This window comes from Helianthus annuus, chromosome 11 (assembly GCF_002127325.2).
Source record: "Helianthus annuus cultivar XRQ/B chromosome 11, HanXRQr2.0-SUNRISE, whole genome shotgun sequence".
In the NCBI taxonomy this organism is placed as follows: domain Eukaryota; kingdom Viridiplantae; phylum Streptophyta; class Magnoliopsida; order Asterales; family Asteraceae; genus Helianthus; species Helianthus annuus.
Genome location: NC_035443.2, coordinates 104,990,957 through 105,063,045, shown reverse-complemented (window position 1 = coordinate 105,063,045; position 72,089 = coordinate 104,990,957). Strand labels below are relative to the sequence as shown.

The window sequence follows — 72,089 nt, the reverse complement described above, 5'->3', positions numbered from 1 at the left end:
AGAAATAAGCTTTGAGTGGTTCGGTGTGCGAAAATATGCTTATTTGATCTTACAGGGACTAAAAGTGTCAAAAACGGCGTAAGTTTGCATTTACGCACATATCTTATGTTCTGACCACATCTGGACATCCAAAATTTTTGTACACACTAAAATATTTTTATTTTAGTGATCGGCATGCAAAAATACCATTCGTCACTTAATTTGGTTCGTTTTCGCGTCCGTTCGAATTTCGTCATAATTAGTCGAATAACGCGACCGTACGACCAAACGAACCGACATCCGGGACTTTTCCGAGCATATTTTGAGTCCTCTATACTTTGACCACCTTGTAGAGCCTTGAAAGTGGCTTAAAGGGGGTTAAAAGTGCCAAAAATGGGCTTAAACAAGTGCAGGGACCTATGCTGTCAAAGTTGAAACATTTGATGAATGGCAGGGACTACGCGGGCCGCATAGGCCTGTCCCTCATCTTACGCTGGGCGCGTAAGAATGCCCAGCGATAGGAAATGATTTTTAGCAAACTGTTGATACTTCGGGACTGTTTATGCCATTTTTATTGTGTGTTAACCAAGTTAACACCTCTCCAAGGCATTTAATCTGCTCTAAATACATAGATGGTTAAGATCTTTTGCTTGGAAGTTACACAAAAACATGGCATGATCTTGTGAACTTGCAACAACTATAAATAGCCAAGCATTTCATTTGTTTCAAGCACCCTTGATCTGATTTCTCTAAGTTGAAGTTGTTAAACTTCATACCTGAGATTTTAAGATCAAGTTCTCCCTAGCAAGGACCCTTTGTAAGCTTCCTTCGTTCTTTTATCGCTTTCCTAGCGTAAAAGACAAACAGTGTTTGACTTTCAGCTTTGACCAGTCAATGGTCAATGCAAAGTTCGTTTGAACTTTGCAACGTGATTGTAATCATGACGGTTATAATCCTTAGCGATTATACCTACTGATTACCACATTAACTAGGTGTAGTGACGAGTCAAAGTTTCGGTCAAAATGCGTTTTAGAACGCATTTTGCAACGGAACTACTTTTAGGTATCAAAACACTTTGTTTTGATACCAAATCAGTTTTCTAAGTTAGTTAAACATGTTTTGACATGTTTAACTCGTCACTAGTAGTTTAGTGCTTGTTTAGGGTCGTAAGTTAAGCGGTCTAAACAACTTCTTAGACTTTCGAACCCGACCCGTTTGGTCGATCTTTAGGATCCGACCAAGCATGCTTAGTGATCATAGTTGCATATGTAATAACCTCTGAGGTTATACCTTATGATCACATAGGATTGTTTAGTCATTTGTTAGTTAGCTTATATGCCCATAGGAAATGACCAAAATGCCCTTTTGAAGAATAAATCCGTATTTTGCCTATGTGAACATATTTTTGACGTATAATCTGATTTAGTAACATGTTTAGGCATATTTGGGCATGTAAGACTTGACATAGCACATAGATAACCATCCGACCTTAGTTTTACGCAAACGACGCATTATAGTGGCTTATACTACCATAATGGGTCGAAACGGGTCAAAAGCACTTAGGTAGACTTTCAAATCAGAATGTTAGCTCTATTAAATCATGCCATATGAGTTCAAATACTCATTTCATTTATAGAACATCATTCTATCCTATCTCCTGATTTAGGATCCGATTATTAACATAGTTACCCATATTTGGTGCCTTGTTGATTCCGTGATCCTTGGAGCTTAAATTGGTCTTATTCTCAAGACTAATAAGCAATCCCAAGTGAGTACATAGTTCCCCTCTTTTACCGCTTTCAAATACTTTGGGGTGATACACATGTACATACTTGTTACTTATGTGTTTTCATGCTTTTATGACATAAACATGCTAGTTTCACCTAGTACATATCTAGTACATGCTTTCAATTATGTTTTGCTATGTATGTTAAGCATGCTAGCACATTGATTTATTACACATTTGTTGCATATGTTTACTTAGCATATGAACACATTGTTTTACATGACATTTCTGCTATGTATGTTTACTGAGCATGCTAGCACATTGTTTTACATGAACATTTCTACTAGGCATGTTTACTTAGCATACCTAGTACATGGTTTTCACATGCTACATTGGTTATGACATTTGGTATGTTTAATCGGGACAATAATACATTCATTAACATTGATCACGCCGCTCGGTAGTATGTAATGGTACCATAGGACTTGACAAATCCCGTTTCCGACTTCCTAGGTTTGTTTGGAAGTTGGGAATGACAGAATCCGATATACATAATTTAGATAAACCTTTAATTTGTTTAAGGGTTTGTCGCCACATTCGCAAGGCTTGAATGTATGCGATTAACATTACTGCATAAATTGTTGGTGCAGTTGTCTGTCGACTACATCTTCGTTCGAGTCTTAGGACAGGGTTGTTCGTATTGTATATGTGTTAGGACCGCTTATAGGGTAAATGAGTCGGACCGCTTTTGTGACATTTAAGTGGACCGCCCATATGTCAACTGGTAGGTTCGCTCATATGGACATGTCCATATGAGTGGTTCCTGACTCCTATATATAGGTGTCATATGGGTGGTTCCAGGAGATAGTGAAGTTAAGTGTGTGTTTTCTAAGGTGTAAAGACGAAGTCCTGTCCAATTGTCTCCATGTGCTTGTAAACTGTTATAGAATCAATAAAGGAGACGTTAAAGTGTGAAATCAAGCTTTACGAAGACTAATTCAATGAATTCCGCCTCTGGATTAGTCTAAGATCTCTTCTAAACGACTCATCGGGTCAGCTAACGATCCTACATGTGGTATCAGAGCTCAGGAGGAAGAGTTCTTGCTGTTTAGCTCGATTTTCGCTCGAAATTCTCACTTCTACACCTTCTTTTTTCTGATTCGGAAAGATTTCACGGTCGGAATTTGATCAAAATCTCAGGGATTGTGAGAAATAGTACCGTGACAAACCCTGGAAAGTTTCAGATCAAAATTCAAAGTTTTTAGGGGTCAAAATGATGTTTGAAAGTGGACCGCGTTTCTGAACATTGTTGGAACCGCTCGAAAATTTGGTCTGGAACCGCTCGAAATTTTGGTCTGGAACCGCTCGAACGGACATTGCTTGAACCGCTTTTTCGATCAATTGACTTGAACCGCTCATCCGGACGAATTGAGAACCGCTCATTCGGTCGGATTACTCTTGAACCGCTCATTCGGACGAATTGAGAACCGCTCATTCGGTCGGATTACTCTTGGATCGCTCCAAAATCAACTGTTGGAACCGCTCGTTTGAACAGGAGTTGAACCGCTCTTTCGGACACTGCTGGACCGCTTATTCGTACAAATCAGGAACAAGGTCTTGGATCGTTAATCCGAACGGATAATCTTTGACTCGCTCGAACGAATAGTAGCTGGACCGCTGATTTGGTTTAGTGATTTGAACCGCTTATCTGATCAACAGTTGTTTCGCTTATTAGTCAACTAATACGTGTTGGATATTTTGAAAAATGACGATGATATTTGACGAAAAGGAGAATGAGTTTGTTGGAAAGATAAATGATTTTGGGAGATATCGTACGAGGATTTTCAATCAAGATGATAAACATGTTTGGACTCTTCGACTTGAAAATTTTTCTTGTCAACAGAATGAGAGTTTGAAAGAGATGGAAAAAAGATTCGATTACATGATAGAGAAGTTAAAATCATTTGATATAAATTTGACAGATACTGAGCAGATATTGAAGTTGGAGGCTGCTTTACCTGCTGAATGGGATGATGTTTTAAAGGAGTTAAAACAAAAACCTAAATTCTCGAAATTGCATCCATCTGATTTCATCAATAAACTTCAAAAACGTTATTATAAAAATCTCGATGAAAAGAAGATATTGATGAATAGAATAAAAGAGAATCTAGAAAAACTGAATCTGGGAAATTTAGATAAAATCAATTTGGATGTGATTACTGAGATTGATAAGAGAATCTGTATATGTTATGGTGCAAAACATAACATGAGATATGATTATAAAAGAGGATGTTATATTGATGAAAATTTAAAACCTCTTGATTTTGTAAAAATTGTTTGTGCAGGTACATACAAGAAGGAAACAAAGGATACTCCAAAGAATGAAGAATTTGTAAAGTCTGAGTATTCAAGTTCTGCATCAGCATGCTCAAAATGCGACAACTTCAAGACGGATAATGACAAACTTGTCAAAGACGCGGAAAGTTTGGCATTAGAAATCAAGAAGTTGAGAGAAGAGAAGCAGGCTGATGAAAAACAGATTCTTTTGATTCAAGAAAGTTGTGAGAAGTTGAAGGCAGAAAATGACAAACTGTTGGGTGGTTTGGACAGTTTGACATTTGAAAACAGGAAGTTGAAAGAAAATATAAAGGTTTTTGAAAACAAACAGAAATCGTCAGAAGATGAGGATTTCTGGATCAAGCTTGAAAACAAAAACCTGAAAGCCAGTGAATCAAAATTTCAAGAACAGATAAAAATTTTGGAGAATGAAAAATCTGTTCTTGAAAATTTGAAAAATGAAAATGAAAATTCAATCAAGTCTCATCTTGAAAGAATATCTAAGCTTGAAGACGAAGCTAAGAGTTCAAGAATCAAGATTGATGAACTTGAAAAGAAATTGATCAGTTTTGCGACTAAATCTGACAAGTTGAATATTTCTTGTCCAAAACCGATCAATTCAGTTCCAATAAGTGACGATGTCACAAACTTTGACTCTGTCAAAGTTAAAGATTGTGATGAGACACCTGATGATGAAAATATTAAAAAAGAAAAACAAAAATTGTTTTTAAATTTGAAAGAAAAATTTCAGAAAACTGTTCTACAATCAACTGAAAAAGGTGAATGTTCTAAACAAAAGCCTTTAAAGAAGAAAGTGGAACAGAAACAAAAAGAGAATAAAAGTTCATCGGGTCGATCATCAAATCAAAAACAAAAATTTAAAAAAATAAAAAATGAAAATTCTAAAATTGTTGGTAATAAGTGGTGCAGGTCGGACCACAGTGCTCAAAAGCCAAATCCAGCAAACTTGAGGAAGGAATATCACCAAGCCAGACAATGCTATGATCTGAGCGTTTGGTGTGAAGGTGGTATACGGTACGATAACAGAGTGTGTTACAGCTGCGGATATCATGGACACATTGCTGTTAACTGCCAGTATTGGAGTTATGAGACCAGGAGGTGCTTTAACTGCAACATCAAAGGTCACATTGCCAGAGATTGCCCAAGGAAATCGAATGACAGATTGAGGGTTAATTCTCAGAAATTGGCAAAGATTCCAGTCAAAGTCAAGCCCCAGGAACAGAAGGTTCTAAAACCTAAAGTTCAAGAACAGAAAATTCAAGAAAAGAAAGTCAAGCTTTCACAGGGGCAGAAAGACAGACTGAGGAAGAAAAGAAAGAAAGCGAGAGAATATCTCGAGAAGATTTTGTCCTCAGGTTCACAGGATAAACAGAATAAAAGTTCTGATGAATCGACTCCTTCAGTTGCAAAAACAAGCAAGACGAATTCATCAGATACAAATCTGAGGACAGAACAGGAAGAGAAAAAGAAGAAAAAGGTCGGCGATGAATCTGACAGGTCAAAGTCAGACAAGCCACCTTCAGGCAATGATTCTGGTATGGTAAAACCAGAGGAGCCTTTGGTTGAGGTAAAAAAGGAGAATTCAGGTTTAGCAATGGATGATGCAAATTTTCCACCATTGTTGAACAAGAATTCGAAATCACCCAAGGACCGTCAGGCTTGGGTGAATCTGTTTAAATGAAAAACCTGACTTGCCGGAGATCCCAAGATGGTATCGTGGATCATGAATCGGCACATTTCTTGAGAAAATTCACTTTGGTGATTTTTCGATTTACATGTGGTAAATCAGGGACATTAATTTGTACTTGATTTTCTACTGATGGTTTATGGTAAACTGGAAATGATAAATCTTTAAAATGTTTGAAGAAAACAAGATGATGAGATAACCCCAAATCTACAAATGGTTGGAACACAAACTAATTTTTCCGGAAAAACCATTTTGATTGAAACAAACTTAAGTGTTTTGAAATCATTATGGGAAAATAGTTTGTTGTGAGGGGGAGTTCTGATTGTTTTTGCACGAGAATGGTGAATTGAGGTAATTCACATAATGTTGTCAAGTTTCTTGTATAGTTTGTTTTCAATTTTTTTTTTCTCAGAAAATCAAAATTGAAATATATTTTGATTTTAGGGGGAGTAATAAAATTTTGAAAAATTTAAAAAAATTGAAAAATGAAAATGAGTTTTGCTGCAAAAAGAGGAGATGATAGTACATCGGTGGACTATCACAGCATGCTAGAGATTTGTAAAGACAAAATTGTTTTTAAACAAGTCTTACTAATGATGTGTCAGTAGGCTTCACACAGTTAGTAAATTGTATTCGAGATATAAACATAAAATCAAAACTTACTTATTTTGTGGGGAACACTACTTGGATATATAGGTAACCCCTGAAATCTCGTTTGAAAGGTTTCTTATTCTGGAATACTAGGTTCTTGTACTCAATTGATGTCTGGGGTATTATTCCGGGACTTCTGCTGAACGGTGGTTCTGACCTAGTCCCTGGCTAATACTTTCTTCATATGCTTGAAACATAGCATAAAGCCCTCAGCTGATTAGACAATAAAATTGATGATCAGTTGTTGTAGCTGAAAAGATCCTCTAAAGGGGACCCACTGTTAAGTCGAAGCTGATATCTCTCTGCTGAACGGAAGTTTTGACCTGAGATCCCTCAGTTCTCGCATTTTTCCCCTAATTTATATACAGATATCATTTGTAGTTATACTTACCTGTAGATCAGAATATTGGGATCTGGATACGGGAGTATATTCAAGAGGTGGGACACTCAAATAAGTCTAAGTTCTAAAACATTAAATACGTATCTTGAATCAATTGAAAATTTGTGTAGAGGTTTAAGTGGACAACAATACTGACAATCAGAAGTAAATTTGTTTTTAACATGTGCTGATTAATCAAGATCAACGGTGTTGGTGATATGTCTAAAAAACCGATATGATCCTCTTGCACAATCTCTCAAAAATAGTGTTCATTTCTGTATTGTTCAAAAATTCAAAAATCCAAAAATATTGTATTTTTGTTTGATATTTGAAAACTACAAAAAGATTTTCGACAACAGAGTGTGAAGAACTGATATTTGACATTTCAAGTGCTAAACATGTTGAACTTGTGGTTTGAGAGAGAGTGTTAAATTGTGAAGATTTGAAATGCAAATTTGGTTCATTAACTTGATGAATAAGTTGAATGGTAACCTACAGTTTGATCTTCATAATTTTTCTTATATGATTTGCTGATTCATTAAGTTGAATTGCAAATTGTATTAGTTTGTAATAGTATGGTTGAGTTTTTGCAGGTTTCTGATCCTGTTGCTACGAATAGCCAGGAGATACATCAGAACCAGAGGAGAGCTTAAACAGAGAAAGCCAGGAGTTGATTTCAATGGTGATAACGATTTCCAGACAGAGATCTCAGCATTATGTTAGGGGGAGTCTGATGAAAGTTAGAGCCAGAGAATGATCCAGGCATATGATTCCAAGAAGAAATTCTTGAAGAAGATTTAATTCCAGGCTGAGTTCCTGAAGAAGACCGAACAAGAGTGAAGAGCTGGAAATGATTGAAGACTCTCACTGAAGATTCCGTCAACATTCAAGGGGGAGTCTGTTGGTGCAGTTGTCTGTCGACTACATCTTCGTTCGAGTCTTAGGACAGGGTTGTTCGTATTGTATATGTGTTAGGACCGCTTATAGGGTAAATGAGTCGGACCGCTTTTGTGACATTTAAGTGGACCGCCCATATGTCAACTGGTAGGTTCGCTCATATGGACATGTCCATATGAGTGGTTCCTGACTCCTATATATAGGTGTCATATGGGTGGTTCCAGGAGATAGTGAAGTTAAGTGTGTGTTTTCTAAGGTGTAAAGACGAAGTCCTGTCCAATTGTCTCCATGTGCTTGTAAACTGTTATAGAATCAATAAAGGAGACGTTAAAGTGTGAAATCAAGCTTTACGAAGACTAATTCAATGAATTCCGCCTCTGGATTAGTCTAAGATCTCTTCTAAACGACTCATCGGGTCAGCTAACGATCCTACATAAATGTTTGTAATCATAAAGCATTGTTTTCTTCAAAACATAACATTTGATTTAAACTTAGGTTTATTCAAAAACTTTGTTTTGTATATTTTCCTATGGGGTTGAGTAATTACTAGTTATTCACCATACATGACATTTGTTATCAAATTGACATTATCACATAGTTTGAGTAGATACTTTCTACTTGCTATGCATTTCATTTGGTTATACATGATACATATCACACATGACATTGAACATGGTTTACACATAAACATTTTGACATTGAACAAGACATTTTGGTTGGTTATTGATAAGTGACTTATGTAACGGGGCTATGTGTTATATGATAAAAGCATGGTGGATACGCCGCTGGTACTTCCTATATATAAGTGTTTTTATTATATTATACATTGTTGCATTATCTAAACCTCTTTGACAAGACATGAAACATTTTATACAAGAACATGACATTGTTTTACAAATTACATATTTTATACAAATTTACTTTTACTTGGTTATTCATTTAACCATGCATTATCCTTTTACCATCATTTGATTTTCACATTCGATTTTCATATGATTTATAAAGGGAAAACATTTTACAAGGTTCATGACTACATTTTTGTAAACACTTCTTTTAATTACAAGTCATGAATCCAGCATAAACAAAACCTATGTATCTCACAAGCATTTTTATGCTGACGTACCTATTTTTACATGTGTTTCAGGTGCTAATGCATGATGATGTTTGTGCTTCACTTAGGCGGACTTGGGCCTTAGTGACTTAAAAGACAGTTATTTATGTTATTTTAGTTTGAACTCAAAGACAATGTAAACTCTTTATTCAATAATACATAACTTTAATTACCATGGTTGTTGAAACAATAATTCCGTCACTCCACTCCCCGACGTTTCCGCCGTGGTTTGTTGTTTTACACGGTCGGGGTGTGACAGCCTGTACCAAAGAAACCAAATTCGCAACAATGAGTCTGAGTCCATTGTTATTCGTGAATGTTTCGAATCATCATAGAAGACGTGTCGGGTTCTTCTGCTAGTGGTCGGGCTTCCAATGCTGACACAATGGTTCTTCTGCTTTGTCTTGAGTCGTCGAACTTTTCCTCAAGGGAGGGTGAGTAGTATGAGTCTGAGTCCATTGTGGTTCGTGAATGATTCGAATCATCATAGATGACGTGTCGGGTTCTTTTGCTAGTTATTCGGAATGTTTCGAATCATCATTAAAATTAACAATGCGGTCTTGATTGAAAAGACGTAATTGCAAGACTGTTTGTCGGGCTTCCAATGCTCACACAGGGTGAAAAACAACCCTTGTTTTGTCACGTACATGCATTTAATTCCCAACATCCTTGTTTTGTCATGTACATTTCGTAAGAAACTTTTCGTGCACTGAACCTTCAGTTGTGTACGCAAATTCACCACCGGTTTCTACAGCACAACCACATACACCGGTTTCCAGGTAGGGTTTAGAATGTTTGAAGGAAATGTTGGTTCAATACCAACTCATCTTTAGTAGTGTTTGTTTGAGAACCTGATTCAGATAAACAACGGTTCTCCAATTCCAGAGTAAGCAAATACACAACGGTTCTCCAATTCCAAATCAGTAATGAACGTTTAGTTGTGTACACAAATTCATCACCGGAATCCAAACCACCGCAATCCACCACGATTATGTCTATCCAAGCATCTCTTATTTCTACTCTTTCACTCACCACCTCCCTTTTGTAAGTTGTGGTTGTAACACGAGGGTTGTTGCATCGGGAACGAAGGAGGAGACTCAACTGTCGCTGCATTGTTCTTGTTGTGGTCGACGTATACCAACGGTTCTGCGAAAAAAAACATCATCTGTTTATCATTGTTCTTGAAATAGGCTTTGTTCTTCGTTATTTGGATCGTTCTAATAGATTAAAGAGAATAAACCAGATTTTACCCTAAGAATCCGGGCCGTATACTATTATACGGCTCGTATACACCATGTGAAAAAAATTACTAGATTATGTTTTACCCTTCTAATACGGGCCGTATACTATTATACGGCCGTATACAGCATGTGAAAAAAATTTACCAGATCGTATACAATGTATACGATGATTGTATACGGGCCGTATAATATTATACGGCCCGTATACTATGGGTAAAAAATGGTTTATTCTCTTTAATCTATTAGAATGATCCTTGTTTTGAGAACCCTGATTCTGATGTAAACAATGCAATTATTCCTCTCAATTGAATAGACGGACACTTGCTTCATAGGACTCACTTGAATCGTCTCGGAAGTACTGAACAACAGAAATAACAGCTTCGGTTTCATCAACCGGCTTTGAACGAGTCTAGAACACTCGTAATCCTCAACCGGCTTTGAAACCGGATGGAATCTACGAATAAATAATATCTGATTGAGAAGCACTAAAACGGTTGCGGTTGTCCAATTCCAGATCAGTAATGTAAGGAGAAGCGTTGAGATAACGGACATCCATCGAATACATCTTTCAAACTTTCAAAATTCAAATCAAACTAACACAAAGTATCCCGATATGGTTGGTGTAAAAGCTCACATTTTACTACATTGACCATGTCTTTTGACAAATCATCTGCTTCCTGAATTTGAAAGTTAACTAGACCCCTCAAGTTGTGAATCATAACAACTAAGCGTCTGGAGAAGAGTATGTTGATATAGGAGAGTTGATGCGATTTTCCAAGCATTTTAATGAAGCAATGAAGATTGAATATGCAAACCGCATCCGTTTTGTATACGGAAACAGTTGCTATGGGAAATACAAACCCGACATGTCTTCTGTGATGATTCGAAACATTCCGAATAACTAGCAGAAGAACCCGACACGTCTTCTGCTAGTTACTCTTTTCTTCGATTTAAACAAAACTTTCAAGACCATTCACCTCTTTCAACCTACCAAAACACCGTAAACCCCTTCTTTTAATCTATTAGAATGATCCTTGTTTTGTCACGTACATGCGTTTAATTCTCAAACATCAGCAACCATTTTTTCCTTTTCCTTCAATTTCGAGAACATTCTCCCTAACATAAGAAACGAAAGAGATTTCGAGCAGTTGGTTGATGACATGATAAACAAAGATCTTGACACGATCATATCCATTTTCAAGTTTTAGACTAGATAGAAGACGTGTCGAGTTCTTCTGCTAGCGGTTTCTGTAACCAATTGAGAACCACATATTTGCTTCAAGATTTACGTCTGATGTCCAAGTTTGATCACATTTGACTTCATCTACATGTGTTTTGAAATAGGCTTTGTTCTTGGTTTAATGAAGTTACACGTAACATCTAGTTATATTCAGATTTAAACAATGCACGCCTCAACTGAGATAATGGACATCCATCATGTGACAACTCGAGTTTCTGAGATTCCACTTTCGCATTTATTGCACGTTCACTGCTTGTTTAGTGTTTACTTGCACAATTGGTTTGCTTTGTAACTGTATACGTTTTGGATTTGATAAGGTTTATGATTGATTTGTCAAATACTTGAATGTGGTGATGAAACTGTAAATTGCATATCTTGTGCATGTAATATGTGATAAATAATTCTTAAGGATGCTTAGTGCTAATAGTGAAATTCTAATCATTCTTAACCCTAATCCCTTTCACTAATCATCACCCAAGAATCAAAACACGTACTTTCACATTCTCTAATCCTCTCTACAATCATCTTCATCATTGGCACAAGCTCTTCATCACTCTTTCCTCTCTTTGTCTAGAATCAATCCAAGGTAATTGTTTAATCATTGTTTGTTGTTATTAATTCTTGATTATGTGATTCATGTAAACCCTAGTTCTTCACATGCTAGTTTTGTATTTACTGATTGAATCCTGATTAGTGTGATATGATGTTGATTAGTTGTGTAATCGTTTGCTTGATGTCAAGATATGTCTGATATGATGAAGGTGTTCATTGTTGATTTGATGTCTGCTATGCAAATGTATGAATTAGGGTTTTCTTGATCGTAGAAAACGTAACTGTTCTATTGATTCTGTGACATGATCTTTGGAATTCACGCATGATTTAAAACTCTGAGTTTTAAATGATAAATGGTCCGAACTCTTGTAAAGTTATAAACGTCCGAACTTTGGTGATATCAAGTAATGTCCGAACTTTATTAAGGAAGTAAGAAGTCCGACTTTTGTTTGTAATATATCTAGTCCGACTTTTGTTTGAAGTTCATGTGATCCGACTTTCATGTAGTCCGACTTTTAAAAGTCTTGTCCGAATTTTGTAAGGATTTTTAAATGTCCGACTTTTATTTCATAAGGACCTTAGGTCCGAACTTTTAATGGTGGGGAACCAGGGGTCCGAATTTGTATATATACATTAAGGGGTTCGAGTTTTAAAGCGGGGAACCCCTTGGTCCGAATTTTGATATCACAGAAAAAGATCCGACCTTTTGTGTATGGGCTTGGTCCCAGTTTTTGGGCCTTGGAGCCCTTGTCCGAGTTTTGTAGGGGAAACCCTAAGGTCCGAATTTTTAAGGGAGGGAAAGATATGTCAGAGTTTTGTAGAGGCCCCTAGGTCCGAGTTTCTTGTATTAGGGATGTTTGTCCGATCTTTATGATGCTAAACAAGGGTCCGACCTTTTTACTTGTGATATAGTGTCCGAACTTTCCTGCTTTGATGCCTTGTCTGTGTGTTATGCTTTGGTGGTGGTCAGAATTACATATGTTATGTATAATCAAAACCCTACAAAGTAATGTATGAAACGAGTTACTTGTAAACATCAGTGCATAGAGCCTACTGTATGTTCTGTAGATTACAACATGCTATTGTATGCTACTGTATATGACTGTGTAATACTGTAGATATGAACAATCTGTGTCACATTATTCTGTACACGAATATCACACAAATCACAAGAGACATCAAGGACTTGTAAACCCTAATTGAATGTAAACACTTATATTAAGTTTATGTGCAATGTACCTTAGGTCGTGTTTAAAGGACCTAACTATTAATTAACACTAGAAGCAATAACATACCGAGCAAACCAAGGTGAGTTCACACTTTTACTAAGGCATGGGATTCCCAGGGCTTGGGAATGGGATTGAAGGAATGAGATTGAATAGATTTGTAATTACACTGTTACTAGACTACCTACCATCGTCCTTGGTTGTGCAGGACACATACGTAAAACCTACGTATACTTGTACTACTCACTGTCCTCAGGTTGCGAAGGACACTCGCGTAAAACCTACGTGAACTTATACTCACTGCTGCCTCGGTTGTGTCAGGCACTTACGTAAAACCTACGTAAACCCCCGCGTACCCTGTCCTCGGTTGTGAAGGACACTTACGTAAAACCTACGTAAACTTTGTACGTATTACTGTTCTCAGGTTAAGAAGAACACTTATGGTCACAAATAGTCTAGTGGATATACAACATGGGAAGCCCCCACCAATAGAACATACTATCGGCCCAGTAGAGCCACATGTTACAAACGAACTTACTATTACGCAATTACTTTCTGTGAACTCGCTCAACTAGTTGTTGATCCTCTGTTACATGCCTTGCAGGTCGTTAGGTACTTGGAGCTTGCACAGGGAGGCACGGTCGTTGTGGACAAGGATCGTGATTACTTTAATTTAAACATTATGACATTGCACGCTTTACTTATGATTGGGCTTTTATACATTTGCTTCCGCTAAACTTTGTTATGATACTTATGTTTTGGAACACCTTTCATATGGATTGGTTTGGTTTAATTACTATTACTTTTACTATATACATTGTTCTATATGATTGGTGGCTTGATCCTGGTCAGTCACGCTCCCAAGCGGTGATACTCTGCAGGTGGATTTTGGGGGTGTGACAGATTGGTATCAGAGCCTTTGGTTATAGAGAACTTGGTTTTAATATGGGAAAAACGTTTTTATTAAAACCAGACTATAACCAGTACAGTGCTCAACGATCCACAACGACGCCTCGCTCCACGTGCAAGACTCAACATCCTAGGTAATAAGGTTTATGTTTATTGCCTACTTGCTAGAATTACATAGAACTTTGCTCGTGGTATGCTTAGATTACATTGCTCACTATTTGTTATTGCTTGAGAACACTTGTGTGCTTACACTCTTCTGTCATCGCACTACTCGCGAACCATTCTCACTTATTCTACTTTTACTATGAAGATCATGTCTGGACGTGTGAACATGACTCAAGCCCAGTTGACGGCTCTTATCAATGAACAAGTAGCTGCGACACTTGCAGCTGCACATGCAGGTAGTATGTCACACCCCCCAAAATCCACCTGCGGAGTATCACCGCTTGGGAGCGTGACTGACCAGGATCAAGCCACCAATCATATAGAACATTATATATAATAAAAGTAATTGCCATTAAACCAAACCAAATCCATATGAAAGGTGTTCCAAAACATAAGTAAGTTATCATTGTTTAGCGGAAGCGTATAAATTAAACCCATCATAATAAAGTATCAAATGTCATAAAGTGTTTAACAAACGTTCATGATCCAAGCCCACAACGACCAGCTCCTCCCTGTGCAAGCTCCATGTATCTAACGACCTGCAAGGCATGTAACAGAGGATCAACAACTAGTTGAGCGAGTTCACAGAAAGTAAATGCGTATGGTAGTTTCGTTTGTAACATGTGGCTCTACTGGGCCGTTAGTACGTTCTATTGGTGGGGGCTTCCCATGTTGTATATCCACTAGACTATTCGTAACCATATGTGTTCTTCACAATCCGAGAACAGTAGTAAGTATAAGTTCACGTAGGTCTTACGTGAGTATCCTTCACATCCGAGGATAGTAATTTAGTATAAGTATCCTTCACAACCGAGGATAGTAATATGTATAAGTATCCTTCACAACCGAGGATAGTAATATGTATAAGTATCCTTCACGACCGAGGATAGTAATATGTATAAGTATCCTTCACAACCGAGGATAGTAATAGGTATATGTGTACGTAGATTGCACGTATGTGTCCTGCACAACCGAGGACGATGGTATGGTAGTCTAGTAATAGTGTAAGTACAGTTCTATTCAATCACAATCCTTCAATCCCAATTCCCGTGCCCTGGGAATCCCATGCCTTAGTAAGAGTGTGAACTCACCTTGGTTTGCTCGGTATGTTATTGCTTCTAGGGTTTATTAATCGTCTAAGTCCGTTACACACGACCTTGAATAATTTTAGAGGAAGAGAGGAATCAAACTCGTGATGTCTTGCCAATGATTTGGTGATGATTGCCAGAGAATTGTGAACTACGTGCTTGGATTTTTGTGTGTGTGATTTAGTGAAGGATTAGGGTTAAGTATAATTAACTTTTCACTAATTGCTCAATACACCCTGAATTACTTTATTTTACATAATTACACCATCTCATAACAATTCCACAATTTCGCCACCAAGTTCACATATTTGACAAGTCTTTCACAATTAACACATAACCATGCATAATCACACAATACACTTCATTGTGTCAAAACGTTATATTGAATCAAACAACTAAACAACACATAAACGTGCAATAAATGCGAAATAAGAATCTTGGGAATTCAAGTTGTCACATTATCCCCAACTTAAAAGAAATTTCGTCCCGAAATTTGGTACGCACTCACTGAGGAAGCTAGGTAAGTTATATCGTTCACTGGTTTTCCTGGGGTGTCACATCATCCCCCCGTTGATTTGGAATTTCGTCCCGAAATTCTGTAGTAGTAGCTTCAGTCTCGGTAGTGGTTGCACGGTTTTTGAATAATTGGGGGTACTTTTCTGTAATCTGGTCTTCGCGTTCCCAGGTGTACTCTGGGCCACGTCGGGGGTTCCAACGAACTCAAACAAGAGGGATTCTCTTGTGTTTGAGGACCTTAACATCCCGGTCCGTGATTTCAACTGGTTCCTCGACGAACTGCAACCGCTCGTCGATAGTGAGTTCCTTAAAAGGAATTATGAGGGTCTCATCTGACAGGCACTTCTTCAGATTCGACACGTGAAATACATTGTGAACTGCACCGAGTTCAGCTGGTAGGTTTAGTCTGTAGGCTACTTGGCCTATTCTTTCAGTGATTTCGAACGGTCCAACATACCGTGTATTGAGTTTGCCTCGTTTACCGAATCGAACCACACCCTTCCAGGGTGAGACTTTAAGTAAAAACCCGATCCCCGACCTGAAATTCCAATGGCTTCCTACGCTTAACTGTGTAGCTTTTCTGGCGATCGCGAGCTGCCGCCATGCGTTGTCGTATCTGTGCAATTCGTTCAGTAGCGTCAACTACCATTTCTGGGCCTGTAATCTAACTATCCCCCACCTCTGCCCAACCGAGAGGTGACCGGCATTTACGTCTGTACAATGCCTCGAATGGAGCGGCTTGAATGCTGGTGTGGTAACTGTTATTGTATGAAAACCCCACTAAAGGGAGGTGCTTTTCCCAACCGTTGCCGAAATCGATAACACACGCTCGAAGCATGTCTTCTAGAGTTTGAATCGTGCGCTCAGACTGCCCATCCGTCTGAGGGTGATATGCTGTGCTCATGTCTAAACGAGAGCCAAACGCTTTGTGCATCGCTTGCCATAGCTCTGACGTGAATCGTGCATCCCGATCCGAGATGATGGAGGTGGGCACCCCGTGCCTTGAAACAACTTCTTTAAGATAGATGTCTGCGAGGGTGGAGAACTTATCCGTTTCCTTAATAGCCAGGAAGTGTGCAGACTTGGTGAGTCGATCCACGATCACCCATATGGTATCATTCCCACGCTGGGATCTAGGTAAGCCCGTAACGAAATCCATGGAAATTTCTTCCCATTTCCACTGTGGTATCCTGGGTTGTTGCAGTACACCTGCGGGTTTCTGATATTCAACCTTGACTCTCGCACAGGTCAAGCACTTGCCAACATAGGTGGCGATGTGGGCTTTCATACTTGGCCACCAGTATGTTGTTTTGATATCGTGGTACATTTTATCCGTGCCTGGATGTACCGAGTAGCGAGACTTATGAGCTTCATCCATCACAAGTTCTCGTAAACCGCCATACAGTGGGACCCATATACGTCCTGTTACATAGTAGGCGCCGTCTTCCTTCTGTTCTAATCGTTGCCTTGAGCCGCGTAAGGCTTCAGCCATGACATTCTCGGGTTTTAAAGCTTCTATCTGAGCAGCTCGTATCTGTGCAGGAAGACTGGACTGAATCGTAAGCTGTAGCGCTCGCACGCGCTTAGGTAAGGTGTCTTTCCGACTAAGGGCGTCGGCCACAACGTTGGCCTTGCCTGGATGATACTTGATAGCGCATTCGTAATCATTAAGCAGTTCGACCCATCGTCGTTGACGCATATTCAATTCCTTCTGCTTGAAGATATGCTCGAGACTCCTGTGATCGGTGTAAATTGTGCACTTGGTACCGTACAGGTAGTGTCGCCATATCTTAAGCGCAAAAACAACAGCTCCCAGCTCTAAATCGTGCGTCGTGTAGTTCCGTTCATGAATCTTGAGTTGCCGCGAAGCGTAAGCAATAACTTTGTCTCGTTGCATCAATACGCAACCAAGCCCCTGTATCGATGCGTCACAATAAACCACGAAGTCATCGGTGCCCTCCGGCAGTGAGAGAATAGGTGCACTGCAAAGCCTATCCTTTAGGTACTGAAAAGCAGTTTCCTGCGTATTACCCCATCTGTAAACGACACCTTTCTGTGTCAGCATAGTAAGCGGTTGCGTGATCTTGGAGAAGTCTTTGATAAACCGCCTGTAGTATCCCACCAAACCCAAGAATTGGCGTATTTCTGTTGGTGTACGCGGTGCTGGCCAATTCCTGATCGAATCTACCTTGGATGGATCGACATGAATTCCATCCCTGTTCACCACATGGCCTAAGAAGTGGACTTCACGAAGCCAGAAGTCGCATTTTGAGAACTTTGCGTACAGTTGCTCCTTTCGAAGAAGTTCCAAGATAAGTCGTAAGTGCTGCTCGTGTTCCTCCTGACTCTTGGAGTAGATCAGAATGTCGTCGATGAAGACAATGACGAACTTGTCAAGATAAGGTTTGCACACCCTGTTCATAAGATCCATGAAGACTGCAGGCGCGTTCGTAAGCCCGAATGGCATGACCAGAAACTCGTAATAGCCGTAGCGAGTTCTGAATGCTGTCTTGGAGACGTCCTCATCCCGGACTCTCAGCTGATGGTAACCTGACCTTAGATCAATCTTGGAGTAGTAACTCGACCCTTGCACTGGTCGAATAAGTCGTCAATGCATGGAAGAGGATAACGGTTCTTCACTGTGACCTTGTTCAGTTCGCGGTAATCGATGCACATCCTGAAAGTGCCATCCTTCCTTTTCACAAATAATACTGGAGCTCCCCAAGGTGAAGAGCTTGACCGAATGAAGCCTTTATCCAAGAGCTCTTGTAGTTGCTTTGAAAGTTCTTCTAGTTCAGTTGGAGCTAAACGATACGGTGTGCGAGCTATAGGTGCTGCTCCTGGAGCGAGCTCGATCCGAAATTCGACTTAACGATGAGGCGGTAAACCAGGTAACTCTTCAGGAAACACCTGAGGAAAGTCGCGTACAACTGGATGGTCTTCCAACTTCTTTTCTTTCGTTGATACGTCAGTAACGAGAGCCAAAATTGCGGTGTGATCCTTCCGCAAACATTTCTGAGTCTTCAAGAAAGAGATGATGCCAACCACAGCACCACTTTTGTCGCTTTGAACTTCGAGAGGTTCTTGACCAGAACGAGGAATGCGAACAATCTTTTCCTTGCATAGGATTTCTGCTTGCTGATGCTGCTGGCGATTCCGATTTGCAGGCCGTGGACTCCGGAATCCTTAGCTTCATGGCCCATCTTGAGACACCCCTGGCAACGTCCCTCGTTGCACTAACCACCGTGGTGTCTGTTGCATTAGTTACACATTGGGTGAGTTCCCCGATATCCACCCTGCCCCTGACCACCAGAAGTTGGCTGACTCGGCTCTGGTGATCACTATTCTTGCGCTGCTGCTGTGTTTGAGACCGAACAGTAGCTGAACCCTTGCTGGAATACCCATCCCATTTCCGCTTGTTGTCCCTAGGAGTAGCGGGAGTAGCAGAAGTGGTAGCGGTAGTAATAGCGCTGATACAACTAGGCAGCCTGTTCTGTTCCACTGCCTGATCCGTGAGGCGATGAGCAAGACACTGAATGTCTTGGGTATTGTCGAGGTTAGCCGATGTAGCATGGCTCTGAATTTCTGAGGCTAGACCCTTAAGGTACAATTCGATACGCTTGCTTGGAGGGTCCACCATGGTTGGACACATAATGGCCAGTTCGTTCGACCGTTTCGTATAAGCATCAATTCCTGACCCCGTCATTTTCAAAGGGTAAAGCTCCACTTCCAACTTGTGGATGTCGTCACGCATGCAGTATTCCTTTGTAATGCGTTCTTTAAATTCATTCCAGGGATGGCGTTAGCAACTGCCAACCCTAGTATTTGTACATGCGCGTTCCATCAGGTTAGCGCGAGTCCTTCCAACGTGCCAGTGGCGTACTTGACCCTGCGTGCCTCAGGGCATTCACACATCTCGAACACAGACTCGAGCTTTTCAAACCAGTGGAGTAGTCCCACTTCCCCTTCTGTGCCACTGAATGTGCTTGGACGATGGTCCATGAAGTTCTTGAATGTGCAGACAGGTTGCTGTGCGCTCTGACCCGTCGCGCGAGAAAGATAGGTCAAGGTTAAGCGCGAGAGTTGGGTCACGAGGGTAGGATCTAACATCCTAGAATAGGTTTGGAATAGCAGGTTATACCTCCTGCTTGTGCGGCTGCAAGCGCCGCAGAAACTTGTTCGTTAATGAGAGCCGTCAACCGGGCTTGAGTCATGTTAACACGTCCAGACATGATCGAGCAGTAAAGGTAGCATAAGTATGAATGGTTCGCGAGTAGTGCGATGACAGAAAAGTGTAGGCACATAGGTGTTCTTAAGCAGTAAAAAGTAGTGAGCAAAGTAATGTAAGCATACTACGAGCAAAGTTCTATGCAATTCTAGCATGTAGGCAATAAACATAAACCTTATTACCTAGGATGTTGAGTCTTGCACGTGGAGCGAAGCGTCGTTGTGGATCGTTGAGAGCACTGTTCTGGTTATAGTCTGGTTTTAATAAAAACGTTTTCCCATATTAAAACCAAGTTCTCTATAACCAATGGCTCTGATACCAATCTGTCACACCCCCCAAAATCCACCTGCGGAGTATCACCGCTTGGGAGCGTGAATGACCAGGATCAAGCCACCAATCATATAGAACATTATATATAATAAAAGTAATTGCCATTAAACCAAACCAAATCCATATGAAAGGTGTTCCAAAACATAAGTAAGTTATCATTGTTTAGCGGAAGCGTATAAATTAAACCCATCATAATAAAGTATCAAATGTCATAAAGTGTTTAACAAACGTTCATGATCCAAGCCCACAATGACCAGCTCCTCCCTGTGCAAGCTCCATGTATCTAACGACCTGCAAGGCATGTAACAGAGGATCAACAACTAGTTGAGCGAGTTCACAGAAAGTAAATGCGTATGGTAGTTTCGTTTGTAACATGTGGCTCTACTGGGCCGTTAGTACGTTCTATTGGTGGGGGCTTCCCATGTTGTATATCCACTAGACTATTCGTAACCATATGTGTTCTTCACAATCCGAGAACAGTAGTAAGTATAAGTTCACGTAGGTCTTACGTGAGTATCCTTCACATCCGAGGATAGTAATTTAGTATAAGTATCCTTCACAACCGAGGATAGTAATATGTATAAGTATCCTTCACAACCGAGGATAGTAATATGTATAAGTATCCTTCACGACCGAGGATAGTAATATGTATAAGTATCCTTCACAACCGAGGATAGTAATAGGTATATGTGTACGTAGATTGCACGTATGTGTCCTGCACAACCGAGGACGATGGTATGGTAGTCTAGTAATAGTGTAAGTACAGTTCTATTCAATCACAATCCTTCAATCCCAATTCCCGTGCCCTGGGAATCCCATGCCTTAGTAAGAGTGTGAACTCAGCTTGGTTTGCTCGGTATGTTATTGCTTCTAGGGTTTATTAATCGTCTAAGTCCGTTACACACGACCTTGAATAATTTTAGAGGAAGAGAGGAATCAAACTCGTGATGTCTTGCCAATGATTTGGTGATGATTGCCAGAGAATTGTGAACTACGTGCTTGGAGTTTTGTGTGTGTGATTTAGTGAAGGATTAGGGTTAAGTATAATTAACTTTTCACTAATTGCTCAATACACCCTGAATTACTTTATTTTACACAATTACACCATCTCATAACAATTCCACAATTTCGCCACCAAGTTCACATATTTGACAAGTCTTTCACAATTAACACATAACCATGCATAATCACACAATACACTTCATTGTGTCAAAACGTTATATTGAATCAAACAACTAAACAACACATAAACGTGCAATAAATGCGAAATAAGAATCTTGGGAATTCAAGTTGTCACATAGTATACCCTGCGGATGTGATTCACACTAGGATCTTTAGAACCTACATTAACTCTTGTGTTTAACTTTGTCCTATTTGTACACAATAGGTCAACACGCCCCACAACCTGTATGTACCTTCAAGAACTTCATGGATTGTCGTCCTAGCACGTTCAGTGGCACGGAGGGGGCGGTTGGACTCCTCCATTGGTTCGAAAAGCTCGAGTCTGTGTTCGAGATGTGTGAATGCCCTGAGGCTCGCAGGGTGAAGTACGCCACTGGCACACTGGAAGGAATTGCGCTAACTTGGTGGAACACGCAAGTTCAGATTTTAGGGTTGGCAGCTGCTAACGCTACCCCTTGGAATGATTTCAAGGAATTGATAAAAAGGGAATACTGCACACATGATGACATCCACAAGTTGGAAGTGGAGCTTTATCATTTGAAAATGACGAGGTCGGAAATCGAAGCTTACACGAAACGGTCGAACGAACTGGCCATCTTGTGTCCAACCATGGTGGACCCTCCGATCAAGCGCATTGAGTTGTACCTCAAGGGTCTAGCCTCAGAGATTCAGAGCCATGTGACATCGGCTAACCTCGACAACATCCAAGACATCCAGCGTCTTGCTCATCGCCTCACGGATCAGGCGGTGGAACAGAACAAGTTGCCCAAACGCATCAGTGCTACCACTCCAGCTGCTACTCCTACTACCCCCAGTGACAACAAAAGAAAGTGGGAAGGGGATTCTAGCAAAGGTTCAGCAACAGTTCAGTCGCAAGCTCAGCAACAGAAGACTGACCACTACCAGAGTCTTAGTCAGCAATCTTCTGGTGGTCATAGGCAGAAAAGGTATCAAGGATTTCACCCCAAGTGTCACAACTGTAACAGGCATCACAGCGGCCAGTGCAACAAGGGTCGTTGTCAGAGGTGCCTCAAGATGGGTCACGAGGCCAAAGACTGTAGGAGTCCACGGCCTGCGAATCAGAACCAGCAACTGCAATTACCAGCTCCACAAAACCCGCAGCAGCAGCAACAACGGGGCAACAGGGGATGTTTTCAGTGTGGGGCTGAAGGTCATTTCAAGCGTGATTGCCCCCAGTTAAACCGAAACCAGAACAACAACAACAACAACAACAATAACAACAATCAGGGCAATGGCAACAACAACAACGGTGGGAACAACAACGATAACGAAGCAAGGGGTCGTGTATTTGTGCTGGGGAGGGGTGAAGCGAGAAATGATCCCAACGTAGTCATGGGTAAGTTTCTTCTTGACGACTTTTATGTTACTGTATTGTTTGATTCGGGTGTGGATACCAGTTATGTGTCTTTAAAAGTTAGTCAAATGTTAAAACGTGCACCAACACTCCTAAACACCAAACATGTCGTAGAGTTAGCGAATGGTAAAAGTGTAGAAGCCGCACATGTAGTCAAGGGTTGTAGCATTGTTTTAGCTGGTCAGACCTTCTCGATCGATCTCATACCCATAGTTTTGGGTAGTTTCGATATCGTCATTGGTATGGATTGGTTATCCCAACATCACGCAGAGATCTTATGCAAGGAAAAGATAGTTCGCATTCCTCGTTCTGGCAAGGAACCTCTCGAAATTCAAGGCGACAAGAGTGGTGCTGTGGTTGGCATCATCTCCTTCTTGAAGGCTCAGAAATGGTTACGAAAGGGGCACACCACCATTTTGGCGCTTGTCACTGATGCATCAGCAAAAGAAAAGAAGTTGGAGGATATTCCAGTTGTACGTGACTTTCCTCAGGTGTTTCCTGAAGATTTACCTGGACTACCGCCTCATCGCCAGGTCGAATTTCAAATCGAGCTCGCTCCGGGAGCAGCACCCATAGCTCGAGCACCGTATCGTTTAGCTCCAACTGAACTGGAAGAACTGTCAAAGCAGCTACAAGAACTTTTGGAAAAGGGCTTCATTCTTCCAAGCTCTTCGCCTTGGGGAGCTCCAGTGTTATTCGTGAAAAAGAAGGACGGTACCTTCAGGATGTGCATAGACTACCGCGAACTAAACAAGGTGACAGTGAAGAACCGTTACCCTCTGCCGCGTATTGATGACTTATTCGACCAGTTGCAAGGGTCAAGCTACTACTCCAAGATTGACCTAAGGTCAGGTTACCATCAGCTGAGAGTCCGGGATGAGGACGTCTCCAAGACAGCATTCAGAACTCGCTACGGCCATTACGAGTTTCTAGTCATGCCATTCGGGCTAACGAATGCGCCTGCAGTTTTCATGGATCTTATGAACAGGGTGTGCAAACCCTATCTAGACAAGTTCGTCATCGTTTTCATTGACGACATCCTGATCTACTCCAAGAGTCAGGAGGAACACGAGCAGCACTTACGACTTATCTTGGAACTTCTTCGAAAGGAACAACTGTACGCCAAGTTTTCAAAATGCGACTTCTGGCTTCGTGAAGTCCATTTCTTAGGCCATGTGGTAAACAAGGATGGGATTCATGTTGATCCATCCAAGGTAGATTCAATCAGGAACTGGCCTGCACCGCGTACACCAACGGAAATACGCCAATTCTTGGGTTTGGCGGGGGTACTACAGACGATTCATCAAAGACTTCTCAAAGATCGCACAGCCGCTTACATTACTGACACAGAAAGGTGTTACCTATCGTTGGGGTAATACACAGGAAACTGCCTTTCAGTACCTGAAGGATAGGCTATGCAGCGCACCTATTCTCATTGCCAGAGGGCACGGACGACTTTGTGGTTTATTGTGACGCGTCGATACAGGGGCTTGGTTGTGTATTGATGCAGCGTGATAAAGTTATTGCTTATGCTTCGCGCCAACTCAAGGTTCACGAACGGAATTACACGACGCACGATTTAGAGCTGGGAGCTGTTGTTTTCGCGCTTAAGATATGGCGACACTACCTGTACGGTACCAAGTGCACTATTTACACCGATCACAGGAGTCTCGAGCATATCCTTAAGCAAAAGGATTTGAACATGCGTCAACGAAGATGGGTCGAACTTTTGAATGATTATGAATGTGCCATCAAGTACCATCCAGGTAAAGCCAATGTTGTGGTTGACACCCTCAGTCGGAAAGACACTACACCTAAGCGCGTACGAGCATTGCAGCTCACCATTCAGTCTAGTCTTCCAGCACAGATAAGAGATGCTCAGATAGAAGCATTGAAACCGGAAAACGTTAGGGCTGAAGCCCTACGCGGCTCAAGGCAACGATTAGAACAGAAGGAAGACGACGCCTACTATGTAACGGGGCGTATTTGGGTCCCACTTTATGGAGACTTACGCGAGCTTGTAATGGACGAAGCTCACAAGTCTCGCTACTCGGTACATCCAGGGTCGGATAAAATGTACCACGGCATCAGAACTACTTATTGGTGGCCTAGCATGAAGGCCCACATCGCTACCAATGTCAGCAAGTGCTTGACCTGTGCAAGAGTCAAGGCAGAGTATCAGAAACCAGCAGGCTTACTTCAGCAACCAAAGATACCACAGTGGAAATGGGAGGAAATTTCCATGGATTTTGTTACAAGCCTACCTAGATCCCAGCGTGGGAACGATACTATTTGGGTGATCGTGGATCGACTCACCAAGTCTGCTCATTTCCTGGCAATCAAAGAAACAGACAAGTTTTCCACGTTAGCAGACATTTACTTGAAAGAAGTGGTCTCGAGGCACGGGGTGCCCACCTCTATCATTTCGGATCGCGATGCACGATTCACATCAGAACTATGGCAAGCAATGCACAAGGCTTTTGGCTCTCGGTTAGATATGAGCACGGCTTATCACCCTCAGACGGATGGGCAGTCTGAGCGCACGATTCAAACCTTAGAAGACATGCTTTGGGCATGTGTTATCGATTTTGGCAACAGCTGGGAAAAGCACCTCCCTTTAGTGGAGTTTTCATACAATAACAGCTACCACACCAGCATACAAGCCGCTCCATTTGAGGCATTGTACGGGCGTAAATGCCGGTCACCTCTCTGTTGGGCAGAGGTGGGGGATAGTCAGATCACAGGTCCAGAAATGGTAGTTGATGCTACTGAGCGAATTGCACAGATACGACAACGCATGGCGGCAGCTCGTGACCGTCAGAAAAGCTACGCTGATAAACGCAGAAAACCGCTCGAGTTCCAAGTTGGGGATCGAGTGCTACTCAAAGTCTCACCCTGGAAGGGTGTGGTTCGTTTTGGTAAACGAGGCAAACTCAATCCACGGTACGTTGGACCGTTCGAAATCACTGAAAGAATAGGCAAAGTAGCCTACAGACTAAACCTACCAGCTGAACTCGGTGCAGTTCACAATGTTTTCCACGTGTCGAATCTGAAGAAGTGTCTGTCAGATGAGACCCTCATAGTTCCTTTTAAGGAACTCACTATCGACGAGCGGTTGCAGTTCGTCGAGGAACCAGTTGAAATCACGGACCGGGATGTCAAGGTCCTCAAGAACACTAGAATACCTCTTGTACGAGTTCGTTGGAACTCCCGTCGTGGCCCAGAGTATACCTGGGAACGAGAAGATCAAATGGAACTCAAGTATCCCCAGTTATTCGGAAACCGTGCAACCACTACTGAGGCTGAAGCTACTACAGAATTTCGGGACGAAATTCCAAATCAACGGGGGGATGATGTGACACCCCAGGAAAACCAGTAAACGATACAACTTACCTAGCTTCCTCAGTAACCGCATGCTAAATTTCGGGACGAAATTTCTTTTAAGTTGGGGATAATGTGACAACTCGAGTTTCTGAGATTCCACTTTCGCATTTATTGCACGTTCACTGCTTGTTTAGTGTTTACTTGCACAATTGGTTTGCTTTGTAACTGTATACGTTTTGGATTTGATAAGGTTTATGATTGATTTGTCAAATACTTGAATGTGGTGATGAAACTGTAAATTGCATATCTTGTGCATGTAATATGTGATAAATAATTCTTAAGGGTGCTTAGTGCTAATAGTGAAATTCTAATCATTCTTAACCCTAATCCCTTTCACTAATCATCACCCAAGAATCAAAACACGTACTTTCATATTCTCTAATCCTCTCTACAACCATCTTCATCATTGGCACAAGCTCTTCATCACTCTTTCCTCTCTTTGTCTAGAATCAATCCAAGGTAATTGTTTAATCATTGTTTGTTGTTATTAATTCTTGATTATGTGATTCATGTAAACCCTAGTTCTTCACATGCTAGTTCTGTATTTACTGATTGAATCCTAATTAGTGTGATATGATGTTGATTAGTTGTGTAATCGTTTGCTTGATGTCAAGATATGTCTGATATGATGAAGGTGTTCATTGTTGATTTGATGTCTGCTATGCAAATGTATGAATTAGGGTTTTCTTGATCGTAGAAAACGTAACTGTTCTATTGATTCTGTGACATGATCTTTGGAATTCACGCATGATTAAAAACTCTGTGTATTAAATGATAAATGGTCCGAACTCTTGTAAAGTTATATACGTCCGAACTTTGGTGATATCAAGTAATGTCCGAACTTTATTAAGGAAGTAAGAAGTCCGACTTTTGTTTGTAATATATCTAGTCCTACTTTTGTTTGAAGTTCATGTGATCCGACTTTCATGTAGTCCGACTTTCATGTAGTCCGACTTTTAAAAGTCTTAGTCCGAATTTTGTAAGGATTTTTAAATGTCCGACTTTTATTTCATAAGGACCTTAGGTCCGAACTTTTAATGGTGGGGAACCAGGGGTCCAAATTTGTATATATACATTAAGGGGTCCGAGTTTTCAAGGGGGGAACCCCTTGGTCCGAATTTTGATATCACAGAAAAAGATCCGACCTTTTGCGTATGGGCTTGGTCCGAGTTTTTGGGCCTTGGAGCCCTTGTCCGAGTTTTGTAGTGGAAACCCTAAGGTCCGAATTTTTAAGGGAGGGAAAGATATGTCAGAGTTTTGTAGAGGCCCCTAGGTCCGAGTTTCTTGTAGTAAGGATGTTTGTCCGATCTTTATGATGCTAAACAAGGGTCCGACCTTTTTACTTGTGATATAGTGTCCGAACTTTCCTGCTTTGATGCCTTGTCTGTGTGTTATGCTTTGGTGGTGGTCAGAATTACATATGTTATGTATAATCAGAACCCTACAAAGTAATGTATGAAACGAGTTACTTGTAAACATCAGTGCATAGAGCCTACTGTATGTTCTGTAGATTACAACATGCTATTGTATGCTACTGTATATGACTGTGTGATACTGTAGATATGAACAATCTGTGTCACATTATTCTGTACACGAATATCACACGAATCACAACTGTTTAGACATCAAGGACTTGTAAACCCTAATTGAATGTAAACACTTATATTAAGTTTATGTGCAATGTACCTTAGGTCGTGTGTAAAGGACCTAACTATTAATTAACACTAGAAGCAATAACATACCGAGCAAACCAAGGTGAGTTCACACTTTTACTAAGGCATGGGATTCCCAGGGCTTGGGAATGGGATTGAAGGAATGAGATTGAATAGATTTGTACTTACACTGTTACTAGACTACCTACCATCGTCCTCGGTTGTGCAGGACACATACGTAAAACCTACGTATACTTGTACTACTCACTATCCTCAGGTTGCGAAGGACACTCGCGTAAAACCTACGTGAACTTATACTCACTGCTGCCTCGGTTGTGTCAGGCACTTACGTAAAACCTACGTAAACCCCCGCGTACCCTGTCCTCGGTTGTGAAGGACACTTACGTAAAACCTACGTAAACTTTGTACGTATTACTGTTCTCAGGTTAAGAAGAACACTTATGGTCACAAATAGTCTAGTGGATATACAACATGGGAAGCCCCCACCAATAGAACATACTATCGGCCCAGTAGAGCCACATGTTACAAACGAACTTACTATTACGCAATTACTTTCTGTGAACTCGCTCAACTAGTTGTTGATCCTCTGTTACATGCCTTGCAGGTCGTTAGGTACTTGGAGCTTGCACAGGGAGGCGCGGTCGTTGTGGACAAGGATCGTGATTACTTTGATTTAAACATTATGACATTGCACGCTTTACTTATGATTGGGCTTTTATACATTTGCTTCCGCTAAACTTTGTTATGATACTTATGTTTTGGAACACCTTTCATATGGATTGGTTTGGTTTAATTACTATTACTTTTACTATATACATTGTTCTATATGATCGGTGGCTTGATCCTGGTCAGTCACGCTCCCAAGCGGTGATACTCCGCAGGTGGATTTTGGGGGTGTGACACATCAAGCTCAAAAAGAAAACTTGTGTTTCCCATAGTCACAAATGATTGCGGTTTGTATTTCGCATAGCCACCGTTTCCGTAGTAAAAAAAACGGTTATGGTTTGCACATTCAATCTTTAATACTTCAATAAAATACCACTAGTAGAAGAACCCGACACGTCTTCATGTTACGGAGAATGTTCTAGAAATTGAAGGAAAAGGAAAAGATTTGTTGAAATCGAAGAAAATAGTAAAAAAGATGAATTTAGGCGTGCATTTGGAACAAGAAGTCCAACAATCCGTTTATTAAAAGTACCAATCACCTCCAATCATTTCCTGGTCAAATCACACAATATAAAGTTTAAAGTTATCGTGTGTTGTAGTTTGGAAAGATGACCGAATAGAGATCTGAATAACAAACTGTGGAGAACTTGCTTGTGTCGGGTTCTTCTGCTAGTTATTCGGAATGTTTCGGATCATCATAGAAGACGTGTCAGGTTCTTCTGCTAGTGGTTTCTTTAACCAATCCATAATCACCCTTGGTAGTTAATCGGAATTGATAAATAACCAACACGAAGATCTCTGCGATCGCTAAGGTTTCCATCAACAGACTGATCGGTAACGTTACTCTACCTGTGTTCCGAACAACGTTTATCGACATTGTTAAAGGTGATGAAGAGTTTAGAAACCCTAGAATGATTGTGTTTTTACGGGAAAAAACGTGATACTTGAAAAAACACCATTATATACGGCCACGTATACATGTGGTAACATAAAAAACCTCACAAAATAAATCCATTGAGTCGTATATGTTTTACAAATCGTATACACATGTATACGGCTCATACAACTATATACGGGTCGTATATAATAAAATCAAAAAAACATTCCCTGTGCATTTTCCTATTAAAAAACATTCTATATGGGCCGTATAATTGTATACGACCGTATACAATAGAGGGTGTGAAAATAAGATACATGGGTGTTAAAATAAGGGGGCCTTTAATAATATATATAAAAAAGGGAAATTGGCCTGTAATAATCCCACCTAGACTTTATTGGCCATTAATAATCCCACCTCAGAATATTCCCCCCACCAATCCCACCTTTCGCCTATTTTTCCTACAATGGTCCCCCGTTAAAAAAACTTAACGGAGTTAAGCTTTTTTCCAAATTACAAACAGATTTTTAGGGCTTTTGATTAGAACGACGATACGAGTCCATTGATGTAAAACTTTCCTCGAAACGGTGTTCCAAACGATGAAAACGGCGCTTCAATTCGGGTGTTTAAATTTCCAATTAACCAAAATCAAGTCACTTGGATCACCATTTCGAAGTAAGTTTTATATCAATGGACTCGTATCATTGTTCTGATTAAAAGCCCTAAAAAATTTGTTTGCAATTTGGAAAAAAACTTAACTCCGTTAAGTTTTTTTAACGGGGGACCATTGTAGGAAAAATAGGTGAAAGGTGGGACTAGTGAGGGGAATATTCTGAGGTGGGATTATTAATGGCCAATAAGGTCTAAGTGGGATTATTACAGGCCAATTCCCCTATAAAAAAGGAAAGATTCTTTGCAAAAACAAAGAAAACAAAAGGTTAATATTAATAACAAGAGATAAGCCGTGAGTGTTGGTAGTAACAAGAAAATCAAATCTTGATCCCTCCCCACAAGGCAAGGCAAGGCAAGGCAAGGCGATCAGTAAATGTAAGGTTTTTGTGAGTGCACGCACGCACGCACGCACGCACAGATGTTGTTCGATGATATGCCTGACTGACTGACTGAGTGGTGTTTGGTGGTGACAGGGAGAATCTGAAGGCAATGGATGCAGAGCAACTGAGAGAAAATGCGCACAAAATGGTGGATTTCATTGCTGATTACTACAAGAACATCGAGACTTTCCCTGTTCTCAGCCAAGTTGAGGTTACCTACCATTGAATTAAATTATGTTTTATTATTAATATGTAAAATCAACCCAAGGGGTTACTTGCAATTACTTCTGGTTGTAAATAAAGCTTATTTAGTTGCTATATAACAAATACTGTAGATCCACCCTGACCTGACTGTTGCTCGCTCTATCATAATATCCTCCAAGTCCATGCTGCTTCCTTCCTTCCTAGTAGTAGCTCATCAGTCTCTCCTAACAAGGATATTATAGTTTTCCACAGTAGTGTTGTTACTTTAGGATGCTTTCTTTTCAAGTATTTATTAAATGGCTGTTTGGTTTGGTTTGGTTGGTTCCAAGTGTTTGATTGGCCTGTTGTTTGTTACTTGGAATGGAATAAGAATTATTTTTATTTTTTTGAATAATTTACTACCAGCCAGGATATCTACAGAAGCTTCTTCCTGATTCTGCACCAATGCAGCCTGAATCCTTGCAAGCAGTTCTTCAAGAAGTTGAAAGTGCGATATTACCAGGAGTTACCCACTGGCAAAGCCCAGATTATTTTGCGTATTTTCCATCAAATAGCAGCGTTGCAGGGTTTCTTGGAGAAATGCTTAGCGCTGGAATTAACATGGTCGGATTTAGTTGGATCACTTCTCCAGCTGCTACAGAACTCGAAATGATTGTTCTTGATTGGCTCGCTAACTTACTCAACCTTCCCCAACATTTCCTTTCCAAGGGTAATAATAATAATAATAATATAATATTTTCTCCCCCCCACCCACTCAATATATCTATTTTAATTATAGGGCCAGGTGGTGGTGCGATTCAAGGGACCGCAAGTGAAGCCCTTCTCGTTGTGCTATTGGCTTCTCGGGATAAAGTTTTAAGACAGGTTGGTAAGGATGCCCTTCGAAGGCTTGTCGTTTACGGTTCTGATCAAACTCACTCCTCTTTACAAAAGGCTTGCCAAGTATGTAACTAAACAAACATATTGCTTTTTCTTTTCTTTTCTTTTGTGGTTCGATGTGCATTTTTTTAATATATATATGGCAGATAGCAGGAGTTCATCCCGAGAATCTTAGGCTGCTAAGAACAGAAAGGTGCAATGAGTATGCACTCTCTCCAGAATCACTCACTGATGCAATCTCACATGACGTCGCCTCTGGTTTAATCCCTCTTTTCCTTTGTGCTACAGTAAGACTTGTATTTATTTATTTATTTATGGAAAGCTCCATGTGCTTTCAAGTTTGCTAAATGGCACTGTCTTACATGCACAGGTAGGTACCACATCATCAACGGCTGTGGATCCTTTGCTCGCACTTGGAAAGATTACAAAGGTAATATACATACACATATGTGTTAGTTTCCTGCTGTATATAAAATGAGGTAAGAAGGTTGCTTTGTTTGACAGAGATATGGAATATGGTTTCACGTGGATGCTGCATATGCAGGAAGTGCTTGTATTTGCCCTGAATACCGTCATCATTTGAATGGTATTGAAGAAGCCGATTCATTTAACATGAATTGTCATAAATGGTTTCTAACCAACTTCGATTGTTCAGCACTATGGATAAAGGTTTCGACCTTATTTTTCATTTCATTTCATATAAAACAACATATCATTGCAGAAAATAGTGATGATTATTATTATGTTTTGTTTTCAACAGGACCGAAACGCCCTCATTCAGTCTCTTTCAACAAATCCAGAGTATCTAAAGAATAAAGTAAGCATGTTTGTTTATATTTAGATTAGTTTTATTCTAGAAACTTATTATTATATGTTGTTGTGCATCAGGCTTCTCAAGGTAGTACAGTTATCGATTACAAAGACTGGCAAATTCCTCTCGGACGCAGATTTAGGTATCAAACTTTATTCACTTGGTTTCAAAATCAAAAGCAACTGCTAGAGTAATTTTTCATCTGTGTAGATCTCTGAAATTGTGGATGGTATTACGGCTTTATGGGGTCGAAAATCTTCAGTCTTACATAAGAAACCATATCAAATTAGCTCAACACTTTGAACATCTTGTTGCTCAAGACTCAAGGTTTGAGGTAAGACTAGCTACCTACAAATTAATTTAAACATCGCAATTTTATGGACATAAACATTCCCATTTTCAGATCGTTGCTACTCGGACCTTTTCATTAGTTTGCTTTCGTCTTCTACCCTCCAACAAAACCGAAGAATATGTCAACAAACTCAACCATGACCTCTTGGATGCGGTCAACTCATCCGGGAAGATCTTCATCTCTCATACGGTATATGCGCTCAAACCTAATTGTTTGTTTCTATATAGAGTGATTATGTTTTAGTCTTAAGGTATGCAAACCACAGTGTTTTTGCCAAAACAATTTAACTCTATAAATATTGTCAGAATATTTCTTTTTCTTTCTAAAAAGCGATTTATCTACATGGGACGACTTTCAACAAATTTAACGCATCCTTTTAACCCATTTGACTTGGAATATAAAACCCAACCCAACTCAAGTCGACCCATTTTGCAGGTTCTATCGGGTAAGTACATCCTACGCTTCGTTGTAGGAGCTCCATTGACGGAAGAGAGACATGTTATTGCAGCTTGGAAACTTTTTCAAGAAGCAGCCTCTTCTCTTTTGGAGAATTCATAGACGTGTTATCTCTCTCTTAAACATTGTTTCTGAAAAAGTAAACCATTAATACAATCTATTGGAAGTCTTCTCTAATTGATATGTGTAATTTGTGTTTAAAGGCATTATTCAGTTGCTAGGTGTCTTTAAGATCAAACATTCAGATAGAAACTTGCATATAACTGAAAAATCTTCAAAAAAATAAATATTTTTACCAAACTTGAATAAAGGGTTTTCTCTCCAGGTGGTTTGGTGCTAAATTTAGAGGTGTACAAACCGGTTTTTTTTTTGTTTTACAAAAACGCCCGAGTGGTTAACCGAACCGGTTATTTTTTTTTCAAAATCAAAAACCGTTTTTTTAATAACTGGTTACAGTTTCTAACCTGTTTTTCAAACCCAAACATCGAACTGGTCCTAACCGATTCGGGTCGGTTAAAAAACTGGTTTGAAAGAACCGGTCCGAAAAACTGATTTTGGCTGGGTAGTCTGCAGAGCAGCAGCTACTGTTGCTGTATGTTTGGCTGGAACCCATTCCGATCCGAAACCTGCCCCGTTTCTTTAAGACACTAACCCACATCGACTCATTTCTTTAATGCTGTCGACCCGCTTTGACCCGAAAATAACAAGATGGAATTTCAAGTGACCCATTATGACCAATATAGTTAAAATATCTTAACCAAACCAACCCATATAATTTTAAAAGCAACCCAAACTCACCCATTTAGAAGGCTTTGGGTCAAGATTGCCCCCTCTACTCTCAATGACATCGAAGTTGATACTAAACTAAACTATGTGGCAAGGCTTATTACAATCCTTGACCGGAATGTCAAAGGCCTACGGGACAAGGGAATTGATCAAGTCAAAGTGAAATGGGAGCACCAGAAGGGTTCGGACACCACTTGGGAGTTCGAGTGGAAATAAAAAGACTTTACCCTTCTCTTTCTGGTACATGTTTATGTTTTGGGGACGAAACCCTTTTAACTGGGGTGGTGGACTTGTAACACTCCAAAAATATTAGACATAAATATTATTGTGAACTTGAAAGCGTATTTGTGATAACGACTATGATTTTGATCATAGTTGGGAAAAATGAAAGGAATGAAGATAATCTAAGCCTAGGTGCTTAAATCTCATAACGAGTCAAATAAACATAAATCCGAATAGGATATTAAGAATGAAAATTTAAGATTTACGAGTCCAGGTAGTGGGTTGAGTTTAAATACGATAAGAAATGAATTCTGAGTGATTAAATTGTGTATGGAACTCATCTGGGTGAAAATTTGATAAAAATGGCAAATTTGGTTATGGCTAGGAAATTGCCTAGCACTGGGAAACTTTCTGTAAAAATGGCCTCCTGACGTCGCATGATAGAAATATCAGTTCCCCGTCGTGCGACACGACGGCATGTAAAACTGTCAAAATTATATTTTTATTTATTTCGTAATATTTTTATTTATTTCGTAATGCGGTTTCGGTTAATATGTTTAATCATTGTATATACTAATACTTTGAACGTTAAATGTGTTAAATGTATATACAAGATGAACCGAACAACTTTCAAGGTTAAAATGGTTCCGTTTTGTTAACTTTAGGAATAATTATTATCGTTTCGGTTTTGTAAAAGTTTGTGATGTATTTTGATAATCGAAGTTCTAATACTCGAATGCTTAAGACTAAAGGATATGGGTAGGCTCATCTCCATGAGGATGGGCCGCCACGTAGGCGCATCATCACCATCTCATGGAGGATGGGCCTCCATGCATTTTAAGGGGGGTGGAGGATGAGCCTACCCCACATAATTTTTTATTGCACAAAAATGTTTGATGTAAACATATTATTACGGTGAGCGGGGCACCAGCGGGGAGACGGATCGGTGACCCCATTCCCCGAGCGGGAACACCGCCGCCATCCATGCGGGGACCCAAATCGGGGAGGGGGTTGGGGGAGGAGTCACCGCACAAGAAGAGAGGAGATGGTGGGCCCATAGATTGTAACAACCAATCAATTATTTTTCTTTATTTATTTATTTTTGAATAAAAAACAAGTCCTCTAAGAGGGGAGTGCCGCCATCAAATTGAGGGTGTGAGGGGAGTTTAAGAGGGGAGTTGACGTGACATAACCTGATTGGGTGTGTGTAAGAGAGGGGACTTCCTTAAGAGGGGAGTGCCCCGCTCACCCTTAGTATGGTTGTTACACAGATGCAAACATATTATATATTTAGTGGGACCTACATGCTTGCACAAAAATGTTTGATGTTATAATTGGAAACCATTACATGAATTACAAGAAAACATCAGCCAAAAAGAATAATCGAGACTTGAGTAGTAAATAATACCAAAATTACGAAACTTACAAGTATAACCCAAATATTTACACTTAAAAATAATTAATGAATTTCCATGGCATGATCTTCATAGCAAATGTTTGGATTAGAAATGACGTGTCATACCCGTGGCACTCTCACAAGAAGATTTCCGTTTAACACACTGCAAGATTAGATTGTAATAATACTTTTTTAATTTTTAAGTAATTTTCAATTTCAATGGTGAGGAAGGCGAGTGTTTTTACCTCTTACTATAATAATAACAAAAGTCGGACAAGATGAACGTCTGAACAGTCTCTGCTACCAACACCATCGGGACCCACAAGTAGCCATGTCCCAGTAAAAACAAATATGCTTCTGTTGACTCATATACCTAAAAAACACACCCGACGACAGACAGATGTTTTATGTTTAGAACTTGGGGTATGATGGGGAGTGGGTTGGGTGCATGCTGCGACACGTGGAGTATGGGGCACTCAAGACCAAAAGTCGATTTCAAAGGGGTATGGTGGGGCGTGGCTGGGGTGGCGTAGCTAGTGCTCTTGGCCAATGAGGTTTCACCATGTCATATGGGTAGCCCCGCCCAACGCCCGGGCTAAATCCCACGCCAATGGGGCCACGCCCAAACCCAAGCCCACCCGGGATGACTTGGGCGTTTCTCTCCAACCCACGCCCTAACCCCGCCCCATACCCCATAGTCTTAAAGAAATCAAATGTCAAAATAGACTTTTAAGAAATTGCTAACCCGAAGAATCCAATAAGCAGCCCCGAAAAATCTTGATAATCCAAGTGCAAACACATAAAGTGCGGTACAGGGTTCAATCAACTGAATGAATTACAACGACGAGTATAGTGATGATAAACAAACACATTCAAATCCGATTCTGGTTACAAAACGAATCAAACCTGTGTTCTTTGCATCATATGAAGTTGAGGAAGAACCATAATCGCTTCCAAATACACGCCAAATGCCCACATCATCTTGGTGTAAAGAGGAAGCGAAGTATTAGGATAAACCAGTACCGCCATAATACCACAAGGAATCAACTGCACATGAATGAATCAATGAATTTGTTAAACAAACAATTATTACAATCTAGCGTAGACTGAAATATGATGGAAGATTCAGATTTTTTTTTTTTTATTTGCAAGTTGGTTTAGAAAGAAAAAAAAAATCACAGGTGTTTACAAGTACTTTTTAAAAGTGTATTAGCTTCTACGCAATTTGTTTGTTGATAAAGCGAACTCAACAATCCGCTTGTTGGGAGCGCACTCAATGTAAGTTTCTTTTAGAGTTAAATGCCATTTTAGTCCCTGTGGTTTGTGTTATTTTATCAGTTTAGTCCAACTGTTTCATTTTTCATATGTGGGTCCAAAAAACTTTCACCGTTGCCACTTTAGTCCACTAGGTTAGATTCATCCATTTTTTCTGTTAACGACAAGGACAATTCGGTCATTTTATTTGTAATTCTGTTAACTAGAAGGGCAATTCGGCCACATAAAAAATGAATAAAGTTAATCCAGTGAAATAAAATGGCAACTGCGAAACCTTTTTGAACACACAAGTGAAAAATAAAACACTTAGACTAAACTGTCAAAATAATCCAAATCATTTAACATGGTGGCATTTAACTAAATGTTTTATTTTCCTCTTCAAAAAATTCATTTAACATGTGGTTTGCTTTAAATAAATAAGTTTTAATATTTAACTTAAAAAAACAGTGATGTTTAATTAATTTATTTTATACCATATTCCAATTCCAATATATATTTTATTAATACCGAGTTCTTTAAAAATAAATATTCCAATCCCAATATGTATTTTATTAATTATTAATATCGATTTCTTTAAATATAAAGTATTTTTTTTACTAACTAGACAAAAAAACTTTATTTTGAAAAGCTCGGTTGTTTATAAATATTTATATTCAAATGTTAAAGGAAAAGAAAAAAAAAAAGAAAGATTAATGTTGATTTCGGCCCCCCCAAACAAAACCAGAGAACCAAAATACTTTTAAAACCTCTATATACGCTTATGATGTAAAAAAAAAAAAAATACATATCAAAAGAATTTTAAAAGAGTAGGGTTTACCAAACAGATTTTGGGGGTTCTATCCAGGTGCTGATTATACGTGACATACAACTTAAATCGCATCATGTAGATGACCCAAGCAGTAGACACCAACGAAGCAATGTCGAGGAATGTGTGAATGTTGTGCCCGATTTCAAATCTACAACAAATTCTTACAGCTAAAACTAAAGCCGTCAACTCTTGTGTCTGCAACGAAAGCCCTACAACAAACATTCATTTTAACTACTCGAAACCAAATAAATTTTGCTATCTTAAAAGGACAAACTAGAACTTTATAGTCAGAGGTTTCCGTAAGATAAATAAATTTCTTTTCTGTCTAAACCAGGTGTCCAACTCATGTTTATATTAAAAAACACATATTTTATATATAGAAATGCAACAACTTCTTCTAAGGCTATACTATAGAGTGTGGTCATGACCCTCTACGTCAGTGTCATATAATCCATTTCTAATCAACCATCCAAAGCCACTACCCTAACTCCCTAAGGGTCTAGTTATGACCCAAATCACTATCCCCTTTATTATTTTAATTTATCTTTGTCTAAAGAAAAATGAATGTATTTCTTGAAAAATGGAAAAGATGGCTATGGTTGTCATGGTTTAATTCATTCAAATCATAATTGGTTAGGCAAAGAGATGGTGTAGCCTTCCATTAATGCTTCTACGTGGTGAATCATATCCCAAACATGACCTCCACATCCTTTAGCCTAATGAATGAATGGTTAGTCAAGTTATCATGATAAGATTCTCTACTCTACTGTTTGGTTTTATAACAAAAAAAAAAAAAAAAAGAAAAGAAAAACCCTCAGATTTTATGTGTATAAATTATAATAACTTGTGGTCAAGGAGCTTGTTGAGTTGGCCCCTCGAAACAGAGAATGGAATGCGGATATGATGGTTGGTACCAGAACAGGTTTTTCGGGTTGTGAGCTTCCAAATGAGAGCAATTATTCCAACGGCGTGAACAGATTCCGCGGCAACGAAGAAATTATTGTAGTTTTGGACGAAACTTCTGAGAGCCACAAGGGAGGAAATAAACGCCGTCATGGCTAAGAAGACCTTGATCTTCATTGATTGCCTTCGAAGCAATGTGAAGAACAACATGTCCACGTGCGACCCTCTTTTCTTCCCCATTACGGTGATCCGCCTCCGCCTCCTAAAAGGGTTCTTTCGGCGGTGGAGGACGGTGGTAGGGGGACAAAATGGTCGAGCAGGAACAACAGGCCGATGGAAAATATAAATGGGAAATGATTATAATGCTTTTGTACCCGCCTGTGTATATATACTTGCCTCAACTTTGGCATCATCATGACACGTGGATACGTTTAAATTTCTGTGGTTTCTATATATGGAATAAACTCAATGGTTTAGGTACGATGTTCAGAGGACAAATTAGGATAAAAGTTAACCACAACCACATATTATCGCTGATAATTATTAGTTTAGATAATTACGCTTATGGTTAGTCCACATATTATTTTCAACAAAATAACACATCTGGTCAATTATTTTTTATTACTACTATTAGAAACAATTGTGTATTAACATCATCATTATACACAACTACACAAGTACTGCTTTTCACTGCTAAATGCACTAGAACATGCTAAGAATCAACATACTAAAATAGTAAAATATGCTCATAAACCACACCTAGTGTATAAATTAATATATCATCGAGCACAAATATAGTGTTTATCCCTGAATAGAATCAATTATCCACAAAAGTCTATGTATTGATAGAGATTACTTTGAGGCAGTTTTGATGGTTTTTAGACTAAAGCTTAACTAATGATTTTTAATCATTGTAGTCCAAAATCAAACCATTAACAACAAAAACCAAACCATCCATTGCTTACTCAAGTGAGTGGAGGGTATACGATTTTTGATACATTTTTAAGCACTTTTTACTCGTTAATCAAGATTTAAATTTATAAAACATGATATAACACTATTACTCTCTACAAAACGCTAAGGCAGGTGCACCTATCGTTGGCGTAGTATAGTGATGGTAATATACAGAGGTCATACAAGAACACAAGATCTTTTAATACCAGAATATCGTCAACATCTAATCTAACCAAATTTTGAGAAAAGGTTTTTTAGTAAACTAAATAAAGAAACTAAAATAAGTAAAAGAAACAAATAGACAAGATAGAATCACTTGATTCCGACTCATCTTTTACGTATTCTTTGATGATTTCCGTATTTTGGGTTTTTTAAGAGATTATCTTGGTTATAGTGGCATGTCCCTCTTTTGAAGGCAACGCTACCCTCGGCCATATTGGTCTGAGTCAGTAGGGATACAAATCCGTAAGACCGGGTTAAAGTTTTAATAGTAGTTTATTTATAAGGGATTCAAGCCATTCTTACTTCCTCCGATTTGATGTTATCTGCCTCAAAGGAAGTCCTAATAAGCTTGAATGTAACACCCCAAAACCCAAATGTTTAATTTACGAATATGTTTTCTTGTTTCAAGTCATGAAGTGGGTTAACCAGTTTTAAATAACCTAGTTAAAGTTTGAGTTAAATTATAAGGAAAGAAGTTTGTGACAAGTATGGAAAGACTGTAAACTTGAGGGGCCAAACTTGGCAACTTGAAAGATGAGTTTACATAAACTTAAAAACAAAACACACACACATTAGAGATGTGTGTGTGTGCGACAGTTTAATCAAGGGGGGAGAACAAACCCTGAAAGTCACAAAATCTATTAAATTGGAAGGGAAATGAAGGTTTAATGGATGCATGAGCTAGATTCTTAACCATCTAGACAAGATAAACTGTGACAACTCGAGTTTCTGAGATTCCACTTTCGCATTTATTGCACGTTCACTGTTTGTTTAGTTGCTTACTTACACAATTTGTTTGCGTTGTAACTGTATACGTTGTGATTTGATAAAGTGTATTGTGATTGTTGCATGGTTATGTGTTATTCTACGAATGATTTGACAAATACATGAACTTGGTGATGAAACTGTAAATTATATGTGGGGTGTGTGTTTTGTGTAAAGGATGATACTTAGGGGTGTTTAGTGCTAATAGTGAAAATAAAACAAAACCCCTTAACCCTAATCATTCTCACCAATTTTCAATCATACGGCACTTCAAATCATTCTCTCTACAACCATTTCTCTCATCATTCTTGGCTACACAAGTTCTCTTGCATCAATCTTGATCTTCCAATCCATCTAGAATCAATCTAAGGTAAACGTTTAATGATTATTTGTTGTTAATCATTGGTTATTGATTCATGCAAACCCTAGCTCTCCAAACAATGGTTCTGTGTTTATTGATCATTCTGATTGTTGTGAAATAGTTTATGAACAGTTGTGTAATCACTTGCCTGATGTTAAGATGCCTGTTATGTTAGAATTGTTTGATTGTTGATTAGATTACAACATTGCCAATGTATGAAAATTAGGGTTTTTGATCGTAAACGTAACTGTTCCATTGAAAATTGTATATTGGTCTTGGAAATCACGCATGTTGATAACTCGGAGCTAAGTGTCAGGGTTTTGTGAAGTCACAAAGTCCGAGCATTTGTGGATTGCTTGGTTCGAGTTTTAAGAGGTGGTGTTTGATCCGAACTTTGTAATGCTTGTATGTCCGAACTTTGTAATGCTTGTATGTCCGAATTTTGTGTAAAGGAAACTAAAGTCCGAATTTTACAAGGACACCTACAGTCCGAACTTTATATGAGACACAAGGTCCGAATTTTATATGAGATACATAGTCTGAGTTTTAAGAATTGATGTTGGTCCGATTTTTAAAGGGTGGAGTTTGGTCCGAGTTTTGTGGGGGGGGGGGGGTGCTTGGTCCGAACTTGTGAAGGGAAAGCATGGTCCGACTTTTGTTGATGCTATTAAGGTCTGAGTTTCATTGATATGCCTTGTCCGAGTTTTGTGGTGATGTCTAGTCCGAGTTTACTTATAATGCTAAGTTCAAACCCTGTATGAGGAACACTTTGCATGCTACTGTATATAACTGTATATTACTGTATATAACTGTATGTTACTGGGTGATACTGTATGTGTGAACAATCTATCTCATGTCAATCTGTACACAATTATCACACGGATCACAGTTGTTTGGACATCAAGTAATTGTAAACCCTAATTGAACTTAAACACTTACATCGAGTTTATGTGCAATGTACCCTAGGTCGTGTGTAACGGACCTAACCATTAATTAACACTAGAAGCACAATAACAAACCGAGCAAACCAAGGTGAGTTCACACTCTTACCAAGGCATGGGATTCCCGGGGTAGGGAATGGGATTGGATGATTATTTACGTTGTTGTTGGGAAGAGTTTGGAGTATTAAATAACTTGTATCCATAGAATATCTGGCGTGACATAGATAATAAATAAATAGGAGTTAATATCATTCCAATTGCCATTATGAAATACTGACCTCGGTTGGGAAATGTCACTTATAGATACTGCTAGACTAGTGATACATGGGGAAGCCCCTACTACTCTTCGCACACATGCCTGTAATGGCCGCGATACTGATACTGAACTTCGCACACATGCCTGGAATGGTCGCGATACTGATACTAAACTTCGCACATATGCCTGGAGGGCCGCGATACAAATAAAACTAGTCTACAATACATGGGAAACCCCCACTAATCTTCGCAAACATGCCTGGTGGGCCGCGATGTAATTATGACAATACATGGGTTACTAATCAAACAAACGTTTTATGATATAAACACTATTACTAAACAACCCACTGTGAACTCGCTCAACTAGTTGTTGACTCTCTGTTACATGCCTTGCAGGTCGTTAGGTATACATGGAGCTTGAACTGGGAGGCGTGGTCGTTGTGGACAAGGATCGTGAATGCTTTGATTAAACATTTTGACATTTCATACTTTACTTATGTTGGGCTTTTACTCATATGCTTCCGCTAAACATTGAATTTATACTTATGTTTTGAACACCTTTCATATGGATTGGTTTGGTTAAATTACATTTACTTTTACTATTTACGTTGTTCTATATGATTGGTGGCTTGATCCTGGTCAGTCACGCTCCCAAGCGGTGATACTCCGCGGGTGGATTTTGGGGGTGTGACATAAACACATGGCAAGTTGTAATTTATGAATTGGTGATCTTGAATGAAGTGCGTTTATGATCAATCTAGGAAATTGCATGAAATTAAGTATGAATATGTGTTTGAATCATCATATGAAGATGAATTATGCAAGACTTTGAGTAAATTGATGTTTTTAGATGAAACCCACTTGTAGTAATAAGAATGGTGATATGGGTGAATAATCCATGTCTAATCTTTGTGCTAATTTGATGAATTACAGAGGGTGTGGTGCATAGATGTTAGCTAGTTTGAAGTACAATATGTGAATTATTTGATTATAGATGTGTTGATGAGATGAATGCAAGAAGTGGGAATTAAAGCATGAAATACTTGTATCTTGTGTTTAGATAGTAGTACGCACACCAAGTATTTGATGAAGTGCCTATGTGATGATTTTAGATGAAATTATGTACAAGTGATGGATGGAAATGTATAGAATGTAATAATGAGGTGATCAATGATAGATCAACATGAGATATGTGTTTTGGTTGAAATACATATAGGCATTTAGTTGATAAAACAATTTTGGTAAAAAGTATGTTTAGGAGTTATACTCCTTACTTTAATGGTGTGGTAAACATCATGTGTCGGACTAGGGGCTTAATGGTAATTTGGTTATGGATGCGCACTAAATGAATAGCTTCTGGACTTACTAAAGAATGATGTTGAGATTGTGTAAATTACTAGCTTGAATGTGGTTGACAATTTTAGGATCATGAGAGCCTTAGATTGTATTGATTTGGTTGTACATGTGCATGATCTAACTAGGCGATCTTGTGATTGAATGCGTATTTCATCATGACTATGAAATGTACATGATGTCATTTGCATAGTCTAATATGATGACATAGATGTATGCGATTAAGTCGAAAGATCATATGGTAACCCGTTGACTTTTGAAAGTCAACTGCGCATAAGAAGCATGGTTAAACTTGTTGTCACAATTGTAAGATTATAGTAAGTCATATGGTACATGTTATATATATGTGTGTTAAATGCGATGACATGATAAATTATATGAGATTGAAAGGATGTGAATTTGGGTATATGCTTTATGCTTGTTAGATTTGACTAATGAAAGTCAAATGTGAAATATGCAATTGATATAATCATTAACATGTACAATTGTGTATGCTAACAAGAATGTGAATTCAATGATATGAAAGTATAGGGATCATGTCGAGATGGATTTAAGCATGAAAGGCTAATGGGTCAAGAGGAGGCAAGGAAGCGGATACGAACACATATGCATAAGGTAAGTGATTTCTGGAATCACTTTTTAATTTGTTTAAGTAAAGTTATGTACAAGTTATTTAAACATGATAATCGAAGGCAAATAAAGTTTGGTTGTATGAAGTCGATGATTTTCGCCAGTAGACCAAACAGGTCAAAATGAGGTCTTATTGCTATACCGGAATGGTTACATAAGTAATGATTACGGTATTATAATCGGGTAATGGGTAGAATTGCATATAAGAACGCTAACCAAGAAATGGAGATGCGGGTTAATAGTCAAATAACTCGGTTGTGATTTATGATTAAATGGATAAACAATTTCGCATATGGAAATTGTACTACAAAGTTCAATTACGTATAATTGAATGAGATGAATGAATTTAACGCTTACCGCGTATCGGGTGCATAAACCCCAAGTACGAAACTCCGTATAATGTAAAAATTTATAGTTATAATGTTCATGTAAGTCTTGGGTTAAAACAAAAGAGTTGTTTGATGAAAATATAAACGGGTCGAATAATCTGTAAAAGAATATTAAGCCGGAAACTCAAAAGTTAAGAATTTCCTTAATCCGGATGTTGGATTTCAAGTTCACATGAAAGAAAATCAAATTACGATTATGTGGGAAGAAACGAAAGGATAAACGGGTAAACAGTTTACAAGTTACGCAAGTTTTAGCGTTAACGGACGACGAAACGAAACATCAACAAAAAAACGAGGGACAGACGGGGTGTCACTGACGCTGTGTTCTGATGTTGGTTTTTCGTGGACGCCTTAAATTGCTTCCTACAGGGTTTTTGTTGACGCGAAGAAGTAAGAGGTGTCGTTGATTCCCAGAAGAACTAAGAGGCGTCGCCGACGCCTAGAGGGGCGTCACCGGCGCCCTTTGGTGTGCAAATTCGCCGAAAATGTAACTTTTGACCCATCATGAGTTCCGTGCCTTCTGTAACTTATCCCGTGACCTTTGAAGAGCCCCAAGACGTATTCCAAACTCATTGTAGAGTGTTTATGAGATACGATGAGCGCGTACGTAAGTTTAAGAGGGAATGAAATAAGTCTGTAGGCACGTACAAGTATGGGTTTGGATTTACCTCCATGTTAGTAATGGAATCCCTAGGTAAGCATGTTTAGAAATGAATACATACGTATGTTAATACGTATGAGACTTATATATATGAATATTTTTTATTGGGATATCTTAGGCATGTATGTATGTATGTGTGTATGAATATACGTGTGAACGTAAGTATGCACGAAGTAGTAATTATCGCCCATATAGAATGGTGCATGTATGTATGTATACAAGGCTTCAATACGTTGGGTATTTACGTTACTAATAGTGTGCCTTGAGAATGAAATGTAATGCAGGTACATTATTGAAGTCTCACCAAGGATTAGTCACCCAGATGAAATGCTTAAATTAGAAAGATAACGGGATGGAAAGTGTATGAGGATATAACGTAACATGACTCCATGATTATGAATCTTGTTTATATATATAATGTATGCTAATGTTACGAATGTATGTGGTGGGTGCAGGTGGTATAGCATCATGGATCAACATGATGGAAGGCTAGTGATTGAAGATTGAGTGATAGAGACATGGATTGTACGGAATGGGTGGTCATGTCATCTGTATTAGTATGTTATTATCGATACGTTAATGAAAGATAAACAATGTAGTTCCTTACATAAAGATGTTTTTAAATGATTTTCAAGTATAAAGGAACGTTTTAAGAAAGAAATTTTATGGCACGTATTTCCGCTGCGACTTTTCGATCAAAACGTGCTAGGGTCTTACAAGATGGTATTAGAGCCCTGGTTTGAGAGAAATCAAGTACGAGGAGGTAAGTACTGTCACACCCCAACAGATGGCGGAAACATCGGGGCGCGGCACTGAGCGAAGCAGATTGTCTAGGGGAAATCCATAACAACTAATATTACCGGATATTTATCATTATGTCCCATACCATAATATATCAAATAAAAGCAGTTATTACAGACATTGTTTTCTCAAAGACTGATCAAATGTTCTGATGACTCAGATTAAAATAAATTGTTCATTTGTTTCTAGACTCTTCCTAACTCGATTCCACATAGCAAGCATCCTAGCAGATAGCATCCTAAACACCTGTCACATACGTTAAAATAGAGGTCAATACACATAGTGTAAAGGTGAGCATACAAGTTTAATAGATATAATAGAGTTCGAAATCGTTTACGCATAACCAACATGTAACATGAATAAAGTGAAGGCAAGTAGGTTATCGACAGAGAAATATGCACAGACGTGACTGCGAGTTGTAGAATGCGCAATACATATCCCCACTGGGACACGTGAAGTAAAGCCCTTAACAACCCCTATCCACGACAGGATCTGAGTCCGAACTATAGTACTATCGTTGCTAAGGTGTCAGGCAACAATCACTATGTTAACATAACATACAGGCATTCATCGAATAACACTTAGCATGCAATAACGGTTAGCGTATAAATAGTGTTTGCATTGTGTGTCGATTGCGATTTAGAATAAGTAACGTATGTAACACCCAAAAGTGCGTAAAACAAAAAGGGATTGAGTATACTCACAGATTGTGTTTAATAGGGGTGTTCAAGATCGGATAATCCGGTTTTCGGATATCCGAAAATCAGATATCCGAAATTTCGGATAGTGAAATATTGACATCCGAACCCGAATCCGAAATTTCGGATATCCGATTTTCGGATATCCGAAATTTCAGATTCGGGTTCGGATGTCTAAACGGATATCCGAACTTGAAAAAAAAAAGAAAATTTGTTTTCTAACTAGAGCAAAACTAAACAACTGATGATAAATTCAAGCTTAAAAGTTCAAAGTTCAAACCACCACAAAATATTCAAAACAATCCACAATTTTAAACAACTAAACATTCAAAATAAGACATAACTTCCAAAAGTTCTTATAATAAAAACGATAAATCCAGCCACAAGCACTTGTAAACATCCACTATTCGTCCCAATGTAAACCTGCGATAACTGTACAAGAAAACACATAACAACAATTCAACTATCAAATCTGAAAAAAAATCAGTAGATCTAAATATCTAACACATTAATGAAAACTAATATCTAAAGTCTAAACTGATGAATAACAATTTAAATTGCTAAAGCTGTTACCTTTTGAAGATCTGATGAAGATGTGAACTCAAAAAGCAAACAATATCCAAGTATCTACAAATCAATTAACATGTAGAGGTTAGATACACATCTCAAACGATCTAGTATATGATATATATACATCTCAAAACATCCGAAAATAGACAGTTAGATACAGGATTTAAAGAGGAGAAAGTCGAATGTCACACCCCGACCGCGTATAACATGCAACCGCGGCGGAAACGTCGGGGAGTGTTGAGACAGAAGTAATTGTTTCACAACTATGGCATACAAAGTTATATTTTATTTATTAAACACGAGTGTTACATCGTTTCAAAACAGGAAATAAAGTGTTCAGAACATATTAAAACTAAGTCTATCTTCGTTTTATGTCTCTAAGGCACAGGTCCGCCCTAGTATCACAATCATCATCCTAAGCGACAGCTCCTGAAAACACATGTGAAAGTAGGTACGTCAGCATAAAAATGCCCGTGAGATACATAGGTTTTGTGAAAATGGGATTCATGACTTGAGTTTAAAGAAAACGTTTAATAACAGTCAGTCGTGAACCTTGTAAATTGTTTTATCTTGTAAATCATTTGAAAAACGATAAGATCAGATGATATGTATAATTAATTGTAAGGTTAAATGAATAACCTAGTAAAATGAGTTTGTATAAGATAAGTTGTTTGTAAAAATAATGTCTTGTGAAGAATATGATATTTGTGTAGAACATAATATGTCTAAACTGAAATGATTTACATAATGCTACGATAGGTAATATTATACAAACATTTATATATAGGAAGTACCAACGGCGTATCCACCATGTTTGTATCATATTACATACGCCACATTACTCAAACCATTTACCCAAACCAACCACCATGTAAATTGTTCATGTGTGAATCAATTGTCAAGTGTTATTGTGTAAATCATATCAAAATGTCCATGTCTAATGTAAACCACCAAGTGTGTATATAATTGTCAAATTGTTTATGTTTACTGTAAATCATATAATGTGTATCCAAAATATCATGTATGGCATGTGAAATATATTAACTAGGCCATAGGTAAAAATGCACAAAAATAGGGTATTGAATTAAACATAGTTTAAGTCAAAGTTATGTTTTGTGGAAAAATTGCATGCTATACTGATACAAACATTTATGCGGTATTGTGAAAATTCATACATTCAAGCCTTTGTGACTGTGATGATAGACCTTTAAACAAATTAAAGGTCTATATGTTATTGTTTATCGAATTCGGTCATTCCTTCCAATCCAAACAAACCCGAGATTTCAGGAATGGGAGTTGTCAAGTCCTATGGTACCATTACCTACTAACGAGTGGCGTAGCTAATGTTAATGAATGTACATTGTATCATTTGAACAAACCAAATGTCATACCAAAATGTAAGCATGTGATGAATAATTGTACTAAGTATGCACACAATGGGCATACATAGCATAAAATGTAATGTAATGTAAAATAATGTGCTAAGTACGCACACAATGGGCATACATAGCATAAAATGTAGTGTAAAGCAATGTACTAAGCATGCACACAATGGGCATACATAGCATGAAAATGTAGTGTAAAGCAATGTACTAAGCATGCACACAATGGGCATACATAGCATGAAAATGTATTGTAAATCGATTGTACTAAGTATGCACACAATGGACATACATAGCATAAACACAATGAAATCATGTACTATATATGTACTAACGAACATAATAAGCATATGGTATGAAAACATTGAAAGCATAAAGTAACAAGTAGGCACATGTGTTCCACCCCAAAACAGTCTGGAAAATAGTAAAAGAGGGGTCTATGTACTCACATAGACACCTTGAAAGCATTTGAAAGATGGGGTTCTATGTACTCACCTGAGATTGCTTTGAAGTTCTTGTATAACAACCAAATAATGCTAGAGATCACGGATATCAAACGGCACCTAATATAGGTAACTATGTTAATATACCGGACCTAAATCGGAGGATCGGATAGTATGCGGGTTCGTAAACCAAACGAGTATGGAGACTCATGTAATATGGTTTAACAAAGCACACATACTAAAATGAAACTTAACCTAAGTGCTTACGACCCATTACAACCCGTTTAGGTAGCTTATGCTACCTTAACGCGTCGTTCGCGTAAAACGCGTTTGGAACGCCTAACGTCGTGACCATAAGGTATAACCTCGGAAGGTTATTCCCTACAAAACTATGGTCACCTAGTGTGTTTGGTCGGATTCTAATGATCGACCAAATGGGTCGGGTTCGAAAGTATAAGCGATTGTTTAGATCGCTTACCTTACGACCCTATATAAGCACTATACTAAAAGTGACGAGCTAAGCATGTTAGAACATGCTTAACTAAGTTTAGAAAACAAGTTTGGTATCAAAACAAACGGTTTTGATACCCACGAGTAGTTTGGTTACAAAATACGCAAGAATGCACATTTTGGCCGAAACTACGACTCGTCACTGAGCCTAGATAACGTGGTGATCAGTAGGTGTAGTCACTAGGGACTATAACCATCGTGATCACGCTCACGTTATGAAGTTCAAACGAACTTCATGTTGACCATAGGCTGGTCAAAGCAGAAAGTCAAACATAGTTTGACTTTAGGACTAGAAAGCGATTAAAAGAACGAAAGAACACTTACGAAGGGTCCCCGAAAGCTAATCTCGATCCAGGAGCTCAGGTATGAAGCAAAGGCCTCAACTTAGATCTTTAGATCAGATTTTTGTGGGTTTTAACCAAAATGGGGGGGGGGGTATTTATAGGAAAAGCAAGACCGTTAGGATCGTTTCTTGAATATCGTGCCACGATCTAATCCGTACACTTGGTGCAAAGTTGTGGTGGCTTATTTTGCCCCCACCATAGGGTTTTGACAAGTGGCATTGCCCTTTGGAGAGTTGAAGGGCTGTTACTAGCTGTTTAAACATTGAATCTGGTCCAGAAGGGGCCTCGCGTGTCACACCCCGGCCGCGTATAACATGCAACTGCGGCGGAAACGCCGGGGAGTGTTGTGGACAGAATTAATTGTTATACAACCATGGAAATTAAAGTTACATTTTATTTATTGACAAGAGTGTTCCATTGTTTCAAAACAGGAAAATACAAAGTTTATAACATGATTAAACTAGTCTAGCTTCGTTTTTAGTCTCTAAGGCACAGGTCCGCCCTAGTGTCATGATCATCATCCTATGGAATAGCTCCTGAAAACACATGTGAAAGTAGGTATGTCAGCATAAAAATGCCTGTGAGATACATAGTTTTTGTGAAAATGGGATTCATGACTTGAGCTTAAAGAAATGTTTAATAACAGTCAGTCATGAACCTTGTAATTTGTTTTGCTTTGTAAACCATTTGAAAAACGATAACATCAAACGATATGTATCGATAAGTGCAAGGTTAAACGAGTAACCAAGTAAAATGAGTTGAATATGATAAGCTGTTTTGTAAGATGATGTTTTATGAAAAGTATGTTATTTGTATAAAATGTTATATGTTTAAACTGAAATGATTTAGATAACGCTAAGATATGTAATATTATACAAACATTTATATATAGGAAGTACCAGCGGCGTATCCACCATGTTTGCATCATATTGCATACTCCACGTTACTCAAACCATTTACCCAAACCAATCCACCATGTAAATTGTTCATGTATAACCCAAATGTCAAGTGTTATTGTGTAAATCATGTCAAATGTTTATGTTCAATGTAAACCGTGTAATGTGTAATCCCAAAATGTATTATGTATGGTAAGCGAAATGTATCAACTTAAACCATATGCACAAAACAAGTCGTTGAAGTAAAACGTGGTTTAAATCAACGTTATGTTCTGCGGAAAATGCATGCTCTATTGATATTAACATTTATACGGTATTGTAAACTATGCATACATCCAAGCCTTGAGACTGCGGCGATAAACCCTTAAACAAATTAAAGGTTTATCTAAGTTATGTATATCGAATTCGGTCATTCCTTCCAGTCCTATCAAACCCAGGACTTCAGGAATGGGAGTTGTCAATTCCTATGGTACCACTACCTACTAACGAACGGCGTAGCTAATGTTAATGAATGTATTGTCCCATGTTAAACAAACCAAATGTCATAACAAAATGAAGGCATGTGATGTAAACAATTGTACTACGTATGCTAAGTAAACATACGAAGCAGAAATGTTCATGTAAATCAATGTGTCCATATGCTGAGTAAACATATGCAACAGAAATGTTCATGTAAATCAATGTGTCCATATGCTGAGTAAACATATGCAACAGAAATGTTCATGTAAATCAATGTGTCCATATGCTGAGTAAACATATGCAACAGAAATGTTCATGTAAATCAATGTGTCCATATGCTGAGTAAACATATGCAACAGAAATATAATGTAAATCAATGTACTAAGTACGCACACAATGGGCATACATAGCATGAAATGTAATGAAATCGTATACTATAATGTACTAACAACATAGCAGGCATATGATGTGAAAACATCGAAAGCATGAAAGTAACAGATAGGCACATGTGTTTCACCCCAAAACAGTTTGGAAAACAGTAAAAGATGGGGTTCTATGTACTCACCTGAGATTGCTTTGAGTTCCTTGTATAATAATCAGATAGTGCTAAAGATCACGGAATATCAACGGCACCTAATAGGTAGCTTATGTTAATATACCGGACCAAATCGGAAGGATCGGACAGTACGCGGGTTCGAAAACCAAACGAGTATGGAGACTCGTGTAATATGGTTTAACAAAGCCTACATACTAAAATGAAACTAATCCTAAGTGCTTACGGTCCATCACGACCTGTTTAGGTAGCTTATGCTACCCTAACGCGTCGTTCGCGTAGAACGCGTTCGGAACGCCTAACATCGTGACCACAAGGTAAAACCTCGGAAGGTTATAGCTATGGTCACCTAATGTGTTTGGTCGGGTCCTAAAGATCGACCAAATGGGTCGGGTTCGAAAGTATAAGCGATGGTTTAGATCGCTTACCTTACGACCCTATATAAGCACTATACTAAACGTGACGAGCTAAGCATGTTAGAACATGCTTAACTAAGTTTAGAAAACAGGTTTGACATCAAAACAAACGGCTTTGATGCCCACGAGTATTTTGGTTACAAAACATGCAAGAATGCACATTTTGGCCGAAACTACGACTCGTCACTGAGCCTAGATAACGTGGTGATCAGTAGGTATGGTCACTATGGACCATAACCATCGTGATCACGCTCACGTTATGAAGTTCCATGAACTTCGCATCGACCATAGGCTGGTCAATGCAGAAAGTCAACAAAACGTTGACTTTCGGACTCGAAAAGCGAATAAAAGAGCGAAAGAAGACTTACGGAGGGTCCCCGAGTGCAAATCAAGACCAAATAGCTCAGGTATGAAACAATGGTTTCAACTTAGAGCTTCAAGATCTGATTTTTGTGATTTTTACAACAAAGGGGGGGGGGGTATTTATAGGAAAGGCGGAACCGTTAGGATCGTTTTATCGAATATCGTGCCTTGATCTCGTGCGTACATGTGTCCAGGGGTTAAATTCAGTGAACTTGACCCTTGGCCCTTCATTTGGGTGAAAAGGCATCGCCCTTTGATCGAACGAAAGGCCAGATTCTGCATTAAATGCAAAATCTTCTGTCAGACATGTTCACGCGGCCCGCGTGAAAGTGGGTGCAGGTCTTACGCGGGTCGCCTAGCCCCGTCTGATCTGCACCACTTGCAGAATTTACGTATTTGGCCCCTGTTGCGTTTTTAAGCTATTTCCAGCCCTTTTAAGACCTGTAAAGCCATCTTTAAGGCCCCAAAATGATGCCTAAACATTGTGGACATGAAACATGCCCGAAAATATGTCGGATGTCGGTTCGTTTGGCCGTACGATTGCGATGTTCGCTTAATTACGACGAAATGCGCATAAGCGTGAAAGACGATCCAAATGACGCGACGAATGGATTTTTCTCATGCCAAACACTAAGGCATAATATAAGGATGCTTACATAAATTTTTGGATGTCCGGATGTATGCAGAACGTAAGTTATGCGCAAAAGTGCAAACTTGTGCACTTTTTGACACTTTTAGTCCCTGAATGACCCAAAAGTTTATTTTAGCATACCAAATCCCTCAAAGCCTATTTCTAAGCTATGTAAAGGATATTTATGGTATGTTTAACTTATGGGCATGTTCCGGAATGTTCGTTACAGTTCAGATTGGCATACTTTCACAGTTTGTCAAGTTTAGTCCCTGTAAGGGAATTAACTTGTTTTTGCTATACCAAAGCCTTCAAAACTTATTTCTAAGTTATGTAAAGGTTATTTAAGGTACGTTGAGTGTATGTTGATGTTCCGGAGTATTTGTCGCATTAAACTGAGTACGTTTACGCACCAGTTTGCGTATAATGCTCCAGAAAGCGATGTAGAGTTTGAAATTGAACGAAAGTCAAAACATGAAAAATGTTAAACATAATCAAACAATCATTGGGATAAAATAACATTGTTTTATTGATAATTGAACTGTTCACAATGATTACAAGCACAAATGTTACAGTCTCCCCTACTTGTGGAAATTTCGTCCCGAAATTTATTTAGAGGAAACTGATTGAAAAAGATGCGGATATTTTGTCTTCATTTGGTCTTCACGTTCCCAAGTAAACTCGGGTCCTCGTTTAGATTCCCAACGAACTTTGACCAAAGGAATGCGCTTGCGTTTGAGCCACTTGACTTCACGTTCCATGATTTCTACCGGTTTCTCGACAAACTTCAGTGTTTTATCGACACGAATTTCGTCAAGCGGTATGTGGAGGTTTTCATCAGCTAAACACCTCTTGAGATTGGACACGTGAAAGGTTGGATGGACATTTCCAAGTTTAGGAGGTAACTCAAGTCTGTAGGCTACCTTACCGATTCTTTCGACGATCTTGAATGGTCCAACGTATCTAGGTGCAAGTTTTCCTTTCTTTCCAAATCTGATCACACCTTTCCAAGGTGAGACCTTAAGTAATACACGATCATCGACTTGAAAATCCAAGGGTTTGCGTTTTAGGTCCGCGTAACTCTTCTGACGGCTTCTAGCTGTCTGAAGGTTATCACGTACTTTCTTTACCTTTTCTGTTGTCTCTAAAATGAGGGCAGGTCCAGTAAGCTGAGCCTCGCCGATCTCATTCCAGCAGACTGGTGAACGACATTTTCGACCATAGAGAGCCTCGAAAGGAGCCATGTTGATGCTGGAGTGATAACTGTTGTTGTAGGAGAATTCAATCAATGGAAGATGTGAATCCCAACTACCACCAAAATCGATCACACAAGCTCTAAGCATATCCTCCAGTGTCTGGATTGTTCTTTCAGATTGACCATCCGTTTGCGGATGATAAGCTGTGCTCAGATTAAGTTGAGACCCCATAGCAGATTGCATGGTTCTCCAAAAATGAGAAGTGAAACGAGCATCTCTGTCAGAAATGATGCTCAAAGGAACACCATGTCTAGCTACAATTTCATCCACGTAGATTTGAGCAAGTTTGTCAGCCGAAAAATCCTCACGGATTGGTAAGAAATGCGCTGACTTGGTAAGACGATCCACGACTACCCAGATGGCATCGTGACCTTTCTTTGTGCGCGGAAGTTTAGTAATGAGATCCATAGTAATGTTTTCCCATTTCCAAACTGGGATCTCCGGTTGTTCCAATAAACCAGAAGGACGCTGATGTTCTGCCTTAACCTTAAGACAAGTAAGGCATTTGGATACGTATAAGGCAATGTCTTTCTTCATACCAGGCCACCAATACTGAATACGAAGATCCTTATACATCTTATCTGAGCCAGGATGAATGGAATAACGAGACTTATGGGCTTCATCCATAAGCAAGGTACGAAGATCATCTTGGCTTGGGACCCACAAACGGTCCATGAAATAGTACGATCCATTGTCTTTCAGTTCAAGAGCAGGTGTTATGTGATAAGGGAATTCCTTATCCATTAAACCATGTGAAACACAAGCTTGTTGAGCCTGAGAAATACGGGCTTGTATATCGGTTTGAATAACGGATTGGACACGTACACAATGAAGCTTAGTACGTTCCTTGCGACTTAATGCATCGGCTACGACATTCGCCTTACCAGGATGGTAGCGAATCTCGCAGTCGTAGTCGTTTAGAAGTTCAACCCAACGTCGTTGTCTCATGTTGAGCTCTTTTTGATTGAAGATATGCAGAAGACTTTTGTGGTCTGTGAAAACCACACATTTTGTACCATACAAGTAGTGTCTCCAGATTTTGAGAGCGAAGACAACTGCACCCAACTCAAGATCATGAGTGGTGTAGTTCTTTTCATGTATCTTCAACTGCCTTGATGCGTATGCTACGACTTTGTTTCTTTGCATCAGGACGCAGCCAAGTCCCAATTTAGAAGCGTCGCAATAAACGACGAAATCATCGTTGCCCTCAGGCAATGTTAGGACAGGCGCGTCGCAAAGCTTTTGTTTCAAAGTCTGAAACGCTTCCTCTTGTTTGACTCCCCAATCAAATGGCTTGTTCTTCTGAGTTAGAGCAGTTAGAGGAACTGCAATCTTCGAGAAATTTTCTATGAAGCGGCGGTAATAACCCGCTAGACCAAGAAAAGAACGAACTTCAGTAGGGGTAGTAGGTGTATCCCAATCCTTAATCGCACTGATCTTGGAGGGATCTACATGAATACCTTGTTCGTTGACAATATGTCCTAAGAATTGAACCTCTTTAAGCCAGAATTCACACTTGGAGAATTTGGCGAAAAGTTGTTCTTTCTTTAGGAGTTCCAATGTAAGACGAAGATGTTGCTCATGATCAGCTCGCGTCTTGGAATATATCAAAATGTCGTCAATGAAAACGATGATGAACTTATCTAAATAAGGCTTGCAGACCCTATTCATTAAGTCCATGAAAACAGCAGGAGCATTAGTCAAACCGAATGGCATGACTGTGAACTCATAATGTACATAACGAGTACGGAACGCTGTCTTGGGAATGTCTTCTTCATGTACACGAAGCTGATGATATCCAGATCGTAGATCAATCTTTGAAAAGTAAGATGCGCCTTGTAATTGATCGAAGAGATCATCAATGCGAGGTAGGGGATATCGATTTTTGATGGTAAGCTTGTTAAGCTCACGATAATCGATACACATCCTAAAAGATCCATCCTTCTTCTTTACCAAAAGAACGGGAGCACCCCAGGGTGAAAAGCTAGGACGGATAAAACCTTTGTCGGAGAGCTCCTGAAGCTGCTTAGATAACTCTTGCATCTCTGATGGTGCAAGACGGTATGGAGCTCTGGCAATGGGGTTTGCACCAGGTACGAGATCAATACGGAACTCGACTTGGCGTGCTGGAGGTAGACCAGGTAATTCTTCAGGGAATACTTCGGAATAATCCCGAACGACAGGAATATCTGAAATAGACTTACCCTTGCCTTTATCTGCTGTAACATGTGCTAAGAACGCCACATAGTGCTTTCGCAGATACTTCCGTGCTTTAAAACAAGACATGATTTTGAGACCACCGGCAGGCTTCTCACCACGAACTTGTAGGATCTCGCCTGTCGACAGCGGTATACGAACAATCTTCTCAGAACATACTATCTCTGCGCGATGCTTAGATAACCAATCCATTCCCACAATAACGTCGAAGCTTCCAAGTTGCATTGGCGTGAGGTCAATAGGAAAAATGTGGTCGTTAAGGTTCAACTGGCAGTTGCGTAGAACGGAATTAAGAACAATGGGTTCACAACTGGCAACCTCTACTGTCAAAGGTTTACCTAGTTTCGTTCTAGACACGCGAAGCATTGTCTCAAAAGACAATGACACAAAGCTCTTGTCGGCACCCGAATCAAAAAGAACAGATGCTGGCTGATTATTAATAAAGAACGTACCGTTCACCACCTCGTTGTCTGCTTGTGCTTCTTGTGCATTCATGTTGAAGACTCGACCTCGAGCCGGTGCCGGATTCTGGTTCTGGTTGACTAGTCTTGGACACCGATTTCTGTAGTGGGTCAGATCCCCACAGTTATAACAAGCACCTGGTGGGTAGTTTGGTCGTGCAACCTGACCCTGTTGTTGAGCAACTTGTGGAGCAGGGTTCTGTACTGCGCGGTTCTGAGCAAACCGACAAACATTGGCAAGGTGACCTGACTTCCCACAGTTAGTACAGAAACGGCACTGATATTGCGGCTGATGGTGACTGTTGCATTGATTGCACAAAGGTGCACTTCCTGAGTAGGGTTTCTTTGCTGGAGGCTGGTTGGGAGCTGCCTGGTTAGCTTGGGCAGTCACAACAAAATTTTGGGAAGCCTTACGCTTCCTTGACCCCCTTGAAGAACCAGAATCCTTCCCCTTCTTGTTTTGACCTTTCTTGCTATCCTCCTTGTCAGCCGACTGCTTCTTGCCCTTGTCACCCTTCCTGTGTAGTTTATTCTTTCGGATCTGCGACTCAGTCAGTGTTGCTGATAACTCGATTGCCTGACGGAGTGTGGTAGGGTTGCTACCTGTGAGAATGTCTTGTACTGAGTCAGGTAGGCCGTCGATGTACCTTTCGATGGCCTTATCAAGTGGGGTAACCATAGTTGGGCAAAGAAGACTCAGCTCCTCAAACCTATCTGTATAAGCCCTGTGCTCGCCACTATCTTGCTTCAACACGTCAAATTCTTTCTCCAACGCTCGTTGCTCATGACAAGGACAAAACTCCCTCATCATCAGAGCTCTCAGTTCAGCCCATGTTTGAGCTAGAGCAACTTCTGCACCTTGATCTCTCATAACCCCATTCCACCATGTTAGAGCCCTCTTCTGAAACACGCTTGAAGAAAACTCGACTTTGCGATTGTCAGGACACTGCACATGACGGAAAGTGTTCTCGATGCTCTCGAACCACTGAAGAAGCCCAGTTGCTCCTTCAGAACCACTAAACTTGAGTGGCTTAGCCTGGCTAAAATCCTTGTATTTGCATGTACCATTGTTGTTGTTGGCCTGGTTCCATTGAGCAAAGAGATTCGGAAATTGAGCAGCCATCTGCTGCGCAATAATCTCCGCCAGCTCGGCAGTAGCTATCTGGTTGTCGCGTCGAGGAGGCATTCTAGAAGAGAAAAACATGAAATGAAACGAGTGAGATGATTGGATGAAGAGAATGAGATGAAGCAAAATCAACAAAAGCAAAGATGGCGGTTATGCATCGCAAAGCAAATAAGCGACATGAAATGTCTAGTCAAAGTAAATGGGTCAGGATTAGTGTATCGCGAAGACATGCTCGCCTATAAGTGAACACTCACCCCAAGAGTTCCCAGGTAAGAGTGACTGGTCCGATTATGTGGATTTGTACGAACACTCTAGCCTTAGACAGAAAACCCAGGGTACAGGCATTCACTCTTCCAGTTCGCACGTGTTCACACTATTAACCCAAAACTTTGACGGGATTTTTGAAATCCAAAGAGGTTCAAAACCATATAACAGAGGGTTCAAAACCTAGTAATCAATCATCCTAGAACAGATGATTAATTTTCAAAGCGGATTCGGAACCGAAGTTCCCGTTGTGGTTATCACCTAAGGATAGGTGATGTGCGTGTTTTAAACTCTAAACACAAGATAACTTGTGTTAGGGTCCTAGAAAGTTATAGTCTAGGTCAAAGCATTACTAATAACCTAATTCCCTATAACCATTGGCTCTGATACCAACTCTTCTGTCACACCCCGGCCGCGTGTAACATGCAACCGCGGCGGAAATGCCGGGGAGTGTCGTGGACAGAATTAATTGTTATACAACCATGGAAATTAAAGTTACATTTTATTTATTGACAAGAGTGTTCCATTGTTTCAAAACAGGAAAATACAAAGTTTATAACATGATTAAACTAGTCTAGCTTCGTTTTTAGTCTCTAAGGCACAGGTCCGCCCTAGTGTCATGATCATCATCCTATGGAATAGCTCCTGAAAACACATGTGAAAGTAGGTATGTCAGCATAAAAATGCCTGTGAGATACATAGTTTTTGTGAAAATGGGATTCATGACTTGAGCTTAAAGAAATGTTTAATAACAGTCAGTCATGAACCTTGTAATTTGTTTTGCTTTGTAAACCATTTGAAAAACGATAACATCAAACGATATGTATCGATAAGTGCAAGGTTAAACGAGTAACCAAGTAAAATGAGTTGAATATGATAAGCTGTTTTGTAAGATGATGTTTTATGAAAAGTATGTTATTTGTATAAAATGTTATATGTTTAAACTGAAATGATTTAGATAACGCTAAGATATGTAATATTATACAAACATTTATATATAGGAAGTACCAGCGGCGTATCCACCATGTTTGCATCATATTGCATACTCCACGTTACTCAAACCATTTACCCAAACCAATCCACCATGTAAATTGTTCATGTATAACCCAAATGTCAAGTGTTATTGTGTAAATCATGTCAAATGTTTATGTTCAATGTAAACCGTGTAATGTGTAATCCCAAAATGTATTATGTATGGTAAGCGAAATGTATCAACTTAAACCATATGCACAAAACAAGTCGTTGAAGTAAAACGTGGTTTAAATCAACGTTATGTTCTGCGGAAAATGCATGCTCTATTGATATTAACATTTATACGGTATTGTAAACTATGCATACATCCAAGCCTTGAGACTGCGGCGATAAACCCTTAAACAAATTAAAGGTTTATCTAAGTTATGTATATCGAATTCGGTCATTCCTTCCAGTCCTATCAAACCCAGGACTTCAGGAATGGGAGTTGTCAATTCCTATGGTACCACTACCTACTAACGAACGGCGTAGCTAATGTTAATGAATGTATTGTCCCATGTTAAACAAACCAAATGTCATAACAAAATGAAGGCATGTGATGTAAACAATTGTACTACGTATGCTAAGTAAACATACGAAGCAGAAATGTTCATGTAAATCAATGTGTCCATATGCTGAGTAAACATATGCAACAGAAATGTTCATGTAAATCAATGTGTCCATATGCTGAGTAAACATATGCAACAGAAATGTTCATGTAAATCAATGTGTCCATATGCTGAGTAAACATATGCAACAGAAATATAATGTAAATCAATGTACTAAGTACGCACACAATGGGCATACATAGCATGAAATGTAATGAAATCGTATACTATAATGTACTAACAACATAGCAGGCATATGATGTGAAAACATCGAAAGCATGAAAGTAACAGATAGGCACATGTGTTTCACCCCAAAACAGTTTGGAAAACAGTAAAAGATGGGGTTCTATGTACTCACCTGAGATTGCTTTGAGTTCCTTGTAAAATAATCAGATAGTGCTAAAGATCATGGAATATCAACGGCACCTAATAGGTAGCTTATGTTAATATACCGGACCAAATCGGAAGGATCGGACAGTACGCGGGTTCGAAAACCAAACGAGTATGGAGACTCGTGTAATATGGTTTAACAAAGCCTACATACTAAAATGAAACTAATCCTAAGTGCTTACGGTCCATCACGACCTGTTTAGGTAGCTTATGCTACCCTAACGCGTCGTTCGCGTAGAACGCGTTCGGAACGCCTAACATCGTGACCACAAGGTAAAACCTCGGAAGGTTATAGCTATGGTCACCTAATGTGTTTGGTCGGGTCCTAAAGATCGACCAAATGGGTCGGGTTCGAAAGTATAAGCGATGGTTTAGATCGCTTACCTTACGACCCTATATAAGCACTATACTAAACGTGACGAGCTAAGCATGTTAGAACATGCTTAACTAAGTTTAGAAAACAGGTTTGACATCAAAACAAACGGCTTTGATGCCCACGAGTAGTTTGGTTACAAAACATGCAAGAATGCACATTTTGGCCGAAACTACGACTCGTCACTGAGCCTAGATAACGTGGTGATCAGTAGGTATGGTCACTATGGACCATAACCATCGTGATCACGCTCACGTTATGAAGTTCCATGAACTTCGCATCGACCATAGGCTGGTCAATGCAGAAAGTCAACAAAACGTTGACTTTCGGACTCGAAAAGCGAATAAAAGAGCGAAAGAAGACTTACGGAGGGTCCCCGAGTGCAAATCAAGACCAAATAGCTCAGGTATGAAACAATGGTTTCAACTTAGAGCTTTAAGATCTGATTTTTGTGATTTTTACAACAAAGGGGGGGGGGTATTTATAGGAAAGGCGGAACCGTTAGGATCGTTTTATCGAATATCGTGCCTTGATCTCGTGCGTACATGTGTCCAGGGGTTAAATTCAGTGAACTTGACCCTTGGCCCTTCATTTGGGTGAAAAGGCATCGCCCTCAGATCGAACGAAAGGCCAGATTCTGCATTAAATGCAAAATCTTCTGTCAGACATGTTCACGCGGCCCGCGTGAAAGTGGGTGCAGGTCTTACGCGGGTCGCCTAGCCCCGTCTGATCTGCACCACTTGCAGAATTTACGTATTTGGCCCCTGTTGCGTTTTTAAGCTATTTCCAGCCCTTTTAAGACCTGTAAAGCCATCTTTAAGGCCCCAAAATGATGCCTAAACATTGTGGACATGAAACATGCCCGAAAATATGTCGGATGTCGGTTCGTTTGGCCGTACGATTGCGATGTTCGCTTAATTACGACGAAATGCGCATAAGCGTGAAAGACGATCCAAATGACGCGACGAATGGATTTTTCTCATGCCAAACACTAAGGCATAATATAAGGATGCTTAAATAAATTTTTGGATGTCCGGATGTATTCAGAACGTAAGTTATGCGCAAAAGTGCAAACTTGTGCACTTTTTGACACTTTTAGTCCCTGAATGACCCAAAAGTTTATTTTAGCATACCAAACCCCTCAAAGCCTATTTCTAAGCTATGTAAAGGATATTTATGGTATGTTTAACTTATGGGCATGTTCCGGAATGTTCGTTACAGTTCAGATTGGCATACTTTCACAGTTTGTCAAGTTTAGTCCCTGTAAGCGAATTAACTTGTTTTTGCTATACCAAAGCCTTCAAAACTTATTTCTAAGTTATGTAAAGGTTATTTAAGGTACGTTGAGTGTATGTTGATGTTCCGGAGTATTTGTCGCATTAAACTGAGTACGTTTACGCACCAGTTTGCGTATAATGCTCCAGAAAGCGATGTAGAGTTTGAAATTGAACGAAAGTCAAAACATGAAAAATGTTAAACATAATCAAACAATCATTGGGATAAAATAACATTGTTTTATTGATAATTGAACTGTTCACAATGATTACAAGCACAAATGTTACATCGCGTTACGCCTAGACCCCTCGCGTCACGCCTAGCCCTTATTTCTGCAGAATTTGCAGAAATGGTCCCTGCACATGTTTCGTTGCATAACGGCACTTCTAACACCCGTCAAACCCAATTTCAAGCTCTGCAATGATGTTAAGACATAGGGAACATGAAATATGCTTGAAAATATCCCGGATGTCGGTTCGTTTGGCCGTATGGTTGCGATGTTCGCTTAATTACGACGGAGTGCGCATATGCGCGAAAAATGATCCAAATTGCGCGACGAATGGATTTTTCTCATGCCAAACACTAAGGCATAATATAAGGATGCTTACATAAATTTTTGGATGTCCGAATGTATTCAGAACGTAAGTTATGCGCGAAAGTGCAAACTTATGCACTTTTTGACACTTTTATTCCCTGAATGATCCTAAAGTTTATTTTAGCATACCGAACCCCTCAAAGCCTATTTCTAAGCTATATAAAGGATATTTATGGTATGTTTAACTTATGGACATGTTCCGGGATGTCTGTTTTAGTACGAATCGTCATACTTTCACAGTTTGTCAAGTTAAGTCCCTGTAAGCGAATTAACTTGTTTTTGCCATACCAAAACCTTCAAAACTTATTTCTAAGTTATGTAAAGGTTATTTAAGGTATGTTGAGTATATGTTGATGTTCCGGAGTATTTGTCGCATTAAAATGAGTACGTTTATGCACCAGTTTGCATATAATTCTCCAGAAAGCGATGTAGAGTTTAAAATTGAACAAAAGTCAAAACATGAAAAATGTAAAACATAACCAAACAAACATTGGGATCAAATAACATTGTTTTATTGATAATTGAACTGTTCACAACTATTTCAAGCACAAATGTCACAGTCTTCCCTACTTGTGGAAATTTCGTCCCGAAATTTATTTAGAGGAAACTCGTGGAAAAAGATGCGGATACTTTGCCTTCATTTGATCTTCGCGCTCCCAAGTAAACTCGGGTCCACGTTTAGATTCCCAGCGAACCTTGGCCAAAGGAATGCGCTTGCGTTTAAGCCACTTGACTTCACGTTCCATGATTTCCACCGATTTCTCAACAAATTTCAGTGTTTTATCAACACGAATTTCATCAAGTGGTATGTGGAGGTTCTCATCAGCTAAACACCTCTTGAGATTGGATACGTGAAAGGTTAGATGAACATTTCCAAGTTCAGGAGGTAACTCAAGTCTGTAGGCTACCTTACCGATTCTTTCGATGATCTTGAATGGTCCAACGTATCTAGGTGCAAGTTTTCCTTTCTTTCCGAATCTGATCACACCTTTCCAAGGTGAGACCTTAAGTAATACACGATCACCGACTTGAAAATCCAAGGGCTTGCGTTTTAGGTCCGCGTAACTCTTTTGACGGCTTCTAGTCGTGTGAAGGTTATTACGAACTTTCTTTACTTTATCTGTTGTCTCTAAAATGAGGGCAGGTCCAGTAAGCTGAGCCTCGCCGATCTCATTCCAGCAGACTGGTGAATGACATTTTCGACCATAGAGAGCCTCGAAAGGAGCCATGTTGATGCTGGAGTGATAACTGTTGTTGTAGGAGTATTCAATCAATGGAAGATGTGAATCCCAACTACCACTAAAATCGATCACACAAGCTCTAAGCATATCCTCCAGTGTCTGGATTGTTCTTTCAGACTGACCATCCGTTTGTGGATGATAAGTTGTGCTCAGATTAAGTTGGGACCCCATAGCAGATTGCATGGTTCTCCAAAAATGAGAAGTGAAACGAGCATCTCTGTCAGAAATGATGTTCAAAGGAACACCATGTCGAGCTATAATTTCATCCACGTAGATTTTAGCAAGTTTGTCACCCAAAAAATCCTCACGGATTGGCAAGAAATGTGCTGACTTAGTAAGACGATCAATGACTACCCAGATGGCATCATGACCTTTCTTTGTGCGCGGGAGTTTAGTAATGAGATCCATAGTAATGTTTTCCCATTTCCAAACTGGGATCTCTGGTTGCTCCAATAAACCAGAAGGACGTTGATGTTCAACCTTAACTTCAAGACAAGTAAGGCATTTTGATACATATAAGGCAATGTCTTTCTTCATACCAGGCCACCAGTTTTGAATACGAAGATCCTTATACATCTTATCTGAGCCAGGATGAATAGAATAACGAGACTTATGGGCTTCATCCATAAGCAGGGTACGAAGAATATCCTGGCTTGGGACCCACAAACGGTCCATGAAGTAATACGATCCATTGTCCTTTAGTTCAAGAGCAGGTGTTATGTGATAAGGAAATTCCTTATCCATCAAACCTTGTGAAACACAAGATTGTTGAGCTTGAGAAATACGTGCTTGGATATCGGATTGAGCTTGAATAACAGATTGGACACGAACACAATGAAGCTTAGTGCGTTCCTTGCGACTCAAAGCATCGGCCACGACATTCGCCTTACCAGGATGGTAGCGAATTTCGCAGTCATAGTCGTTTAGAAGCTCCACCCAATGTCGTTGCCTCATGTTGAGTTCTTTCTGATTGAAGATATGCTGAAGACTTTTGTGGTCAGTGAAAACCACACATTTTGTACCGTACAAATAGTGTCTCCAAATCTTAAGAGCGAAGACAACTGCACCCAACTCAAGATCATGAGTGGTGTAGTTCTTCTCATGTATCTTCAATTGCCTTGATGCGTATGCTATGACTTTGTTTCTTTGCATCAGGACGCAGCCAAGACCTAATTTAGATGCATCGCAATAAACGACGAAATCAACATTGCCCTCGGGCAAAGTTAGGACAGGCGCGTCGCAAAGTTTTTGTTTCAAAGTCAGAAATGCTTCCTCTTGCTTGAATTCCCAATCAAATGGCTTGTTCTTCTGAGTTAGAGCAGTGAGAGGAACTGCAATCTTTGAGAAATTTTCAATGAAGCGGCGATAATAACCCGCTAGACCAAGAAAAGAACGAACTTCTGTAGGAGTAGTAGGCGTATCCCAATCCTTAATCGCACTGATCTTGGAGGGATCTACATGAATACCTTGTTCGTTGACAAAATGTCCTAAGAATTGAACCTCTTTAAGCCAGAATTCACACTTGGAGAATTTGGCGAAAAGTTGCACTTTCTTTAGGAGTTCCAAAGTAAGACGAAGATGTTGCTCATGATCAGCTCGTGTCTTAGAATATATCAAAATGTCATCAATGAAAACGATGATGAACTTATCTAAATAAGGTTAGTAGACTCTATTCATCAAGTCCATGAAAACAACAGGAGCATTAATCAAACCGAATGGCATGACTGTGAACTCATAATGCCCATAGCGAGTGCGGAACGCTGTCTTGGGAATATCTTCTTCATGCACACGGAGTTGATGATATCCAGATCGCAGATCAATCTTTGAAAAATAAGAAGCGCCTTGCAATTGATCAAAGAGATCATCGATGCGAGGTAGGGGATATCGATTCTTGATGGTAAGCTTGTTAAGCTCATGATAATCGATACACATCCTAAAAGATCCATCCTTCTTTTTGACAAAAAGAACGGGAGCACCCCAAGGTGAAAAGCTAGGACGGATAAAGCCTTTGTCAGAGAGTTCCTGCAGCTGCTTAGACAACTCTTGCATCACGGACGGTGCAAAGCGATATGGAGCTCTGGCAATGGGATTTGCACCAGGTACGAGATCAATACGGAACTCGACTTGGCGTGCCGGGGGTAGACCAGGTAAATCTTCAGGGAATACCTCATAATAATCCCGAACAATAGGAATATCTTGAATAGATTTACCTTTGCCCTTATCTGCTATGACATGTGCCAAAAATGCCACGTAGTTCTTCCGCAGATACTTCCGAGCTTTAAAACAAGACATGAGTTTGAGACCACCAGCAGGTTTCTCACCACGAACCTGTAGGATCTCACCTGACGAAAGCGGCATGCGAATGATCTTCTCAAAACAAACTATATCTGCGTGATGCTTGGCTAACCAATCCATACCCACAATAATGTCGAAGCTTCCAAGTTGCATAGGCGTGAGGTCAATAGGAAAAAGATGGTTGTTAAGGTTCAATTGGCAGTTGCGGAGAACAGAATTAAGAACAATGGGTTCACCGTTCACCACTTCTACTGTCAATGGTTTACCTAGTTTCGTTCTAGACACGCGAAGTAATGGTTCAAAAGATAACGATACAAAACTCTTATCGGCACCCGAATCAAAAAGAACAGATGCTGTCTGATTATTAATAAAGAACGTACCGTTCACCACATTATCATCCGCTTGTGCCTCTTGTGCATTCATGTTGAAGACTCGACCTCGAGCCTGGGCCTGATTCTGGTTTGCATTCTGGTTGGCTAGCCTTGGGCATCGGTTTCTGTAGTGGGTCAGATCCCCACAATTGTAGCACGAACCAGGAGGAAAATGAGGTCGTGCAGCTTGACCTTGTTGCTGAGCAAGAGGCTGAGCTTGGTTCTGGTTAGCAGAAATGCGGCAGGTGGCAGCAAGATGACTATTTCTTCCACAGTTGGTGCATTGACGACACTGAACCTGTGGTGGGTGATGGCTGTTACACCTGTTGTACAAAGGTGCATTGCCAAGATAAGGCTTCTTGGCTGGAGGCTGTGCGGGTTAGTTGGGAGCTGCCTGGTTAACCTGGGGAGTGACAGCAAAGTTTTGGGAAGCCTTACGCTTCCTTGACCCCCTAGTAGAACCAGAATCCTTTCCCTTCTTGTTTTGACCTTTCTTGCTATCCTCGTTGTCAGACGCCTGCTTCTTTCCCTTGTCACCCTTCTTGTGCAGCTTTCCCTTTCGAATCTGCGACTCAGTCAGTGTCGCTGATAACTCGATTGCGACGGAGTGTGGTAGGGTTGCTACCAGTAATAATGTCTTGTACCGAGTCAGGTAGGCCGTCGGTGTACCTTTCGATGGCCTTGTCGAGTGGGGCAACCATTGTCGGGCAAAGCAGACTCAACTCCTCAAACCTATCTGTATAAGCCCGGTGCTCGCCACTGTATTGCTTTAAGTCGTCAAACTCTTTCTCCAAAGCTCGCTGCTCATGACGAGGACAGAACTCCCTCATCATTAGTGCCCTAAGTTCAGCCCATGTCTGTGCTAGAGCAACTTCTGCACCGCGATCCCTCATAACCCCGTTCCACCACGTAAGAGCCCTCTTCTGAAACACATTCGAAGAAAACTCGACCTTGCGATTGTCAGGACACTGCACGTGATGGAATGTATTCTCAGTGCTCTCGAACCATTGAAGAAGCCCAGTTGCTCCTTCGGAACCACTAAACTTGAGTGGTTTAGCCGAGTTAAATTCTTGAAATTGCATGGAGCATTGTTGTTGTTGTTGGCTTGATTGCATTGAGCAAAGAGGTTTGGAAGTGCAGCAGCCATTTGCTGTGCAATAATTTCTGTCAGTTCGGCATTTGCCACTTGATTGTCGCGTCGAGGAGGCATTCTAAAAGGGGAAAACATGAAAGGAAACGAGTGAGGAGGAACACGAGCAGCATCTTCGCCTGATATTGGAACTCCTTCGGAAGGAACAGCTGTACGCCAAGCTTTCTAAATGCGACTTCTAGCTTCGTGAAGTCCACTTCTTAGGCCATGTGGTGAACAGGGAGGGGATCCATGTCGATCCATCCAAGGTAGATTCGATCAGAAACTGGCCTGCACCGCGTACACCGACAGAAATACGCCAATTCTTGGGTTTGGCAGGTTACTACAGACGGTTTATCAAAGACTTCTCCAAGATCGCGCAACCACTTACACTACTGACACAGAAGGGTGTCACCTACCGTTGGGGCAACACGCAGGAAACTGCTTTTCAGTATCTAAAGGATAGGCTTTGCAGCGCACCTATTCTCTCATTGCCAGAGGGCACGGATGACTTCGTGGTATATTGTGACGCATCAATACAGGGTCTGGGTTGTGTATTGATGCAGCGGGATAAAGTTATTGCCTACGCCTCTCGTCAACTAAAGATTCATGAACGGAACTACACGACGCACGATTTAGAGCTGGGAGCTGTGGTTTTCGCGCTTAAGATATGGCGACACTACCTGTACGGTACCAGGTGCACGATTTACACCGATCACAGGAGTCTCGAGCATATTCTTAAGCAGAAGGATTTGAACATGCGTCAACGACGATGGGTTGAACTACTGAACGATTATGAATGCGCCATCAAGTACCATCCAGGCAAAGCCAATGTTGTGGCTGATGCCCTCAGTCGAAAAGACACACTACCTAAGCGCGTGCGAGCGCTACAGCTTACGATTCAGTCTAGCCTTCCAGCACAGATACGAAATGCTCAGGTAGAAGCATTGAAACCCGAAAATGTCAAAGCTGAAGCCTTACGCGGCTCACGACAACGAATGGAACAGAAGGCAGACGGCGCCTACTATGTAACGGGGCGTATTTGGGTCCCACTTTATGGCAGTCTACGCGAACTTGTGATGGATGAAGCTCACAAGTCTCGTTACTCGGTACATCCAGGGTCGGATAAAATGTACCACGACATCAGAACTACTTACTGGTGGCCTAGCATGAAGGCCCACATTGCTACTTACGTCGGCAAGTGCTTGACCTGTGCGAGAGTCAAGGTTGAATACCAGAAACCAGCTGGCCTACTTCAGCAGCCTAAGATACCGCAATGGAAATGGGAAGAAATTTCCATGGATTTCGTTACAGGCCTACCTAGATCCCAGCGTGGGAATGATACCATATGGGTGATCGTGGATCGACTCACCAAGTCTGCACACTTCCTACCTATAAAGGAAACGGATAAGTTCTCCACTCTCGTAGACGTTTATCTTAAAGAAGTTGTTTCGAGGCACGGAGTGCCCACTTCCATCATTTCGGATCGGGATGCACGATTCACGTCAGAGCTATGGCAAGCGATGCATAAATCTTTCGGCTCACGATTAGACATGAGCACAGCATATCACCCTCAGACGGATGGGCAGTCTGAGCGAACGATTCAAACACTTGAAGACATGCTTAGGGCATGCGTTATAGACTTCGGCAACGGCTGGGAAAAACACCTCCCTTTGGTGGAGTTCTCGTATAATAATAGTTATCACACCAGCATACAAGCCGCTCCATTCGAGGCATTGTACGGACGTAAATGCCGATCACCTCTCTGTTGGGCAGAGGTGGGGGATAGTCAGATTACGGGTCCAGAGATTGTAGTGGACGCCACAGAAAAGATAGCACAGATACGACAACGCATGGCGGCAGCACGCGACCGTCAGAAAGCCTACGCGAACAAGCGTAGAAAGCCTTTGGAATTTCAGGTCGGGGACCGAGTATTATTGAAAGTCTCACCCTGGAAGGGTGTGGTACGTTTTGGCAAAAGGGGCAAACTAAATCCGCGGTACGTCGGACCGTTCGAAATCATTGAGAAGATAGGCAAAGTAGCCTACAAGTTGAACCTACCAGCTGAACTCGGAGCAGTTCACAATGTCTTTCACGTGTCGAATCTGAAGAAGTGCCTATCAGATGAGACCCTTATCATTCCTTTCAAAGAACTCACTATCGACGAGCGGTTGCAGTTCGTCGAGGAACCAGTCGAAATCACGGACCGGGATGTGAAGGTCCTCAAAAACAAGAGAATCCCTCTTGTTCGAGTACGTTGGAACTCCAAACGTGGCCCAGAGTACACCTGGGAACGCGAAGACAGGATGACAGAAAAGTACCCCCAGTTATTCGAAACCAATACAACCACTACTGAGGCTGAAGCTACTACTTCGGAATTTCGGGACGAAATTCCAGATCAACGAGGGGAGGATGTGACACCCCAGGAAAACCAGTGAATGATTGAACTTACCTAGCTTCCTCAGTGAGTGCATACCAAATTTCGGGACGAAATTTCCAATTAGTTGGGGATAATGTGACAACTCGAACCTTAGACTTACTTTGTGTAACGATACGTGTCTACGAGAACGTTATTAATTGAATGAATACTTGATATGTTATGTTTATGTGCATTATGTGTGTATGTATGTTATGTGTTGCACGAGCCTAAATCACACACCATAACCGATCGCACAAGGCTCAACCGGTCACAAGCCCATTCGGGCCACTTCTTGAAATCGGACCAGAAGGGGCAGCCGTGATGGGCCGGCCCACTTCTCTTCAACGTGAACAAACAAACACCCTAAGGGTGTTGTTTCCCATTTGTTACACAAGAACTCTAACACACACAAAACCCTAAGATCTCCTTCTCTCTCTCTCTCTTGGAACCAAAGGCAGCCCTCTCTCTCGAAGCCCTTGTTCTTTCGAAGCCCTCTATTATCTCGGTTAGTGTTATATTATCAACTACATGCTAATATGTGTAACTATGTGATATTGTTAATAATTGGACTTCATGATCGGCTAGGGTTTATGCTAGTAACTTGTTTGATATGTTGTATGATGCATGATGACCGGATTTAAGTTGCTATCCTTGTTATTGTTCTTGTTGTAAATCGGATTGCATGATTTAAAACCGAATGGATATGTATAATCGGCTGAATGCATATGATTGTGTTAAGAAATCCGTTTGGAATGATAAAGGTTGCATAATAGTTTATGAATTTGATTATCACATGACCCAATCTTATATTCAGTACAAGATTGATTAACTGTTCTTGAATTGATGATGAATATGGTGCTATGAACATGATTGTGAATAATTGCCATTTGATCCGATTTGTGAAACTGCCAATGTGTTAGCTGAAATCACGGAAGTAAATTGTCTAAAATCATGGAAAGTTGTTAGATGCCTTGTTGCGACACGGATTGCGAGTCGGTACCTCACCATCCCGACTCGAGACCAACAACAACATCAGCCGAGACCAGCGTTGCGAGTTCCGGATTGCGACTCGGAACCAGACCACAGCAGCACGAGCCGCAACCACGGTTGCGAGTCATGTTGCGACTCGTAACTGGACCAGGACGAGCCGAAACCACAGTTGCGACTCGAAATCTCCCGTTGCGACTCGAGACCAGTTATGCACGTACACTGTTTTGGGCCTACACTGTCACGGGCCCAATCAATTGGGCCAAATAATTGGACTTATGCAATTGACTGATTAATGTATTGGGCCATATGTATATCCGGTTGGACTGCTATAATTATTTGGACCGGGCTTTATGGGAATTGCACAACAGGTTGGGCCGGTTAGTATTGGGCTTACTTGTTTAAAAACCGTACAAGTTGTATGTATTGCTTAACTGTCAAATGTTGCCATGATTTATACGTGATTAGTAACGTGCTAGACTATGTGAAACAAACGTGTATTATCTAAGTCAAGACCTGACTTGTATTATAACCATGATAGGACGTGGTTGACCATTTACTAGCTTATCTGTACTCTTTGTGTATCTGCCGAGCAAACCAAGGTGAGTTCACACAGCCAAGGCATGGGATTCCCGGGTTGGGAATTGGGTTGGATTATTAAGGTTGAATAGATTCATTCGGATACCATTACTAGACTACCATACCATCGTCCTCGGTTGTGCAGGACACGTACGTAAAACCTATGTACACATATGCTACTCGCTATCCTCGGTTGTGAAGGATACTCACGTAAAACCTGCGTGAACGGATATTCACTACTGCCTCGGTTGTGTCAGGCACTTACGTAAAACCTACGTAAACCCCCACGTACCCTATCCTCGGTTGAGAAGGAT

General features: G+C 40.0%; 2 protein-coding genes across 2 annotated transcripts; one reads left to right on the top strand and one right to left on the bottom strand.

Annotated features, from left to right (window-relative positions):
• The first annotated feature begins 30,354 nt into the window (after positions 1-30,354).
• On the top strand, positions 30,355-33,400 carry LOC110898120 (tyrosine decarboxylase 1). Its single transcript, XM_022144871.2, has 12 exons — positions 30,355-30,487; positions 30,586-30,703; positions 31,102-31,405; positions 31,475-31,638; positions 31,722-31,862; positions 31,946-32,005; positions 32,080-32,244; positions 32,336-32,392; positions 32,464-32,528; positions 32,597-32,720; positions 32,790-32,927; positions 33,174-33,400. Coding segments are annotated over exons 1-12 (1,461 nt in total). The 5' UTR covers positions 30,355-30,485; the 3' UTR covers positions 33,297-33,400.
• A 2,168-nt stretch (positions 33,401-35,568) lies between these two features.
• On the bottom strand, positions 35,569-38,950 carry LOC110898121 (ER lumen protein-retaining receptor erd-2.2). The gene is made up of 6 exons (XM_022144872.2): positions 38,596-38,950; positions 37,691-37,890; positions 36,505-36,645; positions 36,344-36,424; positions 35,844-35,971; positions 35,569-35,761 (listed from the first exon to the last, which is right to left on the bottom strand). Exons 1-6 carry the CDS (start codon positions 38,822-38,824, stop codon positions 35,719-35,721), a joined length of 822 nt encoding a protein of 273 aa, XP_022000564.1. The 5' UTR covers positions 38,825-38,950; the 3' UTR covers positions 35,569-35,718.
• Between the last annotated feature and the right edge of the window lie 33,139 nt (positions 38,951-72,089).

Bases quoted from the DNA above. Each gene is read 5' to 3' on its own strand.
- LOC110898120 (XM_022144871.2), top strand. The intron at 32,006-32,079 runs GTAATATACATA...TTTGTTTGACAG, and splicing joins CACTTGGAAAGATTACAAAG to AGATATGGAATATGGTTTCA. The intron at 32,928-33,173 runs GTATATGCGCTC...CCCATTTTGCAG, and splicing joins AGATCTTCATCTCTCATACG to GTTCTATCGGGTAAGTACAT.
- LOC110898121 (XM_022144872.2), bottom strand. From the start codon at position 38,824: ATGGGGAAGAAAAGAGGGTCGCACGTGGACATGTTGTTCTTCACATTG. The intron at 37,891-38,595 runs GTACCAACCATC...TGTTTGTTGTAG, and splicing joins AACCCGAAAAACCTGTTCTG to GGCTTTCGTTGCAGACACAA. The intron at 35,762-35,843 runs GTAAAAACACTC...CTAATCTTGCAG, and splicing joins TGTTATTATTATAGTAAGAG to TGTGTTAAACGGAAATCTTC.